The sequence below is a fragment of the Carya illinoinensis genome, chromosome 8 (assembly GCF_018687715.1).
Source record: "Carya illinoinensis cultivar Pawnee chromosome 8, C.illinoinensisPawnee_v1, whole genome shotgun sequence".
In the NCBI taxonomy this organism is placed as follows: Eukaryota; Viridiplantae; Streptophyta; class Magnoliopsida; order Fagales; family Juglandaceae; genus Carya; species Carya illinoinensis.
The window spans coordinates 5,424,926-5,495,273 of NC_056759.1; the positions used below are offsets into that span (position 1 = coordinate 5,424,926).

The 70,348-nt window shown below is 35.3% G+C and overlaps 8 protein-coding genes and 2 long non-coding RNA genes across 20 annotated transcripts; 4 read left to right on the forward strand and 6 right to left on the reverse strand.

Annotated features, from left to right (window-relative positions):
• Window positions 1-6,226: 6,226 nt before the first annotated feature.
• Window positions 6,227-7,618, forward strand: LOC122317924 (probable strigolactone esterase DAD2). The gene is made up of 2 exons (XM_043135008.1): window positions 6,227-6,698; window positions 6,843-7,618. The coding sequence occupies exons 1-2, from the start codon at window positions 6,328-6,330 to the stop codon at window positions 7,270-7,272; spliced, it is 801 nt and encodes a 266-aa protein (XP_042990942.1). The 5' UTR covers window positions 6,227-6,327; the 3' UTR covers window positions 7,273-7,618.
• A 7,921-nt stretch (window positions 7,619-15,539) lies between these two features.
• On the reverse strand, window positions 15,540-18,157 carry LOC122317976 (U-box domain-containing protein 4-like). Its single transcript, XM_043135074.1, has 2 exons — window positions 17,064-18,157; window positions 15,540-16,084 (listed from the first exon to the last, which is right to left on the reverse strand). Exons 1-2 carry the CDS (start codon window positions 18,042-18,044, stop codon window positions 15,995-15,997), a joined length of 1,071 nt encoding a protein of 356 aa, XP_042991008.1. The 5' UTR covers window positions 18,045-18,157; the 3' UTR covers window positions 15,540-15,994.
• A 3,285-nt stretch (window positions 18,158-21,442) lies between these two features.
• Window positions 21,443-22,838, reverse strand: LOC122318147. Its single transcript, XM_043135327.1, has one exon. The coding sequence runs from the start codon at window positions 22,661-22,663 to the stop codon at window positions 21,899-21,901; it is 765 nt and encodes a 254-aa protein (XP_042991261.1). The 5' UTR covers window positions 22,664-22,838; the 3' UTR covers window positions 21,443-21,898.
• A 7,763-nt stretch (window positions 22,839-30,601) lies between these two features.
• Window positions 30,602-32,477, forward strand: LOC122319387. Its single transcript, XR_006245068.1, has 3 exons — window positions 30,602-31,107; window positions 32,113-32,226; window positions 32,463-32,477. It is a non-coding gene; the product is annotated as an uncharacterized LOC122319387 (long non-coding RNA).
• A 454-nt stretch (window positions 32,478-32,931) lies between these two features.
• LOC122319388 lies at window positions 32,932-33,600 on the reverse strand. The gene is made up of 2 exons (XR_006245069.1): window positions 33,469-33,600; window positions 32,932-33,381 (listed from the first exon to the last, which is right to left on the reverse strand). It is a non-coding gene; the product is annotated as an uncharacterized LOC122319388 (long non-coding RNA).
• Window positions 33,601-35,863: 2,263 nt separating this feature from the next.
• On the reverse strand, window positions 35,864-37,209 carry LOC122319386. Its single transcript, XM_043137441.1, has one exon. It carries the CDS (start codon window positions 37,069-37,071, stop codon window positions 35,965-35,967), a length of 1,107 nt encoding a protein of 368 aa, XP_042993375.1. The 5' UTR covers window positions 37,072-37,209; the 3' UTR covers window positions 35,864-35,964.
• Window positions 37,210-41,136: 3,927 nt separating this feature from the next.
• LOC122318843 (heptahelical transmembrane protein ADIPOR3-like) lies at window positions 41,137-46,811 on the forward strand. 8 transcript variants are annotated; one of them, XM_043136530.1, is made up of 5 exons: window positions 41,137-41,551; window positions 41,810-41,895; window positions 42,853-43,117; window positions 44,589-44,886; window positions 45,945-46,811. In XM_043136530.1, exons 2-5 carry the CDS (start codon window positions 41,865-41,867, stop codon window positions 46,596-46,598), a joined length of 1,248 nt encoding a protein of 415 aa, XP_042992464.1. In that variant the 5' UTR covers window positions 41,137-41,551; window positions 41,810-41,864; the 3' UTR covers window positions 46,599-46,811. The 8 variants fall into 8 exon arrangements, with proteins under 8 accessions (XP_042992464.1, XP_042992470.1, XP_042992471.1 ...); XM_043136536.1 differs by lacking the exon at window positions 41,810-41,895 and adding an exon at window positions 41,609-41,763 and having other exon boundaries at window positions 41,137-41,530; window positions 42,915-43,117; XM_043136537.1 differs by lacking the exon at window positions 41,810-41,895 and having other exon boundaries at window positions 42,915-43,117.
• A 3,668-nt stretch (window positions 46,812-50,479) lies between these two features.
• LOC122319069 (protein SOB FIVE-LIKE 5-like) lies at window positions 50,480-51,959 on the forward strand. Its single transcript, XM_043136948.1, has 4 exons — window positions 50,480-51,299; window positions 51,365-51,451; window positions 51,535-51,607; window positions 51,724-51,959. Exons 1-4 carry the CDS (start codon window positions 50,922-50,924, stop codon window positions 51,750-51,752), a joined length of 567 nt encoding a protein of 188 aa, XP_042992882.1. The 5' UTR covers window positions 50,480-50,921; the 3' UTR covers window positions 51,753-51,959.
• A 2,492-nt stretch (window positions 51,960-54,451) lies between these two features.
• LOC122318362 (WD repeat-containing protein PCN) lies at window positions 54,452-62,132 on the reverse strand. Its single transcript, XM_043135642.1, has 11 exons — window positions 61,761-62,132; window positions 61,539-61,682; window positions 61,028-61,331; window positions 60,842-60,905; window positions 60,544-60,657; window positions 60,246-60,408; window positions 59,091-59,244; window positions 58,349-58,947; window positions 56,974-57,155; window positions 56,219-56,479; window positions 54,452-55,120 (listed from the first exon to the last, which is right to left on the reverse strand). The coding sequence occupies exons 1-11, from the start codon at window positions 61,920-61,922 to the stop codon at window positions 54,808-54,810; spliced, it is 2,460 nt and encodes an 819-aa protein (XP_042991576.1). The 5' UTR covers window positions 61,923-62,132; the 3' UTR covers window positions 54,452-54,807.
• A 1,272-nt stretch (window positions 62,133-63,404) lies between these two features.
• On the reverse strand, window positions 63,405-70,073 carry LOC122318363 (70 kDa peptidyl-prolyl isomerase-like). 4 transcript variants are annotated; one of them, XM_043135644.1, is made up of 14 exons: window positions 69,805-70,073; window positions 69,590-69,676; window positions 69,242-69,499; window positions 68,991-69,071; window positions 68,821-68,901; window positions 67,410-67,604; window positions 66,874-66,963; window positions 66,581-66,756; window positions 66,080-66,202; window positions 65,837-65,983; window positions 65,022-65,149; window positions 64,822-64,942; window positions 64,467-64,581; window positions 63,405-63,653 (listed from the first exon to the last, which is right to left on the reverse strand). In XM_043135644.1, the coding sequence occupies exons 1-14, from the start codon at window positions 70,001-70,003 to the stop codon at window positions 63,646-63,648; spliced, it is 1,809 nt and encodes a 602-aa protein (XP_042991578.1). In that variant the 5' UTR covers window positions 70,004-70,073; the 3' UTR covers window positions 63,405-63,645. The 4 variants fall into 4 exon arrangements, with proteins under 4 accessions (XP_042991578.1, XP_042991577.1, XP_042991579.1 ...); XM_043135643.1 differs by lacking the exon at window positions 63,405-63,653 and having other exon boundaries at window positions 64,347-64,581; XM_043135645.1 differs by lacking the exon at window positions 63,405-63,653 and having other exon boundaries at window positions 64,347-64,581; window positions 69,590-69,725; window positions 69,805-69,957.
• Window positions 70,074-70,348: the final 275 nt, after the last annotated feature.

Below are 70,348 nucleotides of genomic sequence, written 5' to 3' on the forward strand. Positions count from 1 at the left end.
GCCTGTAATGATTTTTGCTGAGAAAGAAAAATAATTAGAAGATAGAAGAATATTATGCTTTCCCTGATCAGGAAGGACGCACGGAGGTGGCCGGGCAAAACTTGCTAGCGGCGATCAACAGGCTATATTATGTGGTGGCAGGGAATATATATACATATATATATATATATATATATATATTACTGTATAATACTTTCAATAAAATGAAGAAAAAAATGCTTTAATTACAAAAATATTTTATAAACATTAACTAACAAACTGACGCAGTTTGATTTGTGATACGTCAGATTGTAAATGTACTTTTATTATAAAATAGATCTAACGTGAAACTATATTAGTTTATAATATTATTTTTATGAAATCTTTTTGTAACTGTAATACTTGTTCTTAAACCATGTTGAAAATACAGGACATTCGCTTTATTCGTTGTGTAACCAAAGGGGAAGGCAATGCAAAATTTGGCTAATAATCCCATAAAATCATCTATATTGGAGGAGGCAAAAGATGTATATTTTACATAAAAACTACCATAACTCTCCATACTTGTATTGTTAGTCTTATCCCTCTAACTGAATAATTTTTTTATTTTCTCTCTCCTCACACTCAAAAACTCTCCTGGCTTTTGAAAAAGAATGATTTTGCTGTTGTTCCTCAACAATGAGTGAGTATCCCAAGATACGCACTCATTGTTTGGGATACTTACTCACTGTTGAGTCATGTTCTTCCTCGAGAAAGGACGAACGCAACAAAAGAGGGGAAGCATGTTTAAGGGATGCGCATGCGGGCGAGTCTTAAAAAGTTAAATGCACCACATTCTTCTCTATTTTGATGTGAGAAAGACACTTCCTTATTCACTCTTGCATTCAAAGATCGCTTCGCTTGCCGCTAATATAGAGAAATTAAAATTTAACAATATTTTACTAGTATAAAAATTGATGCCTAATTCAATGTGAGATTAAAATTTTGAATGGATAGACAAAAGAGAAAATTTGATATTTTATTAACAATTTTGGCTACACCAATATGTATATATATTTTTGATGATGGCTACGCCAATTCGAATGCTCTTAATGTGCATAGGTTACATTGTCGACATAGGTACTGTTCTTGGAGAACCGTACAATATTTATGTTTGGTTCATTTGGTAATGGTACCCACTGCTTGCTCTGATAAGCGCAAATTATAAGCTTTGGATACGTACCGTACAATGTTGTAAATTCGTGATATGTTATTATGTAAAATAATACAGCCATCGTTAATGTATAACATGTATATATATAGAGAGAGAGAGAGAGAGAGAGAGAGAGAGAGAGAGAGAGAGAGAGAGAGAGAGAGAGAGCACGTACACCTGCCTCCATGATCAGGTTTCTATTGAAACAAGTTTTTATTATTTTATTTTATATTATAATTACAATCGATGGTTGTGGTATCCTCATCAGCCGCCCACAGTTGTTCCTTCAAGACACGACAGTGACGTGGGAAGACGATAAATATGCCTATATATGAATTATTATAATAAAACGGAGGGTTACATTTTTTAAGAGCATATATGCAATTAGATCAATCTCATTGTGATTTACACAAATTAACCCAGCTTGGCTTGCTTTAGCAGACGTAATATATAAATTTTTCACTTGTCGGCCACATATTATTTGAAGCTTTTCTACCTAGCTATTACATTATATATATATATATATATTTATATGCCTCACATTATTTAATATTGTACATAATGTTTAATTAGCATTAGTCCTTGTCCCACCTCACTTAATTATGTGTTTTTATTGTTACCCTTTGAACCATCTATAAATTAGTCCCTCTTGATTTTTTTTTTTAAACGAATGACTTGTTTTAGAAGATAAAAAGTTATTTATATTTATAAGTCAATATGAAAAACATACAAGAGAAACCTTGATACCATTATGAGGCTTGTGGGGGCTTATCAGTGGACTTGGATCACCGATCAGGCTTCTAGCCCATAATCCTCTAGGAATTTTGTGACGTCTCAAAATTTCGTTTGGGATCGGACGGATATTTGAAGCGTCGAGACATGCAATACAAGGTTACCTGCCTCCATTCATGACATATAAGATGCAATATTCCTAACATGTATCTAACATTATGCAATATTCGTAGAGGATAAAATTTTTCTTTAGCAATACTATGCACCAAACTGAAAATATCCCGAATACTTAAAACATATTTCATATATAAAGATCCATTGAATAACTAAGATCATAGCACTAGTCCAAAATAGTTATGATCCAAAAAGTACTGGAGATGCAACTCCATCGTACAAGTAGTAATTTAACTACTATATTAACATTAACGACGCACCGTCGTTTAGTCGACTGTGTCTAGTTGGTCAGCTCCTAATCTTCTTTCAAGTCCTATAACAAGATCTACCATTCGGGACAATGGTAGTTGAGACTACCACAGTGAGATTTGATTACAAATCTCAGTAAGTTAACAAAACAAACTTACACACAGGCTAATGATGCATGGATGACAGTAAAAGCATGAATGCATAATCAAATTCATAAGTAATTGAAGCATAACTTGACATACAATATAGCATAATTGACATAACTAAAATTGAAACGTGAACTGAACTTGACTTGCATGAACTTGATCTGAAACTTGACTTAACATGAAAAATACACACTCCACAGTTGTTGTGGCCCCATGTATTCTACGTGTCACAATTGCTGTGATCCCATACTTCGTGCGCCACAGTTGTTGTGGACCCCACGAAACTGAATGTAACTCAAGATGAAACATGATTGGAATACGAAAGGACTGAAACTCTGACGTAACATAACGTGACTTGAACATAACTTGAAAGACATGACCAACTTGAGATAGAAACATTTCGTAACATGACATATAATAGACAACATATTTAATATGACATACTTGCAACAGTGAATATTACATGACTTGACATACATGTAATAGATGACATACTTAACATGGCGTACTTGTAATGTATAGCAATACATAACAGAATATATTATGTAACAGTTTTCATATATATGACAGAATATATTATGTAACAGATAAAAATTGATGACAGAATAAATTCTATCTAACAGACAATTATGTGATAACTTGGCATGGCATGACATATATGATAACACACATATATATACACTGTATTTCTTTTACTTAGCACACATACATAGTAGACTGTTAGTAAGTTAAAAACTAACTTACCTCGATCTCCACGTTTATTATAAAACCTTAAGCGCGATCACGATAAACTGTAATTAGTGATTCTAAAAATTAGCACTAAATCACTAATAAATTGCAATATGAAAAATACTAACTTAAAGAGTAAAATTTTCATTTTACTCTCTGCATATAGAAAAATGACCGTTTTACCCATAACTTAAGGATTTTGCTTACTAACTCCAAAAGTCACTAAAATTTCATGTAAATTTTATCCTCAATTCAAATATCAATTTAAAAAAAATTAAAACTAATCACAACTATTAAAACTCCATAGAGCCGAAAATTCACATATGCTATTTATATTGATTTTTGTTTCCAATTTGTTTTGATCAACCTTTTGATCTATGACTTATAAATATGTGATTTTCAAACCAAACCATCACATGGTTTAAAAAGATGTCTTAAAACATATATAAGCTTCTAATTCAAGATCACATGGTTAGAAATTAACCAAAACATAAATTTAGCCAAGAACATCCACACTTTGGCTTATCTGAATATCTCTTTACATAAAATTTCATATATTTGAAACTAATATCAAATATCTTCAAAATAATAATATAACATATATATAAGATGCTTAGGATCCTCCAATAAAATTATCAAAATCATTGGAATAGGTTTAGACCACCAAAGAGTTAAACTTTCTCAAAACAGAAACTGTTTTTCCTCTTCCAGTTTCTAAGTTTCTAAATCTAAGAAAATCTTTCATCAAAACCTTTAATCATACAAAAATCCTCAACCAATAGTCATATATACATGTTAAAAATACTCCATAAAAATTTCGGACCAATATCTATCCATTAGTTTGGTCAAAAACTTCAAACTATAACATATTCTCCAGTTTATCTCCCAGAATGACCTTTCTATAATTTACATAATATTTGACTGACCAAATGATTTTCAAATGGGACAAATAAGATATCCACGTAAATTAGACTAAAAAAAGAACAACTTATATGAATGAGATTTTATGATAAAATACTTAAAAAAATTTCGAAATGGGCGTGCAAAAGAACTCCTAAAAGCTGTCCAAGAGAGAGTGTTTGATATTCTTTTAAAGGAACGTGTAAATGAAGATAAGTTCGTGGGTGGTGGCTGGAGATACTTATGGACGGGATATGGAAGATGATAAAGCTGGAGTTGAGAGTTGAGTGTAGGTTTTTCCTACCCAAAATATCTATAAAAGATCATCTCAAGATATTTCTATTCAATAATATCTACAAAAATCAACTTAAGATATTTTTATCTAATAATATCTATAAAAATCAGTTCAATATATTTTTATCCAATAATATTCACGAAAATTTGCTCATGATATATATATTTTTTTTATCTAATAATATCCACAAAATCAGCTTAGACTATTTTCCAAAAGTGGAAAGTATACTTAGAAGAGTAAGGTGGCTAAAATCTTTCCATGTGTCCTATTAAAACTTTATAACTATCTCCAATAATCAAAAACATACTTCTGATATCACCGTGAGTAATAATATCAACTATACGATTAATAGATTCGTGAAAACTTATCAGGTCTTCACGAGATTTTTAAAGTCAATAGAAATTTCACCGTTAAATTTCTAGCGGGTTGTTACAAACTTGGCCTACCTCTAGTGACTCAATCCATCCTAACCATCGAAAGGATAACCAATCGAGAGTCAAACGGGTGAGGATAATTATCGTTTGAATATCAGATAAACCTTTAATCCTAAGACTTGAATCTTGAATAGTAGACAAGTCCGCTATCAAATAATAACAAACATCACACGGGCTTTATATATGTAGAAAACCTAGATATGTGGAAAGCTATCTGATTCATTAGAATTTAAGAGAGTTTCTCGTTATAATTACTTACTTAAGTATCGAAAGTGTTTCCACGAATCTCGAAGCCACTCAACTTTTGGATTGTAGATAATCGTATGTGAGTGGCGGTGAAACACATCCATAACACATACCATTCACTTTATTGCTGATTTTGGATGGAGTTGCAAAAAATAATTCGATCGAAATGAACGTAATTAAAAATAAATAAACTATATACAAAATTATAAAATCCAAATAATACTGTAGAGCTCCGGACAAAAACGAATACACACCCTTGCAGAAACATAACCAAAAAAATGATAAATACATATTATTTTTTATAATATTTTATATAATAATATTTTAAAAAGAGAAGTAGTTTTATAAAATGTCATAAAAATATTATTATTTTACAAAAATATTATTATTTTACAAAAATAGTATTATTTTATAAAAATATTCTTATTTTTAATTTATATTTTTAAATATATTATAAAATGTATTATGTAGATATGATTATCGATATAAATAAGATCTGGGAGAAACTACGAGTTGTATTTGGACAAAAATAAAAAGCACGACTTTTAAAGAGGAGGTAAGATCAAGAGATAATATAGAAAAAAAAAGTAGTGATAGATTTACTGCTTTATCACTATCTATTTACTATTTATAAGTTATTAGAATTTTTTAAATTTTTCATCATTTTTTTAAGTATTTTTTTAATATCTTTAGTCATTAAAAAAATTAAAAAAATATATAATTTTATTAATAGTTACTTTCTTAATTATTAAATAAAATAAAAAATTAAATATAAAATGAGTAATAAATAAATACTACAAGAGTAATAACCTTATCATTTTTCAAAATAAAAAAAAACGTACGACTTTAAAGAGACAGTAACATCAAGAGATAATACAAACAAGAATAATGAGAAGAATAATGTTAGTACGCAGCTTTATTTTATCTTTTTATTTTAATCTTTCATATTTAATTTTTTAGAAAAAAAACTATTTCTATAATAATTAAATAAGTGATTATTAATATATTAATTATTTTATTTTTAAAAATATTTCAACATATTTTTAAAATATTTAAAATAAAAATATAATTTTCACCGAGGGCATGGAAAAATTGAGGGGAATAGTACCATACTACCCTATAAAGAAAGCCAAACCCACGACACCCACCCACCTAGTTTGCTACCTTTTACTAAAATCGGTCAAAAGACAGAACACCAACCTCAAACCTCATCCATCTTCCCTGTTTCAGAAACTTTCTGTTCTGTACCTCATGGGCAACTCCATAGTAGAAGCCCTCAACGTCCGTGTGGAAGGGTCTGGGCAGAAGTTCCTGGTCCTTGCCCATGGCTTCGGCACCGATCAGTCTGTCTGGAAAGGCATTCTCCCCTCCTTCACCCCTTATTACCGCGTCATTCTCTATGACCTCGTCTGCGCCGGCAGTGTCAACCCCGATTACTTCGATTTTCAACGCTACACCACTCTCGATTCCTATGTTGATGACTTGCTCAATATCCTCGACGCTCTCGGAGTCGATCGCTGTGCCTACGTCGGCCATTCCGTCTCCGCCATGATCGGAATCTTAGCTTCCATTCGTCGCCCAGAGCTCTTCACCAAGCTCATCCTCGTCGGTGCTTCTCCAAGGTAAAACCAATAACCAGGAAATCAGCTTGATATACACATGCGATCCTGTGTGATTAAAACTATCTCCGTCTATTGAGTCGATTGCAGATTACAAAAAAATAATAATAATCTAAATTGGTGTTTAAATTTTGTGCATTTTTTAAGATTCTTGAACGACGTAGATTACCACGGAGGATTCGAGCTGGGGGAGATCGAGAAAGTGTTGTACGCAATGGAGATTAATTACGACTCATGGGTGCACGGTTTCGCCCCGTTGGCGGTGGGAGCCGATGTCCCGGACGCGGTTCGAGAATTCAGCCGGACCCTATTCAACATGAGGCCAGACATATCCTTGTTCGTTTCCCGCTCCATTTTCAATAGCGATCTGAGGGGAGTCCTGGGCTTTGTCAAGGTACCCTGCTGCATATTTCAGACGATGAAGGACGTTTCGATCCCGAACTCCGTAGCCACCTATCTGCGGGACCATCTGGGTGGGCACAACACGGTGGAACTTCTCGACACTGAGGGTCATTTGCCCCATTTGAGCGCTCCGGCGCTCATGGCGGCCAAGCTCCACCGAGCACTTTCACGCTGAGTCTGCACTGGCTACTAGCTTTCTAGACAGCCAAGCAAAACCCAGCATCAAGGTATCGACGGAGTGGGGTCCTGAGAAATGAAATGTAATAAGGTGGAGTTCTTGACACCTGGCTAGTAATATGTGGACGTTAGGACCTGGAACTTCCGATTATGGGGATGTTACAGAGGATAAGAATCTACACGTGGTAATCACGTGATGATGATATTCTCTCTCTGTATTTTTTTTTTTTTCCTGCAATTTGGAGTGTTCTCTTTATCTTTTTTAATGAATAGAAATGAAGATGTTTTTTTTCCTTCTGGACGAGTTATCCTTGAATAAAAAAACGATTTGCCTATTTTGTGTATTTTCTGGCCGGGACTTGTGGTAATGCCTGATGAGTAATTAGTGATTAAGAAAAAATTATTTAATGTTATTGTGAATTTTTTATTTTTTTAAATATTTAAAAAATTAAAAAATGATGTGAAAAAAAAAAAAAAAAATTAAGCCCAACGGTGGCTCTAGCGACTAGCAGTCTCCATGTATGATACTGGAGTCATGATTATTACAGAACAACAAAATAAAGAGAAAATATGGGTGTGTGACTCAGCATTTCATAAGGGCTTGGGGTAGAGAAACCGGACATACATGCATTAGGTCTCATCAGACCGATTCCATTCGGTCTGGGGACGGGTCATACTTACCACTAGGCCAGTTGGAAGCTCCCGATCGAACAAAATTCCCGACCTTCATCGTTTGCAACTTTACTTTCAATAGATTCTGTGTCCAAATTGGAACTATTCTCTTGGGATATGCTACCAATTAACGAAAATATAATGGTTGTGGTGAATTGAAGTTCACAATATTGCTCGGTAAAGAGACCTCATCCTACTTACTACATGTAGATGGATGCTGAATACATCAAATTTAGTTGAACGGCTTATTTTATTTTATTATTATTATTATTATTATACCTTAGAATTTAATTTCATTATTCAAATGTAGATTGCTTTGATGTAGTCCTATGAAATCCTTGTAATCAAGTGGTGGCACTGCAGCCAAGTCAAATTTTGGTCATTGATTGAGAATTAGAGGTAACGACTAACAAGCCCTCTAATTTTCCAACCTGTAACATGAGTATTTAACCTCATCAGGCTCTCTTTTTTAATAAAATAAAATAAAAATACAAAAAAATAAATATTACATGTAGAATCCCGCACATAGAAGTCCCACTAATTTATTTTAATAAAATAAAAAATAATAATGAAAATTTCATATAAAAACTATAAGTTTTAAAGTTTCTTATAATGATTTGGATATTATAATAAATAATATATTTACAGTTATAAGTAGATTTTAGTTTTATGTTGTATTTAAGTATGGTCTCAGATATTTTATGAATAATAAAATAAATATTTAAAAAGTAATGATACAATATTAAATAATAATGAATAATAATACAAAATAGTAAAAAATGCATAAAAAATAATAATAAAATAATAAATAATAATACCCAAATTAACCCTTAAACTTTTCGTCTATTACTTCTCTGGCTCCACTGTCGAGACTCGAGTAATGTACTTGGGCTTCACATCCTAAGTCATAGCCCATTTCCAGCCTGCAAAAAGATTTTCTTGAAAAACACGTACGGTCATGCTAGCAAGATGGGCGTAACAATCAATGGAAGCGGAGGCCCATCTTTAGCTTAAGAATAAGAATGACAAATTCGTTAAACATGTTTGGATTTTTGAAAGATACTGTTACATCTATAAATGAATCATATAAAAATAATTTTATAAATTAATATAATTTTATATAATTTATTAAATTTATTTTACAATCTAACAAATCACATTAAGACACGTCAGTTTGTAAGATCATTTTTATGTAATCTTTTTGTAGTTAGAATATTTTCCTTTTAGAAATTAACATTTATAGTTTTAAAAATTAAAATATTTTTCATTTGAGTTCGGAGTTTAAAGGGGTTAAATACTGATAGGATAAAATTCATATAAATTTGGCAAAATCCACTTGATACATTATCCTAAACAATAAATCAACACGGCAGCCCGTCCATTTTTCCTACAACGCACATCGTGACATGGTGAGCTCAGTCTAAAAATAATATATACTTTTTTATTTTATTTAATACTATCTCAACAAGAAGCTCATTGATTATGAGACAAGGTATAAAGTTCTAAAAAAGATCTGTTGTGCTCTAACATGGGCCTTGCAACGTCTACGCCACTACATGTTGAACTATACGCCACGTCACGATTCTCAGCTGCGTATCATAACCCTCTACCTGTGATTTTGAGGAGAGAGAGATAGCTTCAAAAATAAGAAAATAGGGAAATGGAAAAGGCCAGAAGAAGGGGAAAAAAAAAATTATATGTCGTTTGGGTGTACGGTGTATAAAAAAACACAGGTAGAGAATCAAGATATACATAATCTCCTCGAGCTACTACTTAATTTGTAGTCAGTACCCCTCAAAACTGTTAATTTCTATAATTACCCACAAACAATTAAAAACTTGTCGTGTATCCCTTATAAAAAATACCACCACAAATTCTCCTCATTGAGAATTAAAAAATGAAAAATAATCTCCACCACATACGTTGTAGTGGGTCTTATCGACAATTTAAGATTTTTAAGGAGAAAAGGTTGAATGGTAAGTTTTTAATATTTTAAAAACAATAGTCAAAATTGATAATTTAGGATGAATGTAAAGATTTACAACAAGTCCTGCTTAGAGCATTCGCATCGGTCTCGCCAATGTCATATGCAAGTTTAAAATAGTCAGCATTTTAACTATTTATCATCTACAATGGCTTAGTCAAACTTCAAAGTTTGACATAAACTGTACAGTAATTGTAATCTGCTCGCCAATATTGGCGAGCTATTGTATTGAGTCCATACATTAGTTTATAATTTTTTTTTTCACCCGCAACCTCCCCTTTTCCTCGGATTCGCGCTTTTTGTGTTACTCGTTTCTTTTTTTTCTTTTTTCTTTTTTTCTCTACGCCGGAGCTCCGTCGCATGGAATTGTTTTCATTTTCAGTAATTGGAGAACCTCAAAACAGAGTAAAATATTGTGCTCTCGCCCGTTGCACAACCGTACGCCGTCGCCTATGCCGCTGCACCTCCACATCGCCTTAGAAGATGCCGCCGAGTACTTGACCAATGAGCTCTGTTTTTAGGAAAGAAAAACAGGGCTGCCAATCGGAGCCTCGCTTACGCCGCTGCATCTCCACATCACCTCAGAAGATGCCACCGAGTACTGCACATCAGCCGCACTAACGGCTGCGTCTCACAGTAAGGTTCTTCCCCTCAACGCCGTGCGATCTGTTTTTCAAATTCATCTCCGTTCTCTCCCTGATGATCACTCTATCTCTCTCTCAGTCACGGGGCCATGCAGATCGACGGCGTTTTCTTCTGCCGCAGCTGACCTCCGTCAAGCTACTTGTGGGCCGCCCACCTCCTTTGCCACTAGTGGGCCTCCCAGCTCCGTCGCTTGCCTCTGTCTCTGTTTTCATTTCTGTTTTCGCATGCTTCCGTCGAGCAATTTGCATAAATCGGTGTTTTGTGTTGTATAGCCAAATTATTATTTAAATATATAAATATTATATTATTATTTTTACTTCAAAATAACTAGTTCAATGTGATAGACTTAGCTAAAAGTTTTGGTTATAACTAAAATTTGTAATTCTAGCCAAAATTTAGACTTGGCAATGACTAGACCATTGCCAATGCTCTTACCACACTCTCATCCTATTATATTGAGTGAAATGACATAATTTATTTACATTTAAATTTTTATTTTAAAGAAATAAATTACGATACAAAAATGATAAAAGTATCACATTTTATATTATAAAATAAAAATATCATATGTATGATTTTTTTTTTCTTTATTATGTATGTTTATTCAAAGTGGAGAAATGGTGATAATTTGGCATGAAGGAGGAGTTTGGGTGGGTTGGTATAGTAGTCGAGTTCAATGGGGGACTGTCTATTTGTCTCGTTATCCAAAACAAATACAACCATATTTATGCGAATTGCTGGTGTGAAGATCATTCACAAAGATTGGATTTGCGTTTGTGGACCGTTTACAGGTCGTCGTGGCCAATCAGGGCTTTAGATCTTTCTTTGAGCAAATTTCATGTTGGTGGGCCTTAGCAGTTGATGACCATACCAACCTCCTCGAGCTATGCTTCTCAATATTAATTAGGTCGTGCAGGAGTTTTCACCTCATCTTTATTCTATACCGACACATTGCCATTATAACCTATAAATGATCTGTACAATTTTAAATTATATAAATTTTGTATTTTTTATTATAGATAAATTGTTGTTATGTTTGTACAGCTTGATTTATTTTTATAACGGTTTGATTTGATAACCTGACATGATAATGATTCGTAATAGATTTATAATAGATTTTGAATGATGGAAAATTTTTGATTTTGTTTGTGACTTGATAATCATTAGACAAAAAGTTAACAACGTTTACCTAACAAATTGCTCGAGTGAATATAAGATGAAGAGTTTACTTAACACTTGTTCGAGTAAATAATTCAAAATTTGTGAAATTAGAGTTTTCACCGTACAATCCCATATATATATATATATATATATTTATTATAAACAGTATAGCCATTTGGAATATTGTGTTTTCATCCGAAAGTATATTTTCTCATTCATCAAGATAATTAAAATCATTTACAGCTACGTGGACATAGGCACGTTGTCGAGCCATGTAACTTTTTGTATTTTACATATTTTTTGCATCGTTTTTCACAACATAGACCTCATTATTTTCAATGAAACTTGCACATTTTAATATTATATTTAATATTATTTTTTAAAATAATGCTACATGTATAAGTCATGACATTTTTATGATGAAAATTATAGATGTAGCATTTTAATGTAGGTAGATTCCATAAGATATGTCAAGATGAAAAGCAAACTTTAATCAACTTTTTTTTTTTACCCCTTTCCCTTGTTAACAGAAGAAAGGCCTTAAAATCTAAAAGGTGAAAAAGTGTAAACACCCTAATACATAAATTAAAAAGTAAAGGAACATACTTGGTGGGTATAATTGAGTAGGGACGAAAAGTAATGTAGAATTTCAGGAAAATATATATCGGACGAAAAGCATGGAAACACAAATGACATAATCATTAAAGTTAGGAAGAATGTTGGAAACTTTTAGGATTAGAAGAGTGGAGGATGCTAAAAAGCTGAAAAATAAGAAGATAAAAAGAAGATTGTAACGTAAAGTTGGGGAATAATATCTTCTACTACTTTTGTTTTGTTGCAAACATTGACTTTTTCTTTCCAAATTTTGTGCAATTTTTAGTACCGACGATTACGTGTTGAGTGTCCTTAAAAGCGAAATTGAGGGCAGCTTGAATTTAAAAATGTCATCTTACTTTATTATTATGATTTTTTTTAAATTTTTACAAAAAATATAATATATAATTTTATTTTTTAAAATTTTAAAATAATAATAATATTAAAAAATAATATTTTATTTTTAATTTTAATCTAAATTATTATATTCTATACTACTATCCAAACAAGTCTTAAATCAGCAGTTAAAACTGAGGAGTTGATGTGGAAGCCCATCTACCCCTACTTTATTTCCAATATAGGACACCCTTTTTTGCATTTTCCTATATTTATTTAAGGACATACGAAATGATAAAAGAGTTGCATGGGATACATACTATTTTGCAGTAGCACTACTACTTTTCTGCACTAATATTTCCACGTCCCATCTCTTTCGAAATAATGGTACAATTGACATTTATTGTGTTAATAGCAGCCCTGTCAGAGGGTAATCTTTTTATTGGTTACCTTTTAGAGACAATTCCAAAAAGATCGTTGTATGAATTACATCAATTTGTTAAAAATAAAAAATAAAAATATAATTAATAAATATTTTTCATTTGTAAAATATCCAAAAATCTTTGGGATAGACGAAGGAGTGTCACCGTCGTCCCAATTTGTGGGCATCATTTCATTTCCTACTCAGCCCAAGCATTATTGCACTGCGCAGAAGAAGCTCTCTCTCGATGATCCGTTTGAAGTCTCCAATTCCATTACTGACTTTAATCAACACACGTGCGGTGGGGACTGCTTGATCTTCGCGCATCCCAAAAAATAGGGAACACGTGGTCTTGAAAATGATTTGTGGGGAGGGGAGGGGGTGTGGGTTGGTTTGGGATGTAGATTTCAAAAATGCAAATCATTTCAAAACGCCAAATCATTAGAGGAAGGAAGCTTCTCTCTCTTATCATTTTATTTCATTTCTTCGTTTATTTCATCTTTGTTAAGATTTTGTATGGAAAATATTATTTATATTTACAATTTTATTTACATAATTATATGTATTAACATGTCAGTTATTAAAATTATGAATATTTTAAAATTTAAAATTCAAATTAAAAGAAAAAATTTAATAAAATGAAGTGCATATTCAATTATGTGTAATGTTATGCATACAGATAGCACTACTATTTTAGAGATATGATCTACAACTTTCAGACCACAATCGAGTCCCACAACCCATGCTAAATAGCACTATTGTTGCTCGAACATTCATATCCATTAATATGGTAATTGTTGCTTCAACATTCACTTTCATACAATTCCATTTAGTTTTATAGCCATGTTTGGAAACCTCACACCACCTCATATTATTTTTCTCTTAATCTCATTTTGACTTGATTTTGGAATATCAACATCTTTTTGCCGAGCATCAGCTTGATTTGATACTTTTTTTTTAAATAATTTCAAAAATGTTATCGGAAAGCATCGTTAAAGATGGAGTAACAACCAAACTCTTCTATATTTATAAGAATATACCGAATAGTAAAAAGCAAAATCTTATGCCAACAATCAGCTATACAAATATGACTACTAAACAAGTACATAATAAATTGTTTTTGACACTTCGCTGTATACATTTGTTTTCCTTTCATTTTTCTCCACTCTTGGTTTGATGAAAAACCCTCCAATTTTTTTCAACCCCAATCAACTATCACGCGCCCTTCCATGGGTCTCTCCATCATCATACATCTCTATACCAACCATTGAAGCAGACTCCACTACATGATGATGATATTTTCCTTTCTTTTTGAGGGGCAATTATCTATTTGAACGAAAATAAACTATCAATTCTCGTTGACGTTGGAGGATGAAAATGTAAAAAGCTCTATGGGTATGTTTGAGAACACCATTGTTCTCATAATACTTTATATTATTTATTATATTTATAAATAATTTAAGATTCTCTTCATATCCAAACTGGCTAAGCAACCTAACCCACCCATTCAACAGATACAGTAGAGGGTGGTTAGCCGACCATCCCATCACAGACAATACTTTGATTTTGCGATCTCACAGTAAAGATTGCGTAAAAACTAAACGGTAACCATGCAACGTCTATTTTTAGAAAATAGGACTCGACCAAACTTTTGACCACAACATTAACTTTTTAACCTTATGCAAGGTGCTAAAGTTGTGAATTGACTGTTATTTTATCACTTTCTATATTTGAAACGAGAATAATGTCAGATACAAATTTTAAATAAATAAATTTCGTATAATTTTATTTATAAAAATGTAAATTTTACTGATAAAGAATTATTCTTCTGTTTATTTTTTTTAATGTAAAATTTATTTTTTTACATAAAATTATACTAATTATTTTTAAAACATAAAGATGATCGAGTAGCAGCCGAGAAAGGGACCCAGAAAAGGATACTAGACCGAATGATGATATTTTCTTTTGTCAGCCGGCGAATGAACAGAAGCGATTCGGGTTCTCACTTTCTCATGGGGAAATCGAAATTCAAATGACAAACAAAACTTGCTCACGACTCTACTTTTCCTGTTAATTGAGGTAAATTGAATTGAATTAAGTTTTAAATAGTAATATTTTATAAATTTTATTAAAATATATTTAATTTTTTTAGATTTAGATAAATTTATTTTTTTAAAATTAAAATATATGAAATAAATTGAGATAAAAATTAAAAAATAAAATAAAATTTTTTATTAATAATTAATTTAAAATTAATTTAAATTTATTTCAATAATCAGACACAACCTTAAACACACTCCTGTTGTCTTAACACGCGATTCTCGTTGGACATCTTCAAATCTATCAATTAATGAGAGAAAAAAAAATAAAAAGTGGAACCCTCCCTCCTCCACTTGACTCTGGCCTCCTCCGTATGATTAACTACAAACTAATCATAACTGACAAGTAGCACTTACCTTTCAATTAGACTTTATTAACCCCACGTCACATCATATTGAAACTCATACCCATACGAAGGAGTTAGTACTCCAATTTCTACGCAAAATGCAATAAAGAAAGCAAAACCGACACAGCAAAGCAACAACATCGACCACCTTTTTATAATGAACTGTACAGACTCCTCCCCGATTCATAGATATATATTTACAATTCAGTTTTTCATTTTATTCTAACTCTTTTCTATGTGTGATGACTACATGCGCAAGCGTGGGAATATATGAAATAAGATTTACATATAATTATTTTTATAATTTTTTACATAATCTTATTTTAAATGAGGAGTATTTTTATCAAATCATTCGTTAAAGTAACATCGTTTGATCGTTTGATAGAAATATCCTCAATTTAAAACATAATTGTATAAAAAATTATAAAAAATATTATATGTATATCTTCATGTATATTAATTTATACGAACACCTCTTTCGCTTTCCCTTTCGCTTTGGCACTGATGCTATCGGATCTTGGTCGCCGTAGAAGCTCTATCAGTGTCTCCGCCTGCCAAATAAGAGTCCCATGACAGCGACAACAAACCACACTACCCAGTCAGACACAAAATACAATCGATATTGGGATAAAATGAACAGAAATTTTATATACTACACTATCATTCAATTTATATAATATTAAATAAAATATAACATATTTATTATTATATAATTATTTATTATATATATTTTTATCATCAAATAATAATAAATACGTTACATCATATATAATAAAATATAAATAAAAGAGTACTACAGTATATAATATTATTCAAATATTTATATTTTCTGTTAAGAAAGGACGAAGACAGTAGTACGCTTGAATTGTGTTAAGATTTGAGCTACACTAAAATAGTTATAATATTATTCTCTATTTTAATTTTTATTTTCGATCACGCAGGTAGCTTTTCAATAAAAACTTATTTTTTATTATTTTTATTATATCGACAACATTTTTAAAGTGACATCCGTTGACCGATAAGAAAAAAAAATCTATTTATAAACTTTATTTACTACACATCATTTTTTTTTTAATTTTTAAAAATTTGTTCCTTTTAAATATATATTATATAGATGATTAATAGAAGAATTTAATTATTTTTAAAAAAAATAAAATTAAAAATAATAAAAAATAATTTTAAAAATAAAACAAAAAAATTATGTAAGACTTAATAACAAATCTCAATAAAATATGTTCCGCTCAATAAAAATATTGGCGATAGAAATGTCAGTGGTAGCAATTAATTTTTAGATATTTTATACTAACTTTTTTATTATAAAATATATAATAAAAACGAATATTTTTGTAAAAAAAATATCCTCTTCCATAATCACCGGTATTTTTATACTGGAAAAAAGGATCACTGACGCGACAAACGGTGTTCTCTTCCTGCGTGGAAAGCAGACAGTGACACCGTAGTATTTTCAAAAAAATTTGCCCGCCACGTCAGTCGAAATCCCTGACTACCCGGAGAGTTCGTCTTTCTTACCTTTTTCTTGGCGCTATTGGTGCCGGACTGGGACAAGGCCACCAAGGGAGGAATCGCTCCTTCGCGGGCCACCATAGTACGGTACGCCACCCTATCCTCACAAACCTGCAACAAGATGGCCACCGCGATCTCCTTTTGTCTCTGGGACCCCACCTCGATTATCTCCACCAGAACCGGAATACCCCCTTCGTCCACCAACGCTGTCCTCGCTTCCGGTACAGATACCAGTAGGCTCAGCACGTAAGCTGACTTATCCACCATGTTTGAGTCGAAATCCGCCATCAATTCCACCAGCGACTTCATGATTCCAGCTTGGACAGCCTTGACCTTGTTCTCCTTCTCCGAGCATAGAGAGTACAGTGCAGTCGACGCGTCCTTTTTCCCTCGGGATCCTCCGTTCTCCAAAAGATTCACCAGGAGGGGAATTGCTCCCGACCGCCCGATTGGAATCTTATTCTCTTCCACTTGCGATATCCGAAGCAGAGCACAGGCTGCGTTCTCTTTGGCTGTTGAAGTTCCTGTCCTCAGGGCTCGAACCAGAGGCTTAATCGCTCCGTAAGAAGCTAGCAATTCTTTGTTCTCGTCGCACAGCGAGAGATTCAGAATTGCCGTGACGCCGTGTTCCTGAAGATGAGGATCAGTGGAAGAAACCAAAGAAATCAACGGTTTCACAGCCCCGGCTTTGGCGATTTTGAGCCTATTTTCCGGTTTATTCTTGGTGAGGAGTCTGATCTCCATGGCTGCTTGCTTTTGCTCTTCAATTGAACAGGACTCTAGGTCAGAGACGAGTTGACGGATCAGCTCGTCCGAGTTCTCCGAGGCGCAGGCTATGAGTAGTCTCCGGCTCTCGGCAGAAGCCATCGGAAATTCACCAGATCTATCACTGTTACAGTCGCTAAAAGCCGAGGAGTGGTCATTGATACTGAGAGCACTGACGTCCCTCCCCACGTATGCGTGATTTACCCCATTGTCCCTCTCCATGGTTTCAAATTCCCACTCTTACGGCATCAAAGCTCGCCGGATTCATGTGGAAGTGAGGCGACAGGCCAGAATATAAAGGGGACGGTGGGGAAAGTGGAGAGACTGCTTGGACTTGATGTCTGTTCGATTTTAAAGTCCAGCTACGTCCACGTGACACGTGTCTCTATTTGAGCATCAGTATGGCCATGTGTTTATCATTTTTATTTGTTTTTTGGTCATTCCCACTTCCGAGAGTGTGCAAGGCTTTATGATATGATATAATAAATTTTTTATAATTATATTTTAAACTGATGATTTTTTTTTTTATAATTATATTTTATAAATATATTCCTTATTTAAAATATAATTATATAAATAATAATAAAAACGATCTATATCTATTATTTTTCTTATAAAAAATAGCAAGACACCGTTTAAAAAAAATGCGATTTTTACCTAACTCAACGACCGTAGAAATCAACTCTCTTTTGTCAGAGATTTCAGAATAGCTGCCTGTCCGAATTGCAGCTTGGCACGCCGTAGAATAGAGCCCACGCGCATATTGCGCTTTTGAAGCTTTGCCTCACTATCTGCCTCACAAAAATCGACGGGATGGAGTCGAATCTCGAAGGTGTTAAAGTACAGGCTCAGCGGAAACAAAAAATCAAGAACAGAATCAAGAATGAAAGAATTCAGCGGAAGGCTTTCTTTACTCTTCTGATACTATGTAAATTTCTATAACATGTGTCACTTGAAAACAGAGGATTGTATGAATGGAGACTTGAATAATTCTCATTACTTTCGTGAGTGTAAAAGACTCTACAAAGGGTCTATTTTATACACTGCGTTTACCCGAGTATATCACTAACTGACTTAACTAACTTAACTGCTTATTTACAGATGAAGCTCTCTGTTTGGCTTCTAAAGATTTTAACTCTAATTTCTCTATATGATTTTCTATATTCCAACAGTTGGGTTCGATTATTTCCAGGCAAGGCAATGAAGATATTTCAGGAGCTAGGCGTTTTAAGCATTCGGAAATCGAAGTTTGTGTTTTAAAATGTGTTTGGACGAGTAAGGTGCGTGATTATTAATTTTATTATTTCATCAACCCCTTGTGCTGAATTTTGTGCTCAATCTGTTTATGCTTTCTCGATTTCTTTAGTCGTTATTGTCCTCTTAATTAAATATCGTGGCAAGTTTAAGTAAGAGCATTGCATTGCTGCCATTGCATATCTGCTCATCTTTAGAAAACCAGTACGAGTCTCTTTCCTGTACTTCTCAGTTCTAATCGAGAGGAACAGAATGAAATTGAATAATCCTTAATAACTCTGATACTCTAGTTTGACCATGTCGATCTCGTACAGGTTTTGCGCTTTTAGATTAGACTTCACGACCTGAGTTGCAGACGAGTCCGAATCTCGGTGTGACAATTTTTAATCCAAATCGATCATTTGGACAGTTTCATGAAATAAACCCTTAGAGGGAATCCAGCACATGACATGATCATTAAGAGCATAAGTACCAAGTCAATTTCCAATAATGTTACATAAAAAATTAAGCTTAACAGAAATGTTTTGGAACCTCGGTTCGAAAATTTACATTAGGTTTCATTCCATAGGATGAAGATGGTCAACCATAGATTCAATTCAAACTAAAGAAGACCAGGCTCTAGCTCATTCGGAAACTGTGCAAGATTTTTGGTGTAATCCCACTAGAACTGAACATAAAGCAGGACAAGGTCTTTAATTTATTCCATCTAGACTCTTATAAAGAATTAGAAGAGAATGATAAAGAGTTCAGCGAGTGTCACCTCCTTAACAGAAATAATTACACATAAGCTTGTCAAGTATTGAACAAGAGAATTGACATACCTAGAGATTGAAATAAGTTCCAGTCTTCATTCATGACATAAGATGCCGGCAAAAACCTTCAGCTGGGGCAAGAGATGCTAAATTGTTTGCTTGGATTTAGCGATTCAATGATGAACTTACTTTTCTCATTATAACTAAACATGGCCTGCTGTCCAGCAAGGATCTTGATTGAAGTCTGATTACGAGGTTACCTGGGACAAAGGTAGCTTTTTCTTGAATTGTAGCTGCTTGAGCTTTGCCAACCTTCTCTTCCCTCGTCAAAATATTTTTGGTTCACAGGCTAAACCTGAATATGACTAGCATTGCAGTCATATCTAAGTTCATTTTCTGTTTTTAGAGTTGTTTCTTACCTTTAGTGGATATGTCTTCTCTAAAGATGGCAAAAATGCGTGCGATGCACATTTTGATGCTGCTTCAGACATTCATTTACCAAACTCATCCCTGTATTCTGTTGCTACCCTGAATTTGCTTGTCATTTTGTTTATTAGAAGTGGAAATTACTGAACGAGAAAAGTTCCAATGGCATTAAATTACAGGAAGAGTAGTTCTATAGGGGTTTTTCATGTTCGGCTATGGAAGCGGATTGAGTTTTTCTTTTAAACATAGCTAGTTGTGGCCAATCCGCGAAACCCCCCGTTCGTCTCAACAACTGCTATGTCCACAAATCCTGTATTTTGAAGCTTCACTGCATTACTGAAATGGTCTTTAATATATCCTTCTCCTTTAAGAGCTGAGCCAATTTTCAATGCAAAACGTTTGGAGTTTAGGAAAAGACATTTTTTCCCCTGTACAACCGGAAGTTACGGGGATTGAGTCATGACCATTGACCAATCAGAGAGTGCAGTTGCACCAGGCCTTTGACCATTAGGAAAAGACATGCTTATGTTTGGATGAAGCTTCTTAAATTATCTCGAGTTCTAAATAGAATCTAAAGAGACAAATAAAGATGTGGTTGTGAATCTTACAATATCTAATGCTATTTATTGATTATTTATGCCGTCGGAGTTATCCGGACATACATCGATCAATAAATATTGTAGGATTTATATATCGTGTCTATCTCTCTCTAAAATGCAATTCCTATAACTCAAACAGAAAATTATGGGGAAGCCAATTAATGGCTTGAAGATCATTTGTAAACAGGTAAATGAAGAGATCAAGCTAATTCAAATCATGATAATACTCGTAAGAATTATGATCTGCTGACTTATTAGGCACCAGAGTTTTCTCCAACCGACCCTGATTGGCAAATTTCGTGCTTGATCACATTTTGTTTTGTACGAATCAGTGGGTATTGAACATAGAAATCCAGGCGTTGTAAAGTCAACTTTATCAACCGGCAGGAAATCGGATCTGAACAATTCAACCATTGGGACAATATTTTTCCTTTTTTTTTTTTTTTTTTCAAACTAAATCAAACAATTGCCTGTTGATTCAAAATTCTGCAGCATTGACAATCAGATTGGTCACGACGAACGGCTTGACCCGGCGGCTTATGCTATTACAGGTCGTGTTTTTTAAATTCATGGTGTTCGATCACGAAACTTTGCGCAAACTGAAGGAACGTTCCTTCAGGCTTGATCAGCATTATCCCTCTCTTGAGGCCCTCCGTCAAACAAATAAATATATCAATTTATTACATATGAACACGTTTCTGAAACAACATTTTCATGCAGAGATAATCGATCCGCAATCACGAGAATCCCCGCTTCTTCTAAATCAAACTCTGACAAACTCACTGTGCCATACAAAACATACTAGATGACACGGGTTTCTTAATTTCCAGCTAGCCTAACTCTTACCACACATATAGCACTCATGATAATGTACATTTGTGAGCCTGTCAAAGAGATCGAATTTCCAAACCAACCAACAGGTGAAAAAACAAAACTGAAAAAGAAAACCCGAATAATTTACATCAATGAACACAACAGACGAATTATTAACCCGCTCAAAAAACATAGAGAGAAAGGAGGGAGTCAGATCATCCCATCCTATTCCTCACCAGCTTTTCTGATGACTGTGATGCGGCGCTGAGTTGCCTTCCACAACCCCAGAAATGCTTCTCATATAGTCTTTCTTGTTCTCCTTGATCACCATCTTCTTCTCGCTCAATTTTCTGACATGATCTTTCTTCTTTGTTGATGACCTTTCTGTTTTTGAGCTCTCCTTCAAGGTAGGGACTATGTACCACCCAAGACAGGTACAAAGTATTGCAAAAGTTCGTCCAAACATAGTCAATAGCAGCAAAATCAAGATAATAATAGCTGGCAGATAGTAAGATGGCCGCCTCCATTTATCCAACTTCATGTTCCATACAACCCTCTTCTTCTTACGCTTTTCTTTGGGCTCCGATATTACTTCTGGCTGCTTCACTTCTATCGAATCAACGTCTGAGATCTCAAACGGTGCGATCGCTTCCTCTTCTTTCCCATCCCTGCTCTTAGTTTTGCCTTCCTTGTTGGTCTTGGACTTCACCACAATTGGAACGCAATCATTTGAGTTCGAGTACACAAAGCGCACCATAAAGATATCTCGGGAGTCCACTTGTGAGTAAATCTTGTTCCTCTTCTCTTCAAGATCATTTAAAAGTGCAGAAAACTTGTCGAGCCCACGACTGGAATATGGGTTCTTGTTCTTGTTATGACACCTATTCTTCCGTGCTTTTGTTGGTGATGTACAAGGACTATTGTTCCATGGGTCACCTTGATCTTCTTCATGATGAAAAGTACTGCCGCCACTGCCACAGATTAAAAGATTCAGCATCTGGAAAAGGGAGTTGGGGGCTGGGTGGTTTTGAGAAACAGCTTGGATTTTTTATTTGGTTGATGAAAGGAGAGAAAGAAAGAGCTACAGGTATTTATTTGCAGGGTATGATGGCTAGACTCATGAAAGCCACAGATTTAAATGTTTGAAAACAAAGAAACCCTATAGAAGCTTCCCCCACATTATACATATGATGATGTGGGAATTGTTTGACTTCTTGGGAAGGAAGAAATTAGAAGCATATGGAGCTCATTCTTCCCACACTATTTCACATCGAGGAAAAGTGTACCATAGGATAGGAATAAAGATTTATCCACATGACATTGAGAAGGATCGATTATTGAATTGGTCATTATCACTACTATTATACATTGCCTCTTCCACTTTAGTCTTTCTTCTAGAACGAGCACCTAACAAACATTAATGGGTTGGAGAGCCGCATTGATTTGCGGTTGGCTTATATATGGCGTCATTGCTAGCAGCTAGGTGAAATAATGGGATTCTTTTAGAAATGGCAATGAGCAAAAACATCCACCTCACGGTTCTACCTTGACCAACTATACATTAATGAGATCAGTTGTGTAATATAATCTAGGTCATGTTTATGTGGTGATTTTTATTTTTTGTTTTCTATAAAAATGGACAAAGAACCCCATTCAAGAGGGAGAGTTAAATGCTACAAAACAGTTCTACAATATTTGTCATATATTTAATATTGTTTAAAAAATTCATACGGACGATAATAAATATTATAAGGTCAACTTTATACGTCTGTCTTTATTCTACTAAAAATTTTCAAATTAAAAAAAAATAAGCTTGAACAAATATTCTTTTCACATGTTCCATTAATACTATAATATAAATAATTAAATTTACTATTTTCCATCAACTTAATTTTTTGGGGATTAGTAATAATTTTAAAGACCTTAACATAAACATCTATAGATTATATTCATATTGAATCGTTTGTGGAGAGTGCGTGCATTTCTTTATTTTATTTTTTATTTTTAACTATTTTTGACGGGGGTGCAGGCCGGGGCCGGCGGCGGATGGATGGTGTATTGACAATCAAGAATCGAATGATTAAACTTAGCTGGTAACTAATGTTAATGTTAACCACGTCATGGCACGTTCCTTTTTTGTTTTTCTTGGCACGTGTATATCATATGGCGTCACCGTCAATATTTTCACGCATGCGTGCTCGGAACATGAAATTGATTACGATTTACGATACGTAATTGATTAAGACTCATGTAGTATATAATTAATGTGTAATTTTTACGTATTCTCATTTAAAAAATAAATAAAGTTTATCATTAAAAATTCATTCTTTAATATAATTTTAAAATTTATCTTATTTTTTTAAAAGACTGTACGAGATTTATATATTTTTAAATTATAAATTATTTTCTATTGATCAATGATCGATGTGATGGACTTTGATGCTTGGTATAAATAAAAGAAACGGCATACAACATTAAATTTAAATTAACCAAGCTGGTACGTAATTTATTTCCGAAAATTTTTATTTTATATATGTTATTAATAATTCACACAAGCATATCCTCTAAATATGTCCTAACTAATAGCAAGGATCCAAAGTCCATAACCCATAATTACGCTTTAATCATATCTGGTAACTCAAAAGCAAGATAACTGCTACTTCCTCCATTTAGCCTATATAATCAACTATAATCTATATATAGCCTGTATAATCAACTATAACATAGTACTATTTTTTTAAAAAAATGATACGGCTTGCCTCCAGTTTCAAAGTAACAGGACATCTCCTGTTAGTAGATCCAACGGATATTATTGCTTCTTCTAAATAAAAGAGAGGGTACTGCTAATGCTGTGTTGAAGAGGGCACATGTTTTATTTAGTTTTTATTTGTTAACTTTTGTCAAAATTTTACTACAAATAAATTTTAAAGATTTTTGTTTTTGCTACATTATTTATGTGTTGATATATAAATATATTATTTATTATAAATAGTAGAAAAACAAAAATATATTAATGTCTTCTATGCTAGCCCTTGCAAAAATATTAATATTAAAAATAAAGAAATTTTGTCCCCCACGCTGGCCCTCAATAACTTTACGCCCAACACATTGCATCAACTATAATTGTTTTAACCAAAAAATTTAAAAAAATTATTTATTTAATTATTAAACACACTAATAATAATAATAAAAAAAACCATCTATTTATCAATTAAACATAATAATTAGTATCAAATATATTTATATATTTTTTTAATATTTATATACAAACATATAAATAACATAACAATGGTCTCTTTAAATTCATTTTTATTAAAATTACAAGTATATTTTCAGCATGGTTGGATTTTACTTGCCAACATAAAATCCTGGCCGTTCAAGTTTTAACAGGAAATGTCATGTTACTATGAAACTGGAGGCAAGCCGATCCTTTTAAAAAAATCCTATTACGTACTACAAAGTCTAATATTTTTAATTCCTTTCAATACCGGGCTGAACTTTTAATTCTGGTGTAGTGTTTGGTATATACTATATCTCTCATTCTGTTTCGTTCTAAATTTTAATTTGTTTGTTTCCATTTTATTTTGGACTGTTTTTATAATTTTCTTATACTTATATAACATTTTTATAAATCTTAAATTCAGATGATATTAATTAATTCTAGAATATAAAATATATTTATATTATTTTAGTTTTTTTCATAACTTTAAATATATCCCCTCGTTTTTTAAAATATAATTATTTTTAATAATTTATCTATTCTTTCATTTTTTTTGTTTTATTTTTATGTCTCAACTCAAGTTTGTGATTTTTTCAATATATATTTATTTTATAAATTTTCAATTTTTCCATATATACACACACATATATATGATACACATTTACATATATATATATATATATATATATATATTTCCTTTACTAGTTGTTAATTTATATATACATATAAATATTTCGTATTAATATCTTAATTAATCAAAATGGTTACTAAAGCGATATTCAAAACTTTGTTATAAATTTCACGTCCAATTGTCAATACAGATTATATTATAAGTTGAATATAAGAAAAATATTGGGTTCGATTCCCTCCCCAAATCTCTTAATTTAAAAAAAAAAAAAAAAATCTAACTTGGGCTAATTAATTGGTTTAATAAATTTATAAGCTTGAATATTGATAATTAATTTGTAGGTTTAGGTAGGACTTAGCATCTAGAAGCGTGATTAATTTGGATGTCAAAAATACCAAACCATGCACCGATCTCTAGCAGAAGCATTTAAGAAAGATGTACAATGACATGATTGGTAGGCTTTTCAAGATCACGGTGCCCCCCCCGCCCAACCCCCACCCCCCGGGGGGCCCGCGGAAACATTGAAATTACCCGGTGAAACAAGAGTAGTGGGAACTGAGATGAAAAGTGATTATCCATCCAACTTGCTCGTGACGTCGAACTTTTACTGCATCAACGTAAATTGTTTACATAAGTTGAGTTGAAATTAAATAAATATTTATTTTATAATATTATTATTATTTTAAAATTTTAAAAAATTAAATTATTTATTATATCTCATATAAAAATTTTAAAAAAATTATAACAATAAAAATGAGATTTAGAATGTTTTCCAAACTGCCTCTAAGAATTAATTAATGAAAACCTCTCAATTTCGAAGGATTAAAAACACTAGTGACGGCGACGTTGAAACATAATTCCGAAAGTCTTTGTCTTATCCTATCTATCTTTCCGGAAGATCACATTCGACAAATATATACATATCCGAAGGGCCAACGAATCTACTAAAAACCAAATTAAGTTGTATGGAATTCAACGCCCTGCATGGAAAATAAGTTGTATTTTTTTTTTTTATTATTATTATGTTTCTTAAAGTCCACATTCCTTGAGGACCACTCTCCCAATGGCTGGTAACAAGGAATATTCAGAGAGGATCATGATGAGGGTCGATCTCTGTCATTATACCACTCTTCGTCTTTATCTTCTTTTTCCAATTACTTTTTGGGCACGTAAATACTGGTATACAAGATAATAATAGCACTTTTATAAATCTTTCTTCTCCAAATTTATTTTAGTGCGTTGATACGTCAAGGCAAATTTAGGACTGCTTCTCCGAACTGGGTTTGGACGGGTCATTAATATTGAACCCGTAACGTACGTAGGCTATTAGGATTTAGGAATCATCCTCTCAGAACCATTAAAAAAACATCATTTTCTCACAGATAAATGCAGCTTATACGTGAACATTTCAATTCAATTGTCTTCTTCTCTGACGTAACTGTATGCGTGCTTTCAATAAGCTCGATTTGATAATAGCAATCCAACCTACGGTTATTATTTAGAGACTGCAATATAAGTATAATTAATTTTATCTTTAAAATATTTTAAAATTATAAAAATATTCCTTATAAAATATTGATGATATTTTTCATTTAATAATAAAGGGTTAGGTATATCCAATGTTATGGAGCTACCCCATAACCAACTTTTTTAAATAGAAAATGTTATATTTTAAAATATTATTCTATTCTAACCTTCCAAAGACTTTTATAATAATCATATTTTTATTTTTTGAAATTTACAAAATACATATAACGAGATTTCTAAGTTTAAAAAGTAATTCTTACAGGATGAGCTGATCAGGATGATATCATGAAAACCGTATACAAATTTAAGACCATTTTATTATTTTTACCACCAGTTTTGATGCAGTTCTTCTCTGTATATTTCTCCTGCTATATTGTTTTTCCTAATATTCATAGCTGTTCCCATTTTGGGTCAAGTACTCCTTTGTTTTTGAAAAACAACCCAGTTGTTGTAGGGTGTGCATTCAGATCGAATTTTTCTGACCATAAACAATGTAAAAAATATAGACTCAAGCTTGCGCTCTATGAGCCAAACCATCTTGAAAATCAGACAAAAAAATCCTAATGCGTTCCTGTAAAATCAGAGAGATTTGCCGATCGAACGGTGAAGTAAATTAATTTCCTTAAATCTAGATTCTTGCTTATGCATCATAAAGAACTCCTGGTACGTACCTACGGTTAATGTTGACTGCTTTGACAGAAACCTAACGTAAACAAAGTCGCGACTCTTGAGTAGAGACAAATGCGTTGGCTGTAAAAATACAGTCTATCCAACTGAGAAGGTAATAATTTGGAACAATTAACGATCGTTGAAATGTATAAAAAGCATCATATATAGGAAAAAGCCACACCAAAACAAGACTCATGAACGCCATACATAGTGCAGGGAAATGTCAAAACCAATGTGCTTTATTTTTTTTTAAGGTTACCGTATATAAATGGCACCTCTTGTCACAGGAGCTAGCTGTTTCAAATGCTCCCATGGAGGGTGTGCGCAGTCAGCCCATCCAACTACATTGCACATGTGGGCCGTTTCTACTGCAAATATCATCATACCCAACTCATCAAGGACAAAGGCAATCTAAGCCGGCTTGAACATGGTCGGAAGGATATTGTAGCGATCGAGAAGCTCGATGCCACAGAGGTTGCAGCTCAGACATGATTTGCTGAACATGTCTATCATGTTTTGTACTAGGCTTTATGCTTAGGCCACAGATGTAATTATTTATTTCTCTGGCAGCGTGTGCGTCTTTCATTTGCTGTTCCCGGGTTTGAATTGGATTCTGATTTCTTGTCGACGATCCCACGCGTTTGTCCTTTCTGCTTTCCTGTTTTTCTTGTTACTTCAGCTATTTCAAGATCAGAGTGCAACAACGTCGAACTAATAAAGGGTCAATAACTTGAAAAAGACCAGTAAACAGTCAGACACGCTAATGTCAAGACAGAATAATGTATTACCAAAGGAAACGATATTACTGTTGTTGTTGGGTTATCCCAACCGATGTTGTGGAATACATACATTTTAGGCGCTTCAGATCGATAATAAATCATTCTCAAAGCATAAAATTAATCACAACAGAGCTCCAATATTGTATCAAGAATACATACATTTTGGGCGCTTCAGGTCTATAATAAATTTGTCCCGAAGAAAGCCAAACCCGAATGTGCAATCTCCACCTGCCGAGGATTTGTAGCACTTCCCACCAAGTCTGGTATAGCTAAATCGTTGCCCGAGTTGATGCAACAAACGCGAGATGCCATCGCATTTTCTGCTAGAACCTGGAGGGAAGCCATGGACGGAGTTGAGCAAGAAAGATGAAGCAAGGAAAGAGACAGGGCAAGTTGGAAGTAGCTAGCTAAACGAAATGAAATTAGAAGGGTGGTGTTCCCTACATATCAATGGCTGGATATTTGGACTAGAAGTTGATGGGAATCTCTTTCTACATGAGGAGCAACACCTAGGATATAAATTAAAGATAGGGAACAAAATATTCATAGAATAAAGTAATATTAGCGTCCTCCATTTATAAGATAAGAGCTGAACATTGTCCATTTATTAAAAATGAGATATTCTCCAAGAATTTTTGAACCAAATGGCATAAGGTTTAGTCTCAAAATGGAAAAATCAAATTTAAACCCTCACTCTCTATATAAAAAAATCGAGATGATCGACTATCTGAATGTTATCCCCTCTAATGTTTCTTATGACAACATGTTTTTTCTTCCAAATTCTTATATTTCGTCGAGCAATAACGAAAAATCTATATTTTATATTTAAAAGTCGGGTAGATTTAGAATTTAGTATGAAATGGATTATCGTTGTAAGTATACAATTAGTAATTACTAGCTCAAATCATGTTGTACATGCTAAATAAAACTAGATACATTTATGAGTTGTGCAAGTGTGCACTCTTTTTAAAAAGAGTAAGGTCTACCGTTAAAAAATATTAATTTTTTATATATAAGTCTCATATTTTTTTTAAACTACGTGACACTTGCTCATTCTATAACTGTAAATATCATTTCTCCATTGTAATCATATGTTCTCTCTTCTACATGTCAAGAAGCATTAAACGCCTGTGACCTTTACGTTTTATCTTTAATTTGGGAAAGTTCTTGTTTTTTTTAAAAAAAAAAGGGAACGGTATCCTCAATTTTATTTATAACCTCACTTACCTTTTACAAGAAAAGTTTGGAGATTACAAAAAGTCCAAAACCAAGTTTTAAAAAACAGCATCTCTATATTGTGCTAATTACAATAAAATCTATACTTGAATAACAGTTAAAAGCCACAACCATCTAATTTTAGTGCCTAAGCCTAAATCTAGGTAATCTCAAAACATCCACTGTATACTCGATTCCGCAAAGCCAATGGCGGCAATTGACTAGCCAAAGAAAGTGGTCGAAACACCTACTACGTACACCTTCTTTAGCAAGTTGATCAGCAGCAAAATTATCCTCTATATGATGTTGAATAGAAAAAGATAAAACTTGTTTGAAAGCAAGAATGTCCTCCCAAATGTTATAAAAAGGGCATGGTGGAAGTGGAATTATGAAACCATTGAACAATGATTGCCGAATCAGTTTCAAATATTACACGTGAAATCTAGCTACAAACAAAATAAGGATTTATTTTAGAGCCATCAACTCAGCCAAAGTACTATCTATTAGTTCAATGTCCCAAATGGAGAATTAAGGCAAATACAAATTCACCATGCAGTTGCATTTCTTAAGATACCTCCACATCCTGCCATACCAGGATTTTGTCATCAATATTAATTAAACTTAACATGCCCTGAAGGAGGAGGCTGCCAAGTTAACTTTGACTTGAAGAGAATTAATACTCAGAATTTTTAAAGAAATCTGAGCACTAAATTAATGAAGAGTTCGATAAGGCTTAATAGAAGCATTATATTCAAGTAGCCAATATTTAATCTTATTGATAACAGCTGAAAGAGTTCTTCTACGGATCCACAATTGTAGCAGCTGCACAATTGCACACCATACGTGTCATTCCTTTTTTTTTTTCTTTTTAATAATTCAAAACGTGCGTTTGTGCTCCTACCTCTCAATTTCTTCCCCGATTCAAATTTGCCCCCCGCATTCTTACCTCTAAATTTCTGCCCGCGTCGAAAGTCGAAACTCCTACCTCGCCCGCGTCGATTGTGCTCTGCCCACCACCACCGGCGACGCTGTCTCTCTTTCCAGCAACACCGAGGCCGTCTGCGCAGCGCTACCACTCCACTCGTCGCCCAGCTCTACTCCCTCCCCGTCGCCAGCTCATCTCCTTTTCTTCCTCTCCCCACCCTCGGCGTCGCCCCCCACCCCCACCAACTGCATCACCCATCCTCTCCCCCACCCCCACCACTCGCGTCTTCCATCCTCTCCCCCAACCCCCCCCCCCCCCCCTTGTCGCCCAAACAGTGCTCTAGTTGGCCCGCACCCCCTCTGCACAGCAACCCCCCCGTCGACCCTCCCATCCTCTGCCCATGCCTCTGTCCATTCTATGCCACAGTTTGAAAATGTGTTATTTCTACTGAAGAGATCTACGGCCACAGGCTACTAAGGTATTTATTCATCTTAATCTTCATTAGCTTTAGTTTTATCGTGACTTACTTTTGAAAGCTGTAAGTTACATCTGGTGGGATGCTGTTTGGAAGGCTTGTTGCTTGGACCTTTAAACCCTAAATGGTTGAACTGTTAATTGTTGTGAATGGTTATATTAATTGCAAGTAGTTATCAGCTATTATGTAAGACCTTTTGTTCATGCTGTGAAGGTTGTTTAGCCAAGGTATTGAAGGAAAAAGTTTGAAAACAATGGTGGGATCAAAGACGTAATGAGAATGGAGAGGAGGAATGAGTCAACGGCATTTTAGAGAAATAAGGAAAATGCTTCCTTGCGCTAGGGATGATGGGGTTAGCGGTTCTGATTTACAAAAGAGTTATCCAAGAAGAGTTAAATGGGCGTGATTAACTTGGTGTATCGTACTTTTTGTTTGGCCACTCAAGGTTTTTTGTGGTGATTTGGTGTTAGAGTTCTTGTTTCGTGCGTCTCAACTATTTAAATTTGGTGAACTTTTATTTAGCCTTTTTTTTTTTTTGAATTTGAACCCAATTTCATTTTTAAAAAATAAAATTGTTTATGTGAGTCATTTGAGGTTACCAAATTAGGAAAATGTAGAAGTGGCTGTCACTGCACATATAGCCTCAATATGTGTAAAACTAGACATGTGTAAAACTAGACAAGTTTTGCTATTAGATGTCTAGAGAATTCATGTTTTAAAGATTAGGGGTGGCAAAAATGGTGCCAGCCAAGCATAATTGACTTGTACTTATGAAGGGTAATTGACTTGTACTTATGAAGGGTATATAATTTTTCCAACCGCTCACATTTTTATTTTCCTGTAAAATATCAAAAAATAGCAATCCAGCTTATGAAGGGTATATAATTCACAGTTCTCTTTGAAATGAGCTTTTCATCCATGTTCATTTGGTGGACACTTATGTGGTTTCTAAGCTTAGATTTCTTGCTTTATGCCATAGATTATATGCTGAATACATAATAACTGCAGCTTGCTTTCACCTATCAAAAAGAAAAATAACTGCAACTTGCTTTCTTTGAGGTGGAGGGGAACTTGACATAGGTTGATTCTTGTATGGAGTAATGACAGGATGAAGCAAACCAGGTAAGCAAGACTTCAAGTTCGTTTTGTTGTGTTTTCTCCAAAGGGTTATGGGTACCTCCATCTATTTTGAGGTAGCTTCCATCTTGTTTTCCTGTTTTATCTTTTTTTTTTGACAAGTAAGCAAGAATTCGAGTTGTTTTTTTTTTTTTTTTTTGACAAGTAAAAGAGAAATGGGCATATTGGATGGTTTTATTTTCAAGCACTTATTGATTTCCACCATTAAAGTGAGGATGCAGGAAGCTAAATTGGCCAAGGAGAAGATGCATGGGAAAATGATATTAGCTTGTGGCCGCCCATTGGTTGTCCGACTGGCTAGTGAGAATACTTGGTGGAAACAGCTGATCAGAAGTCTTCCAAAGGAGTGGGGTAGTCAAACAAAACAAGTCTTTGGAGGATGAGGAGAGCTCAGGTGGAAAGAAGCAGAAGCTGGGGGAAAGCATATCCTGTAGCGAAAAGCTGGATCTCCCCTCTGGCTAGTGAGGCATTAGCATGATCGATTTGCTGAAATGGAAATGATTTCAGCTCATAGTAATACTGTATAATGGTGGCATTATCAATGCAATGCTTTTTAGTTTTTTGTATCAATTTAAACCTTTTGCGTCGTGACTAAAAAGCAATGGTGAAACACATGGCATGTTTGTGGCCTTATACTAAAGATGAAGAAAGAAGTTTTAGTTAGAAGTTGTCGATCAATTGGCACAAGACTTTTTAAGGTTCGACAATACCTGATATATTTCTTGCACTTATAAGTTTTTCCAGTACTTGATATATAGTTTTCATTCATGAGATGTGTACAAGCTATTTTCATTACAAAGGTTAATTTACTGAACCTACATATATCCTTTTTGTACATCATGACCAAAACATAGGACAAGTACCATTACAATTGATCTATTCAATAACAATATACTCCATACAACGTGCTATTTCTATACAGTTTATCCGAAACAAATCAAAAGTATTACAATTGTGACAACCCAATTTGAGAAACTTGTCTACTACAGTTGGGAGAATATTTTTCATCTGTATGCCTTGCTTGTCTCTTTCTTCTGCAGCCAACCATTCCTTAACTTCTGTATCAAATGGAAGATTCATAATCCAACTAGAAATGCTAGACAGCAAAGACTTTTCTTCCACCTGGCTCTTCCATAGCTTCTGCATATGTTCGTTAATTTTAAGCATAGCCTGCGCATAAGAAAATAAAAAGCACGCATAAGAAAATAAAAATCAAACATAACTTACTTTGTGTGTGTTCAAGAATACTATAGTCAAATGCCATATCTTCAATAGACCATATAGAATGCAGGATTGATGATCATCATACTTGGACCAGGTGTTGTGAAAAAATAAACAAAAGCTCACCTCATGAAAGTGATAACTTCTTCGATGTTTAACAATTCCATCATTGGCACTATAAAACATATCCATAAGCATTGGCTTCCTTACAAAAACTGCAATAGTTACTTTAGTTAATTGTATTATTTTCAGTAAACCATTTTGAAACAAGTTAAATGGGCAGAGAAACTCAAAATGACTGTGAAGGCAACAGGCTTAAATCTACAGCAACATATTTTGCAGTGATGAATGATGGAATGATACATTGGGAGATGCAGTCAAATGAGAAACCAAAATTATTTTTTGTTGGCAAGTACTGGCTTTAAAGAAAAATATTGACTCTAAAGATGAATAAATTTTCGTAGCATAATACTGCTTCCAACATTGGCATATACATATAGTCCTTTTGGGGCAGGAGGAGCAATTGGACGGCGACCAACAAGAAAATCTAGCTTCTTTGCTCGGTTGAGATATGAAACCCATTTCCCCACTCCCGATTTTACATTTTCATTTTTTTTTCCTTAGTCAAGAGAAAGTTCTTAAATACAGAGATGAATCAAAAAATTTCTATCACAGAAAACTTCGATTAGACATAAACGAAGTGAAGATGAAAGTAAAAGTTTCACACACAGAGAAGAGAGAGAGTAATTGAGTTCTGACACCCAGAAAAAATGTAGCAGGAAATTCAAAACCAGCAAAGACATATAATTCCATTTTTTCATGAGATCCCTCTTAAAGTATCAGATTTTATGTAAAAATGATATAAATTGAACAGGCATGATATGAGATTCAGTGGACATACCTTACAACATTGATGCGAGACTTCAAGGTTCGAGAATGCAAGGGGGGCCTTGGGTTTGGGGGAAAGGAATTGTAGACGAGGGGGGGAGTGAGCTGAGAGTGCACACGGAACGACAAGAAGGAGGAGGAGGAGGAGGTGCTGACGACGGAACGACTCGAACACACGTTCGGGGGAGAAAACTCGAGGCTCTATTTCTCGAAAATCAAATGTGAAAATACTGAGGGAGGGATCGGAAAGCTGAGGAGAATTTAGTCATTTAGCCAGCGCCACGTATGGTGTGTGTTTGGTTGATCCTAAACAGGGGCTGCTCCCAATATTTTCCCCAGCTGAAACCATAGGTTCCTTACATTTTTTGTAGATGATCATTTCTAGGTAAAGCAAGAATTGAGGCTTGATCATCTCTTCTGGAAAATTGCCACCATTTTACCAACCTATCTTTTCAATTGAAAAGATAAGTTTGAGAAACCATACACTGCAGTAAAATTCTCCCATATCACTCACAAAAGCTAACTCTCCTTAATTAAACAAATGATCAACAGTTTCGATATTGGAATTAATTTTGCAACAATGACGTTGAGAAACTAATGTGGATGCCACATCTTCTTATAGCTGAATCAAAACATGTAATGCATCAAAATCTAGTTTCCAACCAAACACTAATATTTTATTAGGAATCAAAGAGTTCCACATCACCTTGGCTAAGCTGAAAATCAGGGTATGTTATTCCCAAACTCTACCAAGCAGATTTAATTATAAATTCCCCTTCTTTTGTATGTTTCCAAACTCTCTGGTCCATTCCATTCCTCGTGACAATGGGAAGATAAGAAACTTCCTGCACTAGTTGAGGCTCCCAAGCTGCCTTAGCAAATCAAAATTCCAGCTTCAACCTGAAAATAGATCATATAACGAAAGAGAAGGTTGGGATCAACGATTCTAGCCCGTTTTCCTCACAAAGAACCGAGAACATGGGAAGAACATGGTAAAAAATTCTATTGAAAAGAAGCAGTACTTCATCTCAATGGTTTCTGGCCCCTGTTGTAAGCTTTTACAGCTTAAAATGCTCCCCCCACCACCGCAACTTTCTTTCCTTATTGTTTGTCGAAATGAAGACTCCGCAACAGAGTAACTTTTTTTCTTTTTTCTTTTTTCTTTTTTAATAAATGACTGTATGTTACACGAAGCCATGGCTCTGGTTTTGTTTATAATTTGATGTGCAGGCGAAGTCGTACGCTGACATTTCAAATGGAATGGGCCACCAAAGACCGATGATGATTAATTAAGAGCTTTTTACTCTGTTATCCCGGTTTTGGTGCCCGAATTGTGAGGAATGTAAGCTGATTTGACAACAATTCGTCTTTGAATATTCTCATCACTCATATCTTTTAGTTTAGTTTTATATTCTGCTTTTCTGCAAATAATTACTATTAGATATAAATTTAAGTACTGTATAAATGAGACCGAACCCAATCGGCAAATTAAAGAGTTTAACACAAATAGAAGTGCCGACAAAAATATACGTGACGTCGCGATATTGATATATAATAAATTTATACACTACATAAGATACTTTTAGTGGTAATTACACTTGATATGTACAATATTCACACGTTACAACTGGACCGAGAAGCCTCTTTGGAATGGGTGTGGAACCTCCATGTGAAAAGGTAATCCTTAGACCCGCAGGACAGTCTAATCACATCACAGAAAGCATCGACTGATCTTTTCTTCCCCTCAGCTCCCCACTCTATCGTCACCCAACACGACCCATTCGACGAAACCGGTACCCCCGAATCAGAAAGACGAAGCATCACCTCCCCACCTATCCTCTTGCTACAGTTGCCTCCCGATCGCCCATCGCTGGCCACCATCGAGTCAAGCCAGGAACATTCTGGCTGGCCCACCATCTCCTTATATGCCGAATTCGCCATCCTTACTTTGTTGTTCGAGTCTGAGATGACAGCCGGTAACGTCTCCGACTCGACCTCTTCTTCGACCTCTTCTGGCTTCTTCGTATGAAGTACTTGAGCCGCTGGGGTCAAACTTGGGTCTTCGCTGATGCAGCCAACGAATATGCTGGAGCCAACCGGACGAATTGCCTGGGGTGCAATGACATTAGTGCTGCTGCTGGATCGTGGTCCTTGCAGTTGCTGTAAGAGATCCTTTTCCTCCGGAATTTCAGCCGCAGCATTCAAGTCTATAACCTTTTCTTCTCCATAAGGCTTCATCAGGTCCAGCTCGGGTGCCACAGATTGGTTGGCAACGACGGGGATGGATGTAGGGCAAGCAAGAAGAGGAAGCGTCACTAAACTGGGAGTTGTCGCTGGCTGTTCCAGGCCGCTGTTAACCGCCGCTAGGTTCGGAACAGAAAGTTGAGGGAACCCAGGAGCGAAACCCTGCAAGGTTAGGTTCTTGGTGGGGGAGGTCAAATGACACGGAGAAGAAAACCCAAGGACATGGGACCTGGGTCTTTTGAGGAAGGGTACTGGTGATATCGCAGCCCTACCCCGCTTTCTGGTTCTGGTAGGCCTTGCCTGCAAATGTGGCCAGAGGTTCCTCAGGTACGGAGATTGCCTGATCTTTTGAGATATGGACGGACTCTCGCTTCTAGCATCCGTGGGAGTCTCAGGCTTTGGAGCTATGGGCCTGTACCTAGACATAATCTCAGCAGTTTTCGCTGTGTTGGAGTAGGGATTCAGGGTCTTGATCATGGTTGCTGGTTTTCAAAATTCTAACTTAGCCCCGCTCTCACTTGCGTTGTAATGGGATTGATATGATAAAGAGCTCTCTCTCTCTCTCTCTCACTCACTCTCAGAGGACGAAATAGTAGTGCGTCTGGAATGGTCGATGGTGAGGGGGTGGAGTTTAAAGGGCAGGAATTGGCCAATGGGCGATGGGCAACATGAAGCAGAGAGGCAGGAGAAAGGGACACTTGGCGATGTACGGTGGGTACGTGTTGGCGAGGTTCACAGAGAAATGACATATGAGAATCGAGCATGTTGAGTGGGTCCATGCATGCTTACACATAATGAAGAGAGGGGCATTTTGTCTCGACATCTGTTCCCAATAGCCACTCGAACGAGGACTCTCCCTATCTTCCTCTCTCTCTCTCTCTCTGGTCCGCTAAACTTTGGAGGGCCCAGTCCAGGTCTGTTCACGCCAATCAGTACACTGGGTGCGCGGCGGTGGCGTCCTGGAATTAACGCGTGTGAAGTTGGCGGCCATGCGTGGATACACCTATCAGGATTGGCTTGGACCGTTTGATCGCTTTTTTGTTTTTAACAGACGATTGACGAAAAAAACCCGGTCCTCCCTCGATCGGTTACGTTTGGATTTGGTGGGTTGTCCATGTGTCAGCTAAGGTATCGTCGAGTGCATGCAAAAGGACGATGAGGTAGAATGTGATTGGAGGATGAGCGAGCCTTCTTGCGTCGGGGTCAGAAATTAGGCAGAAAGGAGGTGAGGAAACGTGGCCTGTGCAACAAAAGAGGTGGCCAAAACGTGGTATTTTTAGTTTTTACCCTAGTAAGGCGTGCCGCTTTTTCCCCTCTATTAGCGCCGCTCCAGTTGTGCTTCAGCTGCTTGCCACGTCATCTTTCATCTCGTACAGCCTCAGGTGAGAGTTAGAATTGACTGAACTAAGGACTACTGTGTAGTTGCTTACCAATTGGAATTGGATTTCGTGTCAGGTCCCAGTAATTGTTGAAATAAAAAAATATTTATAAGTACAGTAAATATATATGAAAAAATTTAATTATAAATATAACTTTACACTAATATATCATATGATTATTTAAAAAATAAATTTTATTAAAAATAATATTAATTTAAATTTTAAATATAAATAAATTAATATTAATATATAGATTAATATTCCACTTTATTTATACATAATAAAATTCATACGTGTGTGTATAGTGTTTATCTTGACCCATGCCGCTGCAAAAGGGTGAGTACAAGAAAAAGAATAGAGGAGACGAGATCAAGCCGTGCCGCCGTGGTGAGGAAGGAGAAAGAGAAATGATGGAAGAGTGACTATGGGAGGATCATGTTTAACTTAACTTCCAAAGTAACGTCGTTTTAATAGCTTGTTTGTTTTATTTTATTTATACATATACATGTTTGGGTTGGGTTTAAACCCAATCCGGAGACTTTTTTTTTGTTGGGGGGGGGGGTGTCGGGGGGTGGTAGGGAAGGTGCCCTGCTGCCCATCCCTAAGAGTGATCTCATACTACAAAATTTCGATTATTAATTATATGATTTACTTTATGATATACCTCTCAAGTACAACATAGGTAACGATCATGATCATGATCATCTCCAGCACGATGACTATTTACTTTGTTGATGGGCTCGGTTCTAATGAAGTACCTCTCCTTCCTGTGGTCCTTATATATAAAAACCCTTTTTCAGCTCTTCCAACTTCTCTGTAGGCATGTCTTTAATATATAAATAATTTTTTTTTTCCATCGATTTAAGTTTGCGAGCCACTTTCTTTTCTTATTCAGAAGAAGTTGACATTTAATTTATAAAAATGATATAATATAAATACTAATTTTGTAATGAATCCTTATATTTTAAACAAAATTAGCTTGGTAGGTTATGGGTTGACTACAAATTTATATTTTAAATTAAATTATGTTGCGTGGATGATATGTAATACAAAAAAATTCTAAATAAATAAGGAATTTAGTAAAATTTTACTCTTTTTTTTATACTAATAGAGTACGAATTGATATTCTTTTCGACAAATGTATAAGAAGTAGTTATTTTATTTTTTTAAATGAGAACAACTTATCTAATTGACATTTTTTTAAGAAATTTATTTATGTTTTAAAAAAAAATAACTTCTACAATTTGGGAGAATCATTGTGAACAATTAAGGAAGCATTCATATGTAATGCATCATTTATTGTGATATCCGATATATTTATAAAAGTAGTTAAATTATTAATTTATTATATGTAAACTGATGTGCTAAACTTACACATCATTGAATTGGTTACGGTATCAAGAAATAGGGTTGCTATCTGCAATCTTGGATGGGTGGCTGTTAGCACCACCCTCAGGCGTCAGCACTGCCCCCTTAGACTAGAGGTGAAAATCCATCCATTCGGCACAGTTTTTGGATAAAATTCCAAAAACTGCCACCGACCGACAACCATGAAAATAGTGGAGCAACCAATTATTACTGGTCGATGGAGAGGAGAAAAACCGTCCGTATCGACTCCAGCAGTTCACGATCGGTTCTTGATTCCCCCTACCGACGATGGTTGTTTGAGAGAGTAGAGAGAGAGTTGTAGAGGAGAGAGAGAGGACGTGAGAAACATAAAACATATTGAGAAAGAAGAAGGTGGAAGAAGACTATACAAATTGGAAACGACACCATTTGGTGTTAAATCTAACGACGTCGTTCCACTTATTTTTTTTGTTCCGTAATGGATAAAACGATGCCGTTTAGTTTAATACCAAACGATGTCATTTCAATTGTATTTAAACACAACGAAAGGTATAAAACGACGTCTTTCCACTTAAACCGGCGTCATTTCATATAAGTATAATTTTTTAAAAATAATATTAGAAGTCATCGGCTGATTTAGCGGTTTGAGCTGGCCCTAAACCGCAACTGAACTAACAACAATCCGGTTTCATAAAATTCTGCCGCCCGCCAAGTGGTTCCCTACCAATTGCAACCGATTCCAGCCTCTGGCGGTCTGTCTGATCGGTTCTCTGCCAGTTTGACGATTTTTTGTACACCCCTTGGACGGATGCCCCTGTCCAAATGCCAGGGGCAGATTGATCGTGCAAATCTTTCGAAATTCGCCAAACAACTCAGATTTTTCGCTAAATTTACAAATCTATTTCTAAAATTCACAAATCGATCATTAAACAATAAATATATAAACATAGATAAAATAAATATCATATTTAAAAAATTGCAACAAATCAAGTGACAAGACCATGATGTGGTCGTGGATCTCTTCACAAACCCACATCCACATTATGGCTCGTAGGTGTCTCACCACCCTTAAAAGGAAAAAGTGGAGGAGGCTGAGGAGGAGAATATGAATTTTGCCTGTTGCGAGATTGGGGTGGAAATGAAGAATAGGAGAAGAGAGAAGGGAAAGTTAAAGTCAAACGGTGGAGAAGAGAGGAAAGAAAATAAGATGAGATGATTTTAAATAAAAGTTAAATAAAATATTATTAGAATATTATTTTTTAATATTATTATTATTTTAAGATTTGAAAAACTTGAATTGAGATTTAGTGTTTATTATATTTTATATAAAAATTTGATAAAGTTATAATAATGAGATAATATTAGATAAGTTTGGAGTATTTTTCAATCTAAAAAACTTTGAGTTTTGTGATTTTTCCTTATATTGGGTCGAGCGAGCTGAGGCCTACCTGAGCACTGCCCCCCGACACCCTACATGCCGACCATGTGTGATTGAGTGCAAACGTGGTGACCTGCCACCCACCCCTGTAAAGTACGGTGCTACAGGTACTGTTGGTGGCTCTTGCCACCGTTAGGCAAAAATAATTTTTTTTTTAAATCATTTTTTAATACTTTTAAACATTCTAAAAAAATATAAAAAATTATAATAATATTAAAAAAATTCTTAATTATTAAGAAAAAAATTAAAAATAAAATAAAATAGGGCCAGATTTATTAAAAAAAATCTGTTTATATATATATATAAACAGATTTATTAAAAAAAATCTTTAAATATCCTGACCCTCAAAGGCCTTTCACCGAAATTTCCTCTATTTTGTTTTTGTTAGTATTTTCATACCCTCGGCAGGTGACGTGCCAACACAATCCGGGACGTGTTTCAAAAATTCAAAGTGTTCGTCCCATTGCCTTGTTGGCTTTGCAATATCTTGGCTAACGCAAAACCCAAAATTGCCGTCCTCTTCTAAATATAACGACCACCATGACCGTCTTTCATTTACCACCTTGCTCCCTTGGTTTTTCGTGAAAACTCCCGCATCATCTCTCTATCGTTCTGTCCCTATTTCGGTATTATCATTTATCAGACTCTCCTCTACACCAACTGTTTTTTCAGAGAAAGCTTCCGGGATCATCGTTACTATCGAGACTTTGCTTGGCGGGTTCCTTTGAAGAGACTGGGATAAGTCGAATTCTCTTCTGAATTTAGCTCTTAGGTGGCGGTTTTGCAATTTAGAGTATGTCTATCTTGTTTGATTTTTGTTTGTTTGCTAATTTAATTTTCTCTGGCGTAGGTCGTAAATGAGCTTGTGAATTGTGATAACATGATATCAGGCTTCGCACAATTAGCGGCTTAATTATGTGAATGATCTAGCTTCTTCTACAAATCCTTCAAAGGCTTTCAAAATTAATGTCTGCTCTATTGTTATTAGCAACGGGCGTGTTCAAAGTTACATTTTTTCCCCTTTTTCTCTTTCGTTATGATCCTTCTGCAGTGGAATTTGGTTGGTGGACAGGTGGAGAGTGCATTTATTATGCCTTGCTTTCTTAATGACTTTGATTAGTTGTGACCAGCTTACAGGTATAATTTAGTTTAATAAACATGCTATCATTTTAGAGGGACATGATTTTCAATAAAAATCTTGGAAATCTAAAAGTAGAATTCAAGAAGCTGGAAGAAAAAAAATCTTCTTATGTTATTGTGACTGCGATAAGTATTAAAACCTTTTTATTACTCGTGGAATACCAAAATCAGCATTAAATGATGGATAAATGAGGAATGCTCTAAGATGCATATATATATATATATAAAACCGAAAAGAGATTAAGGAAATAGGATAATAGTTGAGTACTTGAAGATTCAATGAGAAAAGATGGCAACGAGCAATGGTCTTTTTATTAAATGGCACTTCTGTCCCAAAAACAAGGGATACGTGCTGAAGTCACAAGTTCATTTTAGTATGTATGTTCAGTACCAAAAACTAAACAGGCGTGGGTTTAATCTGAATGTGGACTTCGAGTTGATGCATGTACCCACTCGTGTTTTCTGAGAGCAATAACGGGTCATCACGTTTCATATTTCAGCTGTGAATTGTGGAACTATTCCTTCAGTTCCACAATAAAGAATTGTTCAACAAAAAAATTGTGGAAATATTCTTTACTTATCAGAAAACAATTGTGGAACAGTCAATTCTGTCAGATTTGTAATTGAGAAACAGCGTATCTTTGTGTCAGCGATTTTTCAATAGCATTGTCAAGCATCTTAAAATGATTTCAGCTTCAACATGCTCCCCTTTCATGATTTTTTTAGGGAGACTACACTATGTCATGAATTACAGGCTCTTTAGCGTTTGAACTTCTTGGTCATTTGCTCAACTGTGAACATTTAAACTAACCTGTTCAATTGAAGAATCTGTTGAGCATTTGAGCTTATTTAAAATCCATATGTAGACAAGAACTTGAAATCGACCTCATTTGTTTGATACTCTCTTGTATGATTTTTTAAAAAATGTTTCTCATTGCCTTCACTCGGTTGCAGAGATGACAAGTGATGAATGGGTAGCCTCGTCTGACACATTTGACAATATATTTGAATGCAAGGATGGGGATAGAGCCTGCTCAAAGGAAAGGAAGGGAAAGAGACTGTGGATGAAAGTCAAATATCAACTTATTGAGTACCACGCATTGCCAGGATTTTTAAGGGATAACGAGTTTATTCTGGGTCATTACCGATCTGAATGGCCATTGAAGCATGTGCTCCTCAGCATCTTCTCCATTCACAATGAAACTCTTAATGTCTGGACGTAAGTACTTTATCTGAAAATATAAAAGTGTATATATATATAAAAGCTTTTAATAATTAATGCCCATTATGTTTTTACTTAACAAAATTTTCCATTCAATTATTTTTTACTTGTAAAAAAAATGTATTAACTTAAAAATCTTTCTTTTTTCACCTTCTATATTCCTTGTATGGTTGAGTTGTACCTTTTAAGCAAACCAATAAAGATTATATTATCTGCTCAGGGTTGCATTTTGGTTTTTGATGCGTTCTTATGTGAGAAAATTTAGCAGATGCATGATTATGTCATATTTTGGTTTTCTTGTTTTGCTCATCGTGTTTGTGAAGGAATATATATAGATATATATATATCATAAGTAAATAAAGAAATATATATATATATATATATATTTATATATGTATCTTTTTTCTCCCTTGTTATTTGTTTTTTTCCTTCCTTTTCACAATTCATGCTTAGCTAAGTTGTTATATAGGTTTGGCTTTCCCACGTTACATATTTTTGTTCTGTCAAGTAGCTGATAAAATCTATGAAATTTAAACTATGGAAGGAATTGAAATGATCTAGTCCAAAGAATCAGCTCCATCTGAAGTTTTACCTTTCTTTTTTTATAATTAAACAATTGTATTAATAAGAATAAGCATAGTCCAAGTACACAGGATGGTATACAAGAGGCAACACCTATTTAAGAAGAAGAAATGAAAACAAGGAAATCATGAAAACTAAGGTCATTAAAATCTACAGCTTTGACCCGTAGAAATAAAGTTATAACAAAAAGTAATCTAAGCTCCTCTAATGAGCGCTCCTCGTCTTTGAGCATCTGGCTATTGCGCTCCTTCCATGAGCACCCCAGAATACAAATATAAACCATTTTCCACACAGCTGTGATTTGTAGAATACCTCCTAACTTTGTCCAACTAGCCAAAAACTCAACCGCTGTGGCAGGCATAACCCAGGCTAACTCTAACCAGCTGAATACATTTTCCCATAATGCTCTAGCCACCTCACAATGAAGTAGAAGATGATCCACAGTCTCACCACTTTTCTTGCACATACAACATCAATCTACTATAATCACCTTGTGTTTCCGTAAGTTATTCGTTGTCAAAATCTTACCCAGAGAAGCTATCTAAGCAAAAAATGCCGCTTTGGGAGGCGCCTTATTTCACCAAATCCTCCTCCATGGAAAATGAGTGCTCTTCAATTGTGTGAAAGACTTATAGAAAGAGTGAACTGTGAATGTACATTTTCTGTATTATGCAATATGTGTTTTCCCGCCCTTACACTATACTATGCAATATGCCTTATTCTGTTTTTGTTTTCCACCCTTACACTATACTGTGCAATATGTGTTTGTTGTCCATACCTTTTGGCACATTATGTTATGTTATCATTGATGATACCAAACAAAAAAGACAAATATAAAACAAGCATGTCTAATTTTAGTTTTAAACATCACCGACGTTTGTTTCAGGCATTTGATTGGATTCTTCCTTTTCCTCTTTCTGACCATATACACGGCAATGCAAGCTCCTAGTGTCATGGATCTCAGTTCCCTCAAACGTTTGCCTGACATGGTCAAACAAGCTGATTTACACAAGATTCATTCAGAACTGTTGAATTGCCTTCCTTCACTACCTAACATGCCAGATTTTCTTAAGTTAAAGGATGAATTAAGGACATCATTGCCATCTATGGATTTCCTCTCCTCACTCTCAAGCTGGCATTTTGTGCAACTCCTCACCAACTGCTTGCGTGAGCGGTTCTCCCAGGTCTGTCAGAGATTTTACTCTGTTGATGTGATGCTTCTTGCATTGTTTAATTCTTACTGGTTGGTTTTGAAGCTATGAGAAAGAAGAGAAATTCCTATCTAACAGTATATGAAGTACTAAACTTGGTTATGTGTAAGCAGTTTATCCATTGAACTTCATGTGTTCAAAAATAAGTTTATTACACTGCAGTTCCTTAACGTCACATGTCAATGCACAAAGGGCAGAAGACCTCCCAGATGTATCCACTAACGTTGTCAGCCACTTTAAACTACATGTTTTTAAAAAAGGGAAAAATACAGAGAGAAGTGGTATGTATACTAAATAGTATTTACATGTACTGATGTTCCCAAAGAATCGGGCAAGGAATACACCCTCAATTGGCATTCTGAGTGTAGAAGAATGCAATGGCTTGGTGATTGCTGCATGATAGAGTTGTAGCGTTATGGGGCTATTTATCAAGTCTTTTTTGTACTTACATCACGGTCTGGTTGAGTGACCTTTTTATTTTTCAAGTCAAACCCCGTGTTTGGTGCTCTCCCTGCTAAAGAATTTGGAGCAAGTTATATATTTGGGCTTGCAAATTATGAGCATTCGTTGTCAGCATTTCCTTGCATTTTGCTTTGATGCTACTTAGGAATATTGTTTTTTATTTGGTTTTAGGTAATATTGTGAACTTGTTTATGCAAAGAGTTTTGGTGTTGCTCTCTCTCTCTCTCTCTCTCTCTCTCTCTCTGTGGGCGCGCGCGCTCTGTGTGGGAATTTTGCATTTAAGATTAGAATGAGCATTGTTTTGCATTGGTTTTCCATTTGCTAAGTAATTGATGAGAATTCGATCCCTCTTGCTGGTATGGCTTATGCGCATGCTTTTCAAATTTTAAGCACGCACCATCCTACTTATAAAAAAATATACATCATCCTAAGCTTCATTCTGACTATTTGTGTTGCTCAATTTCTGGTAGTACAATGTCAAATGCATTTTTTGTAATGCTACTACGAATTCACTGTTAGCTTGTTCTACCCCCTTGGAAAGTAATGCCTTACTTGTTTCCTTTTTGTAGCATGGTGTGAAAGAGGATGTGATGAACACGATTGCACCCCTAATGGTCCGGCCAATCACAAGATGGCCCTTTTTTGCCTTCTTAGGTGGGGCCATGTTCTGCTTACTAGCCAGCAGTACATGCCACCTCCTCTCTTGCCACTCAAGGCGCCTTTCTTACATAATGCTCAGACTTGACTACGCAGGCATTGCAGCTCTCATTGCAACTTCCTTTTACCCTCCTGTCTATTACTCCTTTATGTGCAACCCCTTATTCTGCACCCTCTACTTGAGCTTCATAACTATTTTAGGGATTGCCACCATTATTTTCTCTCTGTTTCCAGCTTTCCAAACACCCAAGTTCCGGAGCTTCCGAGCTTCCCTCTTCTTCGGAATGGGCATGTCAGGTGTGGCACCTATAGTTCACAAGCTAATAATGTACAGGAATGAGCCAGAGGCCCTCCAAACCACCGGCTATGAAATATTAATGGGGGCTTTATATGGATTAGGAGCATTGATTTATGCGACAAGGATACCAGAACGGTGGAAGCCTGGCAGGTTTGATATTGCTGGACACAGCCACCAGCTTTTTCATGTCTTGGTTGTGGCAGGGGCATATACACACTATCAGGCTGGTCTAGTCTACCTCAGATGGCGGGACGTGAGAGGTTGTTAGATTTGAAACTCCCAACTGCGTGCTAGATGGATCTTCTTATGGTGTCTTCACTCTTCAACCTGAATTAGTGATATAGTTTTTCCTTGCGGATAAACTTAAAAGACCATTTTCTTATAAAATGCAAGGGCCTTGCATTTCAAATGTAATTGGGATTGTAATGAAATGGGGGCTCAGCCCATTATCGGTCATGAATACAAACCACTTTCAAATGAACTTGCTGCTCTTGCGAGTGAAACTTACTTTTTATTGGAAGCACAGAGATCTATAAAAATAAAAAAAAAATAAAAAATGCTTAGAACATCGAAAAGAACCCAAGAATAAATAACAGTAAGTATTTAGTTACAGTCCCTTTCTTTTCTAGTTCTTTCATTGACAATCAGGATTGTCATTCACATTCAATTGCGTCAGCAGATCAAAACCCTGAATAGCTTTCGGCAGCACTTTAGGCTTTTCGTCCTGCTGACCTACAGTTGTTTGTATGCAGTACAACAGCGTCCACCGACGCGAATGCCACATGAAAGCATGCACTGTTCCCTCCTCCCTCTTAATACTGCTACAATTGCATGTGGATTGCTCTGTGCTTCGCTTCATTTAGTCCAATTTTCGGTTTTATTTTTCGCTTCCAATCGAATGCATAATGTTTCCAAAAAACAAAAACCATTTTCCTTAGACAAATGCAATAAGCTATATATATGTATATGTATGTTATTTTCCTGTAAAATCAGGACCTCAGCTTGACAAAAGAATCAGTTTAGAGCATTCACATTGGCTTGGCCAAATGAGATATTTGACCAAATTTTACATAATTTGGCTCAAAAATCATTCACATTGGATTGGGCAAATCTAAAATAATTTAGACTTTTGCTACAGTGGTTGGCTAAAGATGGAAGACCACTACTCATTTATCAAATATTAAAATATTAATTTATCATTCCGAACAGATAAATTAAATTAATTAGAATATAATTAACATTTAACATTTAGAATATAATTATTATTAACATTTAATAATATTTTTTAATATTAATTGAATATAATATAATTATTATTAACATTTAACAATACTTTTTTTAATATTAATTTAATTAGAATATAATTACTATTAGCATTTAATAATACTTTTTTGTAATATTAATATAATATAATATAATTATTATTATTATTAACATTTAATAATATTTTTTTAATATTAATTTAATTAGAATATAATTATTATTAACATTTAATAATATTTTTTTAAATATTAATTTAATTAGAATATAATTACTATTAACATTTAATAATACTTTTTTGTAATATTAATTTAATACAATATAATTATTATTAACATTTAATAATACTTTTTTAATATTAATTTAATTATAATATAATAATATTAATGTAATATAATATAATTATTATTATTAACATTTAATAATACTTTTTTTAATATTAATCTAATTAGAATATAATTATTATTAACATTTAATTGGTAGAATTACAAAATGTGAGAAAATAAATTAAATAAAAAATTTATTAATTTAATAATATTTTATTATTATATAGAGAATAAATGGCTAATCCAATGTGGGGATTGAATTTTGATGGAGTAGGCAAATGTAAAAAAGTGTTGATATTGGTCAAATTTAAAGATAAATTTGGCCAAACCAATGCCAATGCTCTTAGTTCAAAATCCGGAACCGGCCTAGCTATGAGGGACCCTCTAGCATGGACGGTCATACGGATGATAACATCATTTATAAGCACTAGAAACATAATATTGTGGCACACTCCTTCTCACAAAGTCTTCTCTCTGTATCATCCTCGAAGCTTTTTAGATGTCCTAGCTCACAGAATTTCAACCCTCAGAATTTGTATGGATATGCATTATAGCTTTCAATAGTCAAAGATGTGGCTACAAGTGCGAGTTCACGTATGGCTAGCTCGCATATGAAAGAAAGAAAGTACCCTTTTTTGTAAGCATTCTTTCTTTTTTTCTTTGGAGAACAGTAACGATTCATCGGTTGATATGGACTTGTGCTGTTTGTTCCATACATCAAGGAGAGAGAAAGGTAGAATCTTTTGGAAGAATTTGAAATCTGATAGGGAGGGTTCTGTTGAGAGTAGTGGCCTCTTGCAATGTTTGACCTAAGAATTGTTGCAAAGGGGGGACCAGCTCCTCAACCAGCTAGCGACCTCTGCTTAATTAGAATGCTCATGATGGCGCTGGCCATCCAAGACGATGTAAGTATTGATTCTATTAGCTGTACGTGCTGCTTATATAACTTGGGAGATACCAATATGGGACCCTCCTCAACTGATTCTATTGGAAAGATCTTAACAATATTTCACATAAAGTTTTAATTTAATAATATTAATAATCAACGTCAGCAGTATTGTTCATTCCAATGATAAAATCCAGCTCAAGTAAACTTGATATTCTAACTATTTAATTAAAATAATAAATGATATAACACACTCTTAATATGGCCAAACTTTAACTAGAATTGTTATATTGATAAAGAGATTTTATAAAATTAAATTTATAAACTGACATAAGTTTATGTAATACATTAAATTTACTTTACAATAAAATCAATTTTAAAATCTAACGTATCATGTAATAATTTTTTTAGTTTGAATCATACAACATCTTGGTACAAAATAAGATATTAGTTTGGGGTGGTGCATCTTATTTGTATCACTCCAAAACTTTTTTTTTTTTTTTTTTTTTTTTTTTTTTGGGCTTAGCATGCCAACAACCTCCTATACTCTACACAAAAGGCAAAGATTTGAAGAAAAAATAAGTAGAAATACTTTAGTTATAAAGTGATTATACAAAAGGAAATTCATAAACTAACGTGGCTTTCTAATGTAAAGTAGATCTAATAAATTATATGAAATCATGCCAATTTGTGAATTTATTTTTATATAATTTTTTTGTGTCTAATTGCTTTTGCAACACAAATGATATGTTATGGTTGATGAGTTGAGCTGCACACGTGGGAATCAATGGGGACAAATATGACTCGCATCGCACGAACAACCAAAATCCCGTCCCATAATCCATTAAGGAAACATTTAATTCAAAGATATCATTGACTTCCAAAGGCAGCCACAGCCACTCACAGACTTTTCTCTCCAAGTTGGGGTCAGTGATTAGTTATTCCATCTCCTCATCAATTAATAATCTAAGCTCCTCCAAAGATAAATCCGGGCCTCCTTTTCCCGGCATTTATTATCAGTGTGTTTCATCTCCAGCTCATATTATGATAGAGTTGATTTTGTTTCTTTTGCATGACGCTTTAATTTGGATTTTTCTCCAGAAAATATGGTCCCCAAGTCAAATGCACTAGACAATTTCATACACAAAATTATTGATGTTTCCTGTTTACACTTTCATTAGAACGCCAAAAGCTTTTTCTAAGTTAAAAAGTTTCAGGACCCAAGTCATCTCTATAAAGCCACATGGTCTGTGTCTGTATCATTAGCTAGGTTGCATCAGAATTCAAAGGCACATGAAGGAAAATCTTGCCAATCTTGATGGCAGGGACCCATCTTGGATGTGCTAATTAAAGTGTGATTTTTATACCTTAAACAAACTGGACTTGGCATCAAATCTTTGCAAACCCTTAACAAGAAAAAGGAATTACAGATCATGGGCATGTTTAAATATGTAATTTTCTACTCCTTGCAGTCGGCTTATTGGGATATCGTGAAACTTTTCCAATTCATTGACAATGCCATTGGGGGAGGGCAAGCTAGTTGCTGGGTGATTTCGTTGTCCTATATGGGCTCCTGACGACAACTTTGGAAAAAAAAAAAAAAAAAACCAAGTACAATGACAGATATGTTATATAGTTCGCGAATTACTACTGTACTTCTACCTTTCACCGAGAGCAGCAAAACTTCAGCATATTTTGCTACATGAGTTCTGATACTCACCACACACTATGCCTGTTACAGTCAAAACACAAATATTTCTTTTTTGTTAGTTGTGTTGTTTCTTCATCTCTCTCTCTCTCTCTCTCACACACACACAAACACAAAAACATACACGCAGACACCAACTACAAAGCCAACTGGCAATTTCAATTCATGCACATAGAGATAAAATAAGAAGGCGAAGGATAGAGCAAAGGACAAACGTAGTCTAGTTTAAGTGTGATTCGTTTAGTTTCTTCTCCCTCTATTCTTCTCCTCTTCTGGTTATATAGAGAATAGAGCCAGACAGGGAGGGGGGAGGGGGGCTCCTTACAACCTCATTCTTCTTACATCTTTCTGTCATAACGAGCCTACACACACACAGACACACACACACAGTGTGTAAAGAGGCTACTGAAAATGGATTTCTCGGCATCTCAATGTAGCAGTGGATGTGAATCAGGTTGGACTCGGTACTTAGACCAATCCTCACTTTCAGAATACCAATTCCACAGAGATGGCGGTATGGATGAATATAGAGGAAAAGGAGAAAAAATGGAGGAGAAAGAAGAAGATTTATCCTTGGTCTCTGATGCTTCATCTGGGCCTTCACATTACCATGAAGATGATGAAGAGTCCATTCATGATGATGGGTTTCCCCTTTATTCTTCTACAGCTTCTGAGGTGGCCCGTAAAAACAAAAAGAAAAAGAAGGCCAAGGCCAAAGAATCTGGCAGACACCGCCAGCGTTCAAATCTTGATGACACTGCCACTTCTCCTGCATTGAACTTTCCAAAGGCAAGTTCATAGATTACATATGCCCTTGTATATTATAATGTATTCTAATACATTCAAATCTGCAGGTTACAACTCACTATGGGAATGAGGATTCAACTATGAAGAATTTATGGAACTTCTCTCAGGGTAATTTCTCTGCAACACAATTTGAGGTACCTTCTCTTCCCCGAAAAATTTTCTGCATTAGAGTCCTCCTATAATTAAATTTAAGCGGCGGTACCTTTAACATTTGCAGGGGAAATCTGCATTCCAGGAGAATTTTACTTTCTTGAAGTCCTTTGCTGAAAAACCAGCTTCAGAAGAACAAGGTTGGCCCATCATGTGTATTTTGGATTTGAGTCCTCTACAGGAAATAGAAATGCTTCTTCAAGGAATGTGATACTAACTGTAGAAACTTTATTGTTTTGTTTTACTCTCTCGGTAGGTGGTTTTCATGGAAGAAATTGGAAATGACATCTTTTGTCGTGGATGCTGCAGTTGCTGTGGGGAGAGAGAGAGAGAGAGAGGGCTGTAAAAGATGTCACTAGATTTCAAAAGGATATTGCTTCTCCTTTTTCTCTTTTTGTTCTTGTTTCAGTTTTACTGCTTTTTCTCTGTGATTGACAATGCAGTGGGAAACAACCTGAGAACGCAAAAAATAAAAGATTTTCCTGTCCTCAATTTCTTGTGTTTTCTTTGTTAACATCAATAGTTGTCACACATGTTAGAATATTATTTAATAATCAAATTTACTTCTAAAAAAAGGAAATTGACATGGTTTTAGAACAAATCTTAACTGCTGCTGGGTAAAGATATAAATATGTCTCACAGCAGACATAAATAAGCCAAGAAAAGTATTAACCTTTCCAATCATCGTATTCATATTTGCTCCCAATAATTAACCAGAAAACAAGAGGAAACGCTTGGAACTTTACAAGTAGTCGTGATAGAGAGAATAGACTTATCGATTTAACCATGTTGGGAAGTACGGAATTCTCTTAGCAGTCTTAATAAGAAGCAAAATCATTTACCCTCAAGGCTGGAGAAAACAAAAGAAAGCTTATCATTAAAGAGTTGTGGTCCTTGGAAGAACAGAGTCCGCATTTCCCACTGATAAGCTGGATACCCACTTGCACCCACAAAGAGAGAGAGAGAGAGAGAGAGAGAGAGAGAGAGAGAGAGAGAGAGAGGATAGGAAGGCCCAAAGGCAATCAGTGGCTCATTTTTTCAACTTCAGGGATTGCCAGCCTAGCTTACAACAACTTTGGGTGGGTATGAAAACCATCCTAGACTCAAAAACAGACAACTTTTTTATTTATTTATGATGGGAGGAACCAAAAGCTAAGCTTCATTTTCCCCCAAAAAGGACCGAAAGCAGTGCCCCCACCACTCTTAGATAGCTACCCACTGAGAATATGATCCATACATGCAACATACAGTGCTGCAATTATTGAACTTGTCTTGGCGGGATTTCTTAGAAATCTATAAACAACGGATTCCATCCTCAGAATTAGTACCCATATCTTGGAAAAGGACTTGGATTTCAGGAAAAGGACAATACCTCCACCTCTTTATCATGTCAATCTTCCTTTCTTGTACTTATTTACTTTTCAAAAAACATAAAATAGCAGCTATGGTAGGATTTTAAGTAGCCGTGTATATATGATCGTAAAAATATGGTGTTTACCAATGCTCGGGTACCATGTAAGAATAGCAGAAAAAGACTTCGTATATATTTTACATTTCAATGTACAGAGGTATTTATACAGAAAATGTTATGTTTTACAGTTGTACAATGTAGAATAGGAATGCATAGATTTTAAGATTATCCTGCTGACTTTCCTTCTCGTGAATATGGCTTGTGTTGCACATCTGTAACTGTTGAATCCTTGTAGATTTGAGCTGAATTTACGGAGGTTGAACTCCTGGGATTTTTGGCTGTAGTCTTGGGATCTTCTGTAATTACTCTTTAACATATATATTCCAATGATCTTTATGAATTGGTAGGCTCTTATGCTTCGCATACGGAAAAACAATATGAAAGCGAATGTTTGAATTATAGTACATGCAATTTGCACGCTCTTGAGCACCAATTTCACCGATATTGTTCCTGAGACCAACAATGAATGAGTAGTTAAATTCCTTGTTTTCTATGAACTTAAGGGCCAACTGACTCAACTTGCCTCTCCCCGATAAATTGAAGGCCCTACACACTAAGGGTCTGCCCTTCAGGTGTAGGGATTTTGTTAATTACTGAGCAGCGTGTGAATATGGAACCTTAATTAAACCATCGTCTGGACGTTCTTCTTTTTTTTTTTTTTTTTTTTTTTTTTTCCTTTTGTGGGGTACGCCGGCCGGCCCGTGCAATTCTCATGAACCAATGGAGAGTGCATTTCAGTCCATGTGTTGTCGGGCAATTGGATTTGAACGGTAAGAGGACATTTTGAACCATGGAGCAGCGTTAAGTGATCAACTGCTTCGTTGTTAACTAGAGGGATAGTTTGCAACGCCAATGATCATTGTGGCATGTACCAATCGAAGAGTACTGGTTTCCAGCTGATAGAACTAACGTTCCAACTGTGGAGCGGATGACTTCCTCTCTGAGAGAGAGAGAGAGAGAGAGAGAGATTCCAATGATGAAGTGAGTCAGTGAGGTTGGACACCTGTATCTATTGTACCGTTCGCTCTCTTTACGTTGGAGGCTCTCAAAGTGAGTGGATTATTCAGAGTTATATGGGTAGCAGAAAACAACTGATTTCTTTGCCCTTTGTCAGAAGGCACTAATTTTACTTTCTACGAGTCACTCGGGTCGATCAGAACCTTTCTTTTGATCTCGATCGCCCCTCATTTGGCAGCTTGGTAACCTAATGGTAGGTGACAGAGTAGAATTTGTTCTTTTAAACTTTAACAAATAACTTCAAATGAAAAATTATATTTACAATTGTGAATATACAAACATCGTACAATCATTTTTTTAAAATAAATAAATACAAAATTTATATAAAAAAACTAATTTTTTAATAATAAACTTCACTCTCTTTTAAAATAATTGCATGACACTCTCTACGATTATACGTAGAAATACTCAACTGAAATAGGGCCATCCCATGAAGGAAGCCAATTATGACAACTATATATATTAAAAAGTTGGATGAAATTAATAACACAGCGTATTAGTGAAATAAATATTCCTACTTTCCGTAGGAAAAAGAAAACAAATTAACATTTTTTTTTTCTTTTACTACTGTTGTGGAGAATGTGTAGCAAAACAAAATACAAAATTAAGACTAGGCTGCTCAGAACGAAAATACACATCAATCCTGGAAAAGGATCAAATAAATTGAAAATGAATTATGCAAGACCCAAAAAAAAAAAACCTATTTTAACGGGTTAACAATAATTATTCAAGGCTTACAATACAAAACATGCTTTGGAGCCAAGGTGACCGAGGAGAAAGTGTAGCCACATCGAAAATTCTCGCTCCAATGGCTGGCTGTAAACAAACCCTTTTGACGAGCAATTACAGCAATCACGTCCCAAATATATGTCTATGAACCGGTGAGGTACTGAAAGTTTTAACCACTTCCAGCCATGGTTTGTCTATGATCAACAGGGAATTTTTCGAAAGGTGTCCTATAAATAAAACAGGGTTTCTGAAAGAAAAAAACTCAAAATTTTTTCTAACACCGAGTTTAGTCTCTGTTTGACCATCTCTCAGTATACGTTTCAGTCTCCCTTTGATGGGAGTACTTTGTAAATTTCTTGGTGCCGTATCCTGACCATTTACCAACTCACTTTCATCTCGATCCACGGGCATCCCAAAGTCAATCAAGCACATAGCCCTAAAGCATAAAAAAGATTGAAACTCTCGTCAGATATCACTCAAAATGAGAGCCTCAAAACTCGACACTGCTAAATAAAATGTCTGACACAATGCAAGTAACAAGCACCACGTTTTTTTATCTACCATAAGATTATGATCAAATCACTAAATGACAGCTTTACTTAAAACAAACAATAACGGGACAGAAACAAGGACGCCCAAATTCAATCAGGGAGCATAATTTTCAGCTTTTATATCCACCTTCAGCAATTATTTTCTGAAGTTGATTTCATATCTTGGCTGAAGGAAATAGAAAGTTAACAAAAGACCCCTATATATATCGTAAATAAAACAAATAGCTGCCATTAGAATTATTATGCTGTTCGTCCCCAGGACACTCTCATAAAACCGTCATAATGAAGTGAAATTTGCTTTCACTGTAAAAGGCCATGACCTCAAGCGTGTTTGTTAAATAATACTAGCATGTCCTACTAACATGGATTCACTATTTAATTCATCCTCATTTGGAAGCTTATCAATCAACCATATTAGCTGATGGAATTTTGTGCCAGTATACCTTTTTTATTGTTATCAGACTATCAGTAGACCTTCAAAATTCAATCAGGAAAATTTTTTCCAGTGGATTTTTGCATGCTATAAATGTGCAGTAAAAACATTTCTTCTCAAGAAAGATTGTATACACACATCCATTATTTAACATGTTCATGGGAACAAGTTCACGACTACATGGGGTGTCAATTCTCTAAGCTCTCCGACTTTTAAAGAATAATTCACTAGAATCTGAAGTCCTCGACCAAAAAGATCTAAAAGACTAGTGCAGTTTCTTACAATAATAAACCTGAATATTATTCAATCTGGTTTTACTTTTGAGCTAGAAAAGGAGTGCCAGTTTATATGGTATTAACTGCATTTAATTTTGCTATTAGAACATAATTCAAAATTTCAATTGATTAATCAATTCAATGGTGTGCCTAGTTACTTCACTTTTTGCTGGGTTGAGCTTCTGTTATCTGCTTCAATCACTTTAGCAATTACCCATGTTCTAAGCCCCTGAGAAAACTACACCACAGTAAAATATACAAGAAGAGAGGAGCACCTGGCACTGTAAACAATAATAGATGACGACTTTGATGAGGGCAAGAAAGAAAGCCCAATAACTTCCCCCGGAAACTCTTGGTATCTCTTTGGCAGAATAAATGTGTGTTGCATAGACCATTCTCCCAATTGTCTGGCCTCAACATCAAATGCATAGACCTGATTTGAAGAGGTTGTAATAATAAGCACATTGTTGTTCCTTGGAGGAAAACCACCAGCTGTAACGGAGGCACCATCCAATCTTGAGATGAACCAGTGCTGCCTGTTCCACAGAAACAAAAAAGAGTTTATAGAAAAGAAAACTAACTGCACACAGGCATTCTTAAACGTTGTAGTCCTATGAATAAAGAATGATATGCTTTGGGACACAACAAAATCAGACTTTTTAATCTTCTCTGCCTCATGCCCAATTACACAGGTCCTCCCACAAGCATTCAGTCACGACCATGAATCATATAGAGAGTAAAGATAGTGATGAATTTCTAATACTAGCTAAGAGTCCACAATTAAACATAAAAAGGAATTAAAAAATATGTTTATTCCAATCTTGATATTCCCAAAAAAACACACGAAACATGGTAGCAAACAATTTTTTTTTTTTTTTTATCAGTAGTAGCAAACAAAATCATAACCAGCTACAAAAATTGGATCTTCTTAGGCAGCTGTCCTCCTAAGGTATGACTCTAATGATGCCTATTGCTTGAATAGAAAATAAAATATCAGACAACAAATGCTGGACAAAGTGTTTTTCCGAACCTCAAAATCTCCAGATTAAATATGTATATATCACCAAAGCAGTTGACAGCAGCTAGCCACTGCCCATCAGAGCTTGTAAACATTTTTGTGATAGGAGGTTCACTTGGCTGTAATTGCTCATCATGCAAATTGCGGCATGGTGTGAAGGTGTGCACTAGTTGTGAGCTGCCCACATCCACAACCTGTAACATAAGGAAAAAGGTTGTGAAACATTATTGTTTGTATTTTTTATTTTTTTAGACAAGTAATAAGAAAATTTTATTGACTATGGAGTTTAGATATAAACCAGGGATTTGGAGGCTGAACCTCCACGGTGTGGATTATCATGCCTTTTAGCCTCGTCTTTAATTTAAAAGGGGGTAATTTTTTATAGAGTTTCCTCCAAACTAAGGAGATTCCTCCAAACCCATCTATTAAAGTACCATGTAGGAAGCACTTGTTTTTTAATAAGATAAATAGATTATAGGGTGTGTGAGAAACACACTTTTTTTCATATGATCAAAAAATCTCTAGTAATCCTATTAAAAAAAAGGTGCTTCTCACATGCTCAAGGGACACATGAAAATTTAATAGATCAGTTTGGAGGAAAACCTTTATCCAAAACTTCTCTATTATGACAAGCAATTTTTTTATAGGTAATGAAGAAGTTTTATTCATAAGAGATTATGACAAGCAATTACAAAGAATTCTTATGAAAAAGCAAAAAAAAAAAAAAAATTCAGCAACTGCTCCATTTAGTGTGCTTTGCAGCAAGCATGTCAGGGAGTGATGCATCTTATTTGTTCTTCTGAGGCTCAAAGTTTTTCCCAATAGTTCATGCACATGACATGATAAATTGTAGCTTTCCTCACTTTATAGAGAGATAAATGATGAGTCTTGGGGTTACACCTTACAAAACTGTAAAAAGACTTCTATTTACACTGCTTTGGTAACTCATCCATGTGGGCAGAGGAGCAAAAAGGGAGGTTTTAAATGGCAGTGGTGAAAGTTAAGAATTTGTGTAAAATTTCGGTATTCCCCATAATCTTATATGTTAAATTACAGAAACAACTTTTCAAAACCAGGGGCAAAGCAGTAATGCATGTTCTCCAACTGCAATGGTATGTATACTAGACAGCATAAACCTCAATCCATCAAGAATGATTGACCTAACTTGGTTCACATCAGGTCCTACAAGGTATTGGGCAAGCTGCAAGGCAGGCAAGGGGTACATGTTCTGTGACCACACAAGTTGCTCAAAGGATTTCAGCCGCTAAGATTAAATCCCAAGGAGTCTTAACCACATGGAATATGCCTCGTGAATACACAAAACGGGAACACAATATATATATATATATAAACATGCAGAGGGCATTAAAGCCAAAGGAAAGCTTACATATATCTTTCTATCATGCCCAGCTATCATCAAACGAGAAGAATCAAAACTAAAAACCATTGAATGGGCAAATGGTAGTTTCTGAAGAAGTTGCCTTTTATTAACAGTCCATGTACTTTTCCCAGCTCCAAGCATCTTCAATTCAAATAGGCTGGGTCTCACATGATCAGAATATGCAAAAAGTTCACCCGAATTAGAAATAGAACTGCAAATGATCTTCCGAGATGCCTTAGCCTTAATTCGAGCAAGCAGATCTGTCATTGCAAGGCCGCCAGAAGGACCACAGGCCATGTCAGGAAAGGCAACACTTTTTGTACGTATGGAGAGAATATCTAACCAATGGGAAGCTTGGACTAGAAGTAAGGGCGTTTTATTGAAAACCGTATCATGCACCAACTGAATGGGCACCCTCTGAGGTGCGGGGCTGATATCATGAGGAGAGAACTTGGTGAACTCCTTCACAGAGTACGCAAAAAGCTTTGTGTCGTCACCTGCTGAGATAAGCATTGGAACTCCCATATGGGCCCACTTGTGGTAACTAAATTCAACTGGCTTCTCCTTACGGCGAATTCTTTTCACCTTTTCATCCGGAAACAGTTCTGCCAATTAGAATATTGTAATTTAAGAACTGAGAAACAGCCAAAATGAGTCAAGAATGGGTTACATACGTACATATATTCTTTGCATATAGGATGTGTATGACATAATATTAAGAGAATGTATAACGACATCATTGACAGACCTTCCCTGCTGATAGGAACAGCCAGTGTCAAAGCCCTGACATCATGTGTATGAGCTCTCACATAACCAACATAGGTCCATTTCTTCATCACTATAGAAGAAGCTTTGTCGTCACTAGGCCCCACTGTCTCACTAGAGAGCTTATACAGAATAACCTACAAACAAACAACATTACTAGAGATCAGTTTACCAAGTATATAAAGGCCATAAAGTGGAACAGGAAGAGGGAAAAAGCTGCATAACACAAAAACAGTAAAAGATTTTAAGCCGATGGAACTGTTTCAGAAACCAAAAGATCCCTAGCACAGAATCTCGTGTTGAAAAGCAATCCAAAAGTTGATAATTTTCTCACTTTTTGGGGAAATCATAGCATGTCCCACTGAAAAAACAACATACGGAAGATAATTCCACATTCTGGGTTATTATATCTCCTAAAGAGTTACGAAGAAGTTTTGGGACATGAACATCACCTAGTTTAGAAAGATCCGAAAACAGAGCTTAGACAGACTAGAAACTGAACACCTCAGAACTATTTATGACTGCCTTTACATTTACATAACCTTCCAAGAAAATGGCCATAGACCTTAAGTTTAAAACTACCAGACTAGAGTACTAACTACCAATAGTGGGCTTGGTCAACCAGGTTTAGCAGAGATTGAGCCTCTCAAGTTTCAACTCTCTAACCAACCAACAAAATCTAAGCCAAATGACAATAAAATAGCACAAAAGCAACAGTCAAAAGCTCCTAACTGTTTCATAAAATCCATTCAACACATCACCTCATCTAGCAATTTCTAAAAATCTTACTCTTTCCATATCCCATCAACAATCATATAACTCTCTTGAATATTCAGCACATCATCGCAGTGAAAAAAACCTGACAACTAGCCTTTCTGGTCATGGAAATCAATCTCTACAATGCTTCAGTTTTCATTTGCTTTGCAAAGAATTTTGAAATGTTGACATTTAGTGAAATTAGCTGGCACATTTCATAGGGGAAGTATCATGCAATAACATAATTTTTTGCTTCAATAGCTTCAAATAGAAGATAATGATTCAAACAGTAGTAACAATGTCACATCTCAAGTTAAATGTGGACGAGTAGACTGAACTTGGTATGTGATTTTCTACATTAAATAGGACCAACATCTTGTACCTGACCATCAGAACCAGCAGAGAACACCCTATTATGGCTGGGAGATGCTGCCAGAGCATTCACATCACCTTTATGGAGGGAATGTGCCTGCAAAAGTGTCCCATGCTGACTGTCCCAAAACTGAACACTACCAGTACTGTCTGCACTAACAAGGACCCCACACCTAAAATGTACAACCACTCAACGTCAGCAGTGTAAGTATGCCCATGCCTTAGTAACAAACAAAATGAAACCGCTGCCCATAAGCCACATACAAAAGAATAAAACAAATTTGGCAAAAAGATGCATCTACTTTCACCTCAAAGAGAGTAACGACCATACACAAAGTTCAGGTCTACCACCTGAACCTCCAAGTCCAGCTGTAATCCTATACATCTCAAGACCAGCTTTAGCATCCCAGCATCTTATAAACCTGTGAATGATAGGAAAATCCATCACAGAATGATAGATAATTTTTTTTTATAAGTAGAGTGATAGATAATTTTAATCACAACTATAAGAATGGAAGATTTATCTGAGTTCAGAGAAACTGAAAGTTTGATGGGCAGAGCATGTACAAGACTGGCAATAAAACATGCTGAAGATTACATACATACCCATCACTACTCCCGGAATATATCATATTCGCATCAGGACTCCAAGTCACACTTAAAACACGTCCTGAAAATAATAATACCACAAACAATATCTACAGTCAGGATTGAGAAAATGTAAAAACTATAAATAAATACAAAGGGATCAATGAGATGTTGAGCATATATGGTGAGCAAAAGATATCTCACCACTGACCCTAGGCAATGATTTGGCGTAAATTAATTCATCTGAGTCAGAAATACTGTATATGCGCACACAACCATCGTCACAAGCGATTGCTATACGAGGAAACTCAATAACAGGTTGCTCATGAAGCTCAACTGAGTCAGAATCATCTTCAGCTTCACTCGTTTCATTATCATCCATGCCTAGTCTGTCGCTTAAATACCCATTTTCAATATGCTCAGACGCAGGATTCGTCGCAAGTGCATGATTATCAGAGGGTGCTACAGAAATTTGCCAGATTGAGACTCCAATTGAGTTTAAAACAGTCTGCAAATACAGGAGTTCAGATACATTATCTAATAATTCATCAGAATAATAAACGGTTTAAGCACATCAGAATAATTCCAACTGAAAAGGTCGCAAGCTTGGAAAAATAATTTAATGTACCTATACATAAAAGATATAAAACGTAAGTCATTTTCAGTTCAAAAAATTCAAAATAAGAAGGTAAGTTTTAACTAATAAGAAGGATACCTTCTGCTTCAAATCAAAAAGATCCCACTCCGAAACCGAACCATCAATACTAGACGAAAATAGCCGACCACAGGGCAAGCCTTTTGAACCAGCTCGACACCACAGTAGCGACGAAACCCTCGAATTAGGGTCCCCATGGATGGTCTGCATATAAAACGTATAAATAAGTTATCAATTTCATGAAAACGACATGAACCAATGGGGACAAATTATTTAGGGTACCAGCTGACAGTGCCAGCCGACGGAGCCGGGAGAGACAAGCCAAATCTCGAGTGAACCGTCTTCTCGAGCAGCAGCCACCTGGGAGTCGTCGGCGCTGGTGGCTAGGGCAACTATAGGAGACGGCTTCCAGTCGATTGAGCTGTTCTTGTAAGCCTCGAGCATTTCTGTGGCCAAACACGAAGCCCCCGAAGAAAGTCGAGCGCTATATGTATGGCGGTTTATGAGTGTGATTGGCAGGGAGAAGTGAGGGACATAAGAGAGGAGAGTCGTAGAGCATCACAGAGGCAGTGTGAGTAGTGGGAACAAGGAAAGAAAGAAAGGAAAGGAAGGCGACGTCTAGGTATTAGGAGGTGTGTTAGGTTTTTGAGGGTTTAAGGCCTTAAACGCGGCGTTCGTTTGTATTTGACCCGGATATTATTGGGCCAGTTTTGGGTGGTGTTTACCGTATTTTAGACTATCGGGTCAGGTGCAAGTCTTAGAAGTCTATACTAGTTTTTACTTTGAGTAACAGCCGACAAATATAAGCAGGATGTAAACGGTTATACAGAATGAATAAAAAAAAGTTATAAAAATAATTTTTTTCATGTGAATCTCATATTAATTCACTTTTTTCAAAGTGACTGCACGCCGCTTGCACAACCACGACTGCAAATATCATTTCTCTTTTACTTTATACATATAAATTTTTCTTTTTCAATTTGGTAAAGGGTATAAGTTGTCAAAATTTTTTTTTTTAATAATCCTAGAATATTGGTTATCAATTAATTCGATACATTTATGATAAGGTTTCATTGTCCTAAATGTTAGAGCCAAAAACAGGTCATGCTGTTTTAATTTTTATGTAAAATTTGTATAAGTGTTTCTTTATTGTAATAATTTTGCGTACGATCATTTTTGGATACTTTTTATAGATTTTACTAATGTGATTGGTTGCATTATTCTTTTTAATATAAAATAACTATTTTAACCAATAATATTAGTGGAGTGCATAAAGAATACGTAAAAATGACTGTATATAACATAACTCTTTTTATTATATATTTTAGCTTATTCAAAGTTATTCATATGACCAAATTTGATCTACAATGTCTTAATTAATTCATATAACCAAGTTTTGGTATGCTTAGAAGACGTGATTGTGAATCGTATACATTTAAGGGACACTATAGTTGATTGTTTTAAAGTTTATAAAGGAGATTTCCACTCTTCAAAAAAAACAATAAAGGGGATTTCCACTTTGAATATCTCTAGACCCACATTCATGAAAGGCGGGAACATAAACGGATAACTGGATTGAAAATGCATGATTTTTGGCGGCTTCAAGAATCAAAACGCCACAAACGATTCTACTAGTGCTTGAGGCTCATGTGACAATGTGATCAAGATGATGGGTGGGGGCAAATATTGATGACTTGAGGCTAAGGATTCCAACCATGACCATGTGTAGTGGTTAGAGGCGAGAAACCGTAGGAGCGGGAGCTCACGCATGAGTCTTTTTTATTACAGTTCCGTTAATCAAGGGGCGAGGAATCTCTTGATGCAATGCATGAGATGATGTGAAGGCGACAAATCAAACCTATTCCGACCTAAACAGAAATGAAAGCGCAACTCTAAGAGAGAGAGAGAGAGAGAGAGAGAGAGAGATTGCGGATTATCGTTCTCTATATATATGGGGACTACTACATTTACGAGCAGTTCCTTTTCCTTTGTGTTTGTACTCTGGTAGTCACTGTCGCTAAAAGTTTATCATCATAATACAAAGTCTCAGGAACACGTACTTTGACGAGTATCAGCGATCATTCGACCACCAGGAGGGTCTGAATTCTCAGCAACTTTCTCCGTTTCCATTTCCATCACATCTTCTTCTTCTTCCACTTTCTCAACTTTAATTTTCTGCCCGCATAAACATGAAACAGTTTTAATGGATGTCGTGACTAATTCGTAAGGTTCTGCTTGGCCCTTCAAAATTTTCATCTCAAACATAAAATTCTCATCTCATCATTACAACTTTTTCAAATTCTCATACAAAATATAATAAACAATTTAATTTTTTTCTAACTTTTTCAAATCCCAATACAATAATAATATTAAAATATAATATTTAATATTTAATCTTAAAACTCAAAATTCTTATCTGAGAATTCTCAGTGGCCAAGCAGTTATACTCAAGGGATCATATTCAGCATTTCAATAAAAACAACTAATGCTTGAGGCCACAAACGATTTTTGGCGGCTTCAAGAATCAAAACGCCACAAACGATTCTACTAGTGCTTGAGGCTCATGTGACAATGTGATCAAGATGATGGGTGGGGGTAAATATTGATGACTTGAGGCCAAGGATTCCAACCATGACTATATGTAGTAGTTAGAGGTGAGAAACTGTAGGAGCGGGAGCTCACGCATGAGTCTTTTTTATTACAGTGCTTAATGGAACTGAATAATCAAGAGGAATCTCTTGATGCAATGCATGAGATGACGGGAAGGCGACAAATCAAACCTATTTCGACCTAAACAGAAATGAAAGCGCAACTCTGAGAGAGAGAGAGAGAGAGAGAGAGAGAGAGAGAGAGAGAGAGAGAGAGAGATTGCTGATTATCGTTCTCTATATATATAAGGGAGAAGTTCCTTTTCCTTTGTGTTTGTACTCTGGTAGTCACTGTCGCTAAAAGTTTATCATCATAATACAAAGTTTCAGGAACACGTACTTTGACGAGTATCAGCAATCATTCGACCACCAGGAGGGTCTGAATTCTCAGCAACTTTCTCCATTTCCATTTCCATGACCTCTTCTTCTTCTTCCACTTTCTCAACTTTCATTTTCTGCCCGCATAAACATGAAACAGTTTTAGTGGATGTTGTGACTAATTCGTAAGACTAACTCAAGGGATCATATTCAGCATTTCAATAAAAACAACTAAAGAAAATCATTCAAATAAACTATATTCAAACCCATTTTAAATTCATAACTTCACAATGGCTCGCGGGAAAAAATGCTTCACCATGGCACCAAATATATATAAACTGCCTTCTTGGCAATAAAATAAGAGAAACACCACTTACCTTTGTCGCCACTGGCGTGTCCCTTGTCATATGTGCAAACATGTTTTTATAGAGCTTCGAGTCTCTCCTGTTGCTGTCAGCTTGAAGTTGTTTCAAATTCTTCTGAATCAACTTCACCTCCCTGGAGAAAGAACCACAGATCACTTGACTGAATATATTATTTCTAAGTGCCCGCTAAGCAGACTGAAACCCTCAGTTACCTGTTCTGAGGATCAGTCCCAAGAGCTCTCTTGATATCTAATTCAGCAGCGAACAAATCTTCAGTTTCCATATAGGCTTGTGCCCGCCTATATAAAGCTTTCACATTGTGGGACTCAACATCTAGCACCTAGTGGAGATCAGAATTTATAACATGAGATATGTTTCCTGATGTTACACCGCTTTGTATTTCCTGCGGGTGGTCATGCTATGTCCAATCTATATGGTTACTATAAAGATAATCTATCGGCAGAATAATGCGCACATCAAAGCATTTATTTTTAGGGGCATTACCATTATTTGACTGGAAAAAATGAAGAGAAATAATACTATCAATAAATTCCTTCTGTGGGAAATAATGGGAATGCTTTTGTAACATCATGTCCCCTACTGTGTGCCCGTTGACAAATCGTGATAATGACAGTTGCAGAAGAAACAATTTCAAAACTAGAACCAAGCCCCATAGAGATCACGAGGCAAATAAGTATTTAGATTAGCAAACTTTGGATCACCAACGTCTCGTTTGAAGAACAGCATTGTTAATCCACCAATTAAAACATTTTGAATTTCCTTCAGAGATCTCATTAATTGAATCCTGTCGGCGGTGCATTTAGACACTTGGCATGGACCTCCCTGTATCACTTTGCTAATCGCTTTTTAATATTTTGCATGATCCTTATCATAGGGTTTTCTTTTATTATCTTCTGCCAGTTGATGGTTTTCTCCATCTGGCAAAAAGTTTTCAAGGGATCCAATGCTTTACTTCTAAGTGTTCTCTCCCCCACCCCCAGAATATGTTTCTTCTTCTAGAATCTACCTTGGAACATAACATGATTGCTCCTTGAAAGTCATTTAGTTTGAGGCTACATGCTGCAGCATTCAACCAGCAAGACACCCGCAATTGTTTAGCAAGCTTTTGCTCATCATCCCCAAAGGATTCGTCGTCACTAATGTGTTCTGCAGCCTGACAAAACACAACAAAGCAACTCAAAAATTTGAAGCTTATCAAATGAACACTCGATTTAGAAACGCACACAAAGCCATGCACATATTGGATTACCTTGTCATATTTTTTCCCTGCTCGATGATACTTCCCCTTTTGAAACAGTATATTGCCTTCTTCTTTCCTTCTCCTAGCTGCCTCAATCTTCTCACTGTTACTCATTTCCCATTGTGCTTTTTCCTTTTTGCCAAAGAGAAGTAGAAACTAATTAGTAGCTAGCAAGATGAATCATAGAACCAAGTGGAAGGATTTGGATATTAAGTCGAGTAGCATACACTCGGATTAGAGTAGGAGCAGCTTCCAAAGAAAAGCATAAAAAAGACATCATCAAAACCTTGTTTTTCTTTTCTTTTCTTCTTTTTCTTTATCACGTGTCTCAAGTCCTAAATGCTTTTTTTGATGAATATCCCAAGTCCTAAATGCTAAGATAGAAACATTGTTCGCCTTGGTTATATTTTTCTCTAATTGATGAATTCAAATAATCCCACAATCTGCAAACTTCAGACTGCTAGATACATCTCATTTTCAAGTATACAATTTCATCACAGTGATTGTTACCTTCATAAGTTCTAGTACTTCAACTTCATACACTACATTTGAAGCTGGTGGAACTACAGCAAGATCCCGCCTTGCTTCACTGCTTCCAAATCCAAAATCAGGATGTATAGTCAATATTGCTCGCTCTCCCTTCTTCATTGTTGCCACTGCTCGGTCGAGACCAGAGACCACTTGTTCTATAGACAACACAAGGTGAAGGCTACTCAAAGTACTTATGGTTCCCTTCATTATAATCGAACAAACAAATACCTAACATAAAGAAGATATCAAGATAGTTCAGGAATAAAAATGACCTTCATCAGTTATAAATTCCAAAGGCTTCTCTCCATCAATTCCTTTCTTCTCAAATACGGTCCCATCTTCTAGCCTAGCCATATAGCTAACTGCAAAAGTTGGGAGTGATTATAATAGTATAATATATAAAATTATGACCTTACAGGTCCATGTATCAAAACACTCGCTTAACTTGACATTCACAAGATTAAATATTTTTTATGCCACCTGTGTGTCGAATGATAAAGTAAATTTTTTTTATAAGTAAGAAGAAGTTTTCTTAGAAAAGAATGTATAGGCAAAGCTCATGTACACAGGATAAAGTAAAAAATTAATTTAAAGTTGATATATTTTTTTGTTTTATCTGATGTTCTTTATCACAATAAACAAAGATTTTTTTATAAAGAATTTTAGGTATCAAAGAATGCCTCTTAAGTTAAATTTTATTTGGATAGTATCATCATACTTATAAAGCCCTTGATATTCTAAATCTACTTCAGATCCAAGTTTAAAATATTGCTAAAAAAAAAAATGATGTGCACATCAGTGTACTTACTAGTAACAGTTGCGCCTTCATTAGCAACGAGAGCACCTTCACCTTCTTTTAAAATCTTCTTAAGTACTTTAAAATCACCAGTAACATCAATAACAGGCTTGAAAGATACCAACTCAATATCAATGTTCAGCAAAGAACTATGGGGGATCATATGAACCCCATTGCTTGCATCCCTCCCCTCCTCTACAGAGGCATCTGCATAAGATTTTTAAGATAAGACTTTTTACCAAGAACAGGACCCTTGAAATTAAAAGTTAGGAAACAAGAAAGTTCAAGAAAAATTAAACTAACTTAATCTATTTGTCGTTAAGGGTGGAGAGAGGGGTTAAAAACAATTCAAGAAAATACCTATAGCTAAAAAAAATTTTATCAGTCAAATACCTAGCTAAAATAACAAAAAAAAAAAGACAAAAGAAGAGAGGATTTTTGATAGCTTTTGCAAAATGCATGACAAGGATCATCAAACCCAACACCACAAAACAAGATCAAAGAACTCACCCTTGGCAAAAATGTACATATCTTTGAATGTCAAAGTGTGAGCTACTATTAAGATCTGAGGTGATCACTTCTCGATGAGGAAGGTTAGTCATATTGGTGGATATTGGACCGGAATTGTGACTTCTTAATTTGGATAAGGATTTTTGAAGCATGTCATTACTTTCTCGTTCCACTAAATATTCTATTTTTCATGACCTACACTCAACCATAAGTGAACAAATTTTTTAAATTTATTAATGTTGTTTGCATTGAGTAGGTGGGAGTGTGATGGACAACTCAGGCTTCACACTTTAGACTATGAAAGTGAACAAGAGGAGACAGATCATTCTCAACACACCAATTCAAAACTTCAGACTAGTAACAAGAGCCAAGTTTTAATGTATATATTTGCAAAAGTGTAGCCATTCATGATTTCTATTTCATTATTCCTTGCCTCTCAACACAATTATAACACTAAGGGCTTTTTGCGAAATGAGATGATCTCATCTCAAAACTTCTCATAATTTCATTCCCAAACATCAATCAAACACAAACACTTTTTAACTTTAAATCTTCAACTTTTTCATCTAATCATTACAATTTTCCCAAACTTCCAAACAAAACACAAAAAACAATATTACTTTTTAAATTTCAAAACAAAATTAATATTAAAAAATTAGATTCTAACAATATTTTAACTTTATAATATTTTTATTCAAAATTTTTCTCTCTTTTCCTAAAACCAATAAAACATCTTAACTCAAACCATTTCACTACTATTCACAAGTCGTTTCACTACTATTCATAGAATTCTTATTTCATCCCACTTCCCAAATGAGCCCAAAAAGAACACCCTTTGTTTGTCTTGGCAATCTCGAAAATAATACAGTAGGTTCTAACATGGCAGGCTGATGACATGGATGCAAAAACATACACTGAGGTTGAACAACTAATTTGACCTTCTCTCCTCTTTTCATTGTCTTTATTGCTTCTGGCAATGCTGGACAAAGATGACCTGCAAGAAATATAACAAATAATCGCCCTGAATATGCAGACAAAGAGAACAATTGTTATCCATTCCCTCATTGCTACCAAGAAGATTACCATCTTTTACATAAAATTCAACTCCTTCTTCAGGTGTTTCTGCAACAATAGTACCATCATCCAGCGCCACTCGGTACTTCACTGGAATCAACAAGGAAAGAAAACCCTTAAACAAAATCGAATACCATATGTACCCACAATAAGAATCAGAAACATAAAACACAACATTGACACATTTCTCATGTTTTTTTTTTTCCTAAATGCTCACTAAAAGCAAACAAAAAAAATTACAGAATAAGCCGATCTAGTACCGAGAACTTCGTCCAGATCACCGGGTCCCAGATTCCCCTCTCCTTTCTCCATTATTTTCTTGATAATTCCGCCGTCTTTTCTAACATCCACCACCGTGATCCACGAGACTAGTTGGACTTCAAACCGAACGACCGAAGATGGCGGAATGATGCCGTTGCCCGCATCTCCGTAGGCTAATTCAGGAGGCAATGTGAACAACGCGGTCTCCCCCTTCTTCATTGTAATTATTCCATGGTCCAGTCCACTAACCACTTGACCTATCAAGCCCCTTCATTAACTAGTAAAATCAACCTAAATTAAACAGAAACTTGAATATAGCAAAAATAAGCAAATAATCAACGACGGACCTTGACCAAGCTTTATAGTTATGGGCTCGTCTCTTTGTCTAGTGGATTCGAACGTAGTACCATCAAGTAAAGTACCAACGCAATGAACTGCGTGTTTGATTGAACAGTCATTCCCATCAACAAATACAATTATTTTCTTATTTTTAACAAAAAAAAATGGAAATGATTAGTCTTAGGATTAAAACGTTCAAAAAATCTGAGTGATTAGAGCGTACCAGTGACTTCATCGCCGAGGTCAGGGGTCTCCCATCCTTGGCCTTGGTTGAGGAGCTTCTTCTTGATGCCGGAGCTACTAAGCTCACGCTCTTCACCGACCTTTAGAGGGGGGGCCGATTCGATCTCTTCCCCGGGTTCTTCATCTAGGTCGTCGCCGCCTTCGATGTTCGAAACGTTCGTCGCCTTCTCTGTATCCATGGTGGGACCAGACAATGGATCGATCTGGACATCCCAGGCTGCGGTAGTACAGAAGCGCGACCATACGGATGAGATTAATAATGGTGAGATTATGTGCGGGATGGTAATTCGATTCTAGAGACGGTGCGCCACGTCGTCGCCACGGTGTCCATGTAAAATTTCTTATTTCCACGTTGTCCAGGGTGCCTTGTTAATCAGGTTATGCTGTTTTTCAACTGGCTAACTAGATGATGCGGAAAATGTAACTTTTTGGATATTTTGATGGTCCCTACGACTCTGACAAGGACTTTATTACATATAATCGTCACATACAGTCGGCTGTATGGAATAAATAAAAAAAAATTA

What these genes read in the sequence shown, in the direction of transcription:
- LOC122318843 (XM_043136530.1), top strand. Translation starts at nt 41,865, where the DNA reads ATGACTTTGATTAGTTGTGACCAGCTTACAG. An exon ending in TAGTTGTGACCAGCTTACAG is followed by an intron (nt 41,896 to 42,852) that starts GTATAATTTAGT and finishes ACTCGGTTGCAG; the next exon opens with AGATGACAAGTGATGAATGG. An exon ending in GAAACTCTTAATGTCTGGAC is followed by an intron (nt 43,118 to 44,588) that starts GTAAGTACTTTA and finishes CGTTTGTTTCAG; the next exon opens with GCATTTGATTGGATTCTTCC.
- LOC122318147 (XM_043135327.1), bottom strand. Translation starts at nt 22,663, where the DNA reads ATGCTGAATCTTTTAATCTGTGGCAGTGGCGGCAGTACTTTTCATCAT.
- LOC122317924 (XM_043135008.1), top strand. Translation starts at nt 6,328, where the DNA reads ATGGGCAACTCCATAGTAGAAGCCCTCAACGTCCGTGTGGAAGGGTCT. An exon ending in CTCGTCGGTGCTTCTCCAAG is followed by an intron (nt 6,699 to 6,842) that starts GTAAAACCAATA and finishes GCATTTTTTAAG; the next exon opens with ATTCTTGAACGACGTAGATT.
- LOC122318363 (XM_043135643.1), bottom strand. Translation starts at nt 70,003, where the DNA reads ATGGATACAGAGAAGGCGACGAACGTTTCGAACATCGAAGGCGGCGAC. An exon ending in AAGTACTAGAACTTATGAAG is followed by an intron (nt 66,203 to 66,580) that starts GTAACAATCACT and finishes TTTGGCAAAAAG; the next exon opens with GAAAAAGCACAATGGGAAAT. An exon ending in ACACGCCAGTGGCGACAAAG is followed by an intron (nt 64,582 to 64,821) that starts GTAAGTGGTGTT and finishes TTATGCGGGCAG; the next exon opens with AAAATGAAAGTTGAGAAAGT.
- LOC122317976 (XM_043135074.1), bottom strand. Translation starts at nt 18,044, where the DNA reads ATGGAGAGGGACAATGGGGTAAATCACGCATACGTGGGGAGGGACGTC. An exon ending in CCAATAGCGCCAAGAAAAAG is followed by an intron (nt 16,085 to 17,063) that starts GTAAGAAAGACG and finishes CTTATTTGGCAG; the next exon opens with GCGGAGACACTGATAGAGCT.
- LOC122319386 (XM_043137441.1), bottom strand. Translation starts at nt 37,071, where the DNA reads ATGATCAAGACCCTGAATCCCTACTCCAACACAGCGAAAACTGCTGAG.
- LOC122318362 (XM_043135642.1), bottom strand. Translation starts at nt 61,922, where the DNA reads ATGCTCGAGGCTTACAAGAACAGCTCAATCGACTGGAAGCCGTCTCCT. An exon ending in TGGTCGTTACTCTCTTTGAG is followed by an intron (nt 60,409 to 60,543) that starts GTGAAAGTAGAT and finishes TGTACATTTTAG; the next exon opens with GTGTGGGGTCCTTGTTAGTG. An exon ending in GGCATGATAGAAAGATATAT is followed by an intron (nt 57,156 to 58,348) that starts GTAAGCTTTCCT and finishes CTTATGTTACAG; the next exon opens with GTTGTGGATGTGGGCAGCTC.
- LOC122319069 (XM_043136948.1), top strand. Translation starts at nt 50,922, where the DNA reads ATGGATTTCTCGGCATCTCAATGTAGCAGTGGATGTGAATCAGGTTGG. An exon ending in CTGCATTGAACTTTCCAAAG is followed by an intron (nt 51,300 to 51,364) that starts GCAAGTTCATAG and finishes TCAAATCTGCAG; the next exon opens with GTTACAACTCACTATGGGAA. An exon ending in ACCAGCTTCAGAAGAACAAG is followed by an intron (nt 51,608 to 51,723) that starts GTTGGCCCATCA and finishes CTCTCTCGGTAG; the next exon opens with GTGGTTTTCATGGAAGAAAT.